Genomic DNA, 72,089 nt, shown 5'->3' with positions numbered 1-72,089 from the left:
GAAAGGCTCTCCCTCATGCCCTCGGTGCCTCGGCCTTCACCGGCCGACTCTTTGTAGCTCTGGTGGCGGCAGGGGCAGATCCCTGAGGTGCTCCCTGAGATGACCCTCGCAACTGCGGACACTCTGCCTTCCGGTGTCTGGTCTGATTACAGTGGAAGTACACTGTAAACCCTTTGGGGCAATCCTTGGCCATATGCCCCTCCTTGCCACATTTGTAGCAAGATCCCGCTTTGCAGACTCCATCGTGACCCTTGCCACACTTCCCACAAGAGATCGCTGACTTTAGGGCACATGAAAGGGATGCCACCAAGGTGGCATGCATCATGATGGCCACTATGAGAGCCGACCTCCAAAAGTCCTACAAGGACTACTACCCTTTTGAAATGCACCAAGATTTGATGGAAAGATACCATCAAAGTGCACGACAAGAGAGGTATGAAATCATCTCCTCCATGATAACAACCCGAATGAAGGATGGAGAACCCATCATGGGCCACATGCAGAAAATGCAAAGATTTGTGGACCGCTTGCTGAAGCTTAATGTGAACTTCCCCGAGGAGCTAGCAATAGATATTATTTTGCACTCCTTACCTTCATGTTATGATCAATTCCGCGTGACATACCACATGAATAAGGAAGAGGTCACTCTCAGCAAACTTCAAGGACTCTTAAAGACCGCGGAAAGTGGTCTTAAGGGAAAGGCGGTTGTTACTACTCCTAATCCTACCAACTCCGCCCCTGTCTTGGCAATCGGGAAAGGAGGAGGGAAGAAGAGAAAGAGTTCTTCGAAGGGTACCAAGGTTAGGACCCTTGATGGCTCTTCTTCAAGTGGAACCAAGAAAGGTTTCACCACTCCTTCTTCTGACCCAAAAGAGGCTGAATGCTTCTATTGCCATGAAACGACACATTGGAAGCGGAACTGCTCAAAGTACCAGCAAGATGTGAAGGATGGGAAAGTTAAACCCAACCATGCAGGTATTTACAATATCTTATCTAATAACTCACCCCATTCTAACTCATGGGTCCTTGATACCGGTTATGGTATTCATATCTGTTCTGATTTGCAGGGACTAAGAAGAAGTGAGAATGTGGAGCAAGGAAGAATAAACTTAAACATGGGGAATAGGAAAGCTTTACCTGTCACCAAGATTGGAGTTTATACTTTATCGCTATGTAGTGGGTTTAGTTTAGATTTTAATAAGTTTTGTTATTCTCCAGAAATGGCAAGAAATATTATTTCCTTTCATGCATTGTATAAAAAAGGTTTCACCTTTTCATTTGATAATGAAGTTGGTTTGATTAATGCTTTCTTTAATAATGTTCTTTATTTTAAAGCATTACCTTGTGATGGCGTGTATGAAACAGTATATGTGGTTGATAACCTAGGAAATAATGTATTGTGTATTGATTCTGTTCATAATAACTTGGATAAAGCATCATTATGGCATTGTCGTCTTGGAAATATAAGCAAGAAACGCATAGGCCAACTCCAAAAGGATGGAGTCTTGGAGTCATTTGACCTAAAGTCAGATGATAGTTGCGAATCATGCTTACTTGGAAAAATGACAAAGTCACCCTTCACAGGTTCTTGTGAGAGGGGTGAAGGTTTGTTGGACCTTGTACACACAGATGTGTGTGGACCATTCAAACATGCCACAAGGGATGCTAATCGTTATTATTTGACTTTTACTGATGATTACAGTAGATATGGATATGTCTACTTAATCAAGCATAAGTCAGAGACTTTCGAAAGGTTTAAGGAATTTAAACAGGAAGTCGAGAATCAATTGGGAAGGAACATTAAGATGCTTCGATCCGATCGAGGTGGTGAGTATCTTAGTTTAGAGTTCCTCGACTATCTTAGGGAATGTGGGATTGTCTCACAATTGAAACCTCCCAGGACACTGCAGTTGAATGGTGTGGCTGAGAGGCATAATCGAACCTTGTTGGATATGGTTCGTTCCATGATGAGTCAAGCTTCGCTACCAATCTCATTCTGGGGGTATGCCTTAGAGACTGCCGCCCATATTCTTAATCTAGTCCCTACAAAGAAAGTTGCCAAAACTCCTCACGAGATGTGGACTGGTAAAGTACCTAAACTAGACCACATCAAGATTTGGGGTTGCAAGGCTTTTGTGAGGCGCGAGTCTCATGATAAGCTAGAACCCCGAAGCGAGAGGTGTATTTTCATCGGCTACCCACAAAGATCCTTTGGTTACCTCTTCTACAAACCTAGTGATAATATGGTCTTTGTAGCAAGAAGAGGAGTCTTTCGAGAGAGAGAATTTATAAGCCAAGGAGACAGTGGGAGGCAAATTGACCTTGAAGAACTTCAAGAGTCAAGTGGTGAAGGAACTTCAAACCCTAGCCCTCAACTTGAGGATGAAACTCCTGTTGATCCAATTGACGAGTCTATACCTCTGAGGCGTTCCACGAGAGTTAGGAATGCACTTGAGTATTACTATGGTTTCCATATTACTGCGGAAGGTGAGACACTTATTAGTGATGAGACACTAGTAGGTCTGGATGAACCTAACAGCTACACGGAAGCCATGGCAGGCCCTGAGTCTGCTAAATGGAAAGAGGATATGGATAGCGAGATACAATCCATGTATGAAAATCAAGTTTGTAACTTGGTTGAGAATGTACCAGGTCGTAATACTGTAGGGTGCAAATGGATCTTCAAGAAGAAGACCGACATGGATGTTAATGTACACACTTATAAGGCTCGACTGGTTGCAAAGGGCTTCTCTCAAATTCCTGGAGTGGATTATGATGAGACCTTTTCTCCAGTAGCCAAGATTAATCTATTAGGGTTATGTTAGCCATAGCTGCATTTCATGACTATGAAATTTGGCAAATGGATGTCAAAACCGCTTTCCTTAATGGAAGGTTGACTGAAGATGTTTAAATGAGTCAGCCAGAAGGTTTTGTCAGCAACGAGTACCCTAATAGAGTGTGTAAGCTTGCGAAATCCATTTATGGATTAAAGCAAGCACCTCGCAGATGGAATCTTTGTTTTGATGAAAAGGTCAAGGAATTTGGCTTTTCTAGGATGAAGATGAATCTTGTGTTTATGTCAAGGCTAGTGGGAGTATAGTTAGCTTTTTGGTATTGTATGTGGATGACATACTACTCATAGGAAATGACATCCCAACTCTGCAGGAAGTTAAGTCCTGGCTTGGGAAGTGTTTCTCTATGAAGGACCTAGGAGAAGCTGCCTATATTCTAGGGATAAGAATTTTGAGAAACCGGAGTAAAAGACTAATTGGACTTAGTCAAAGTACATACTTGGACAAGGTGTTGAAGAGATTCAGCATGCAGAACTCCATGAAAGGAGAGTTACCCATCCAGAGTAACGCCAAAATGAGTAAGACACAAAGCCCAAGTACCGAGGCTGAGATAGCAGAAATGAGTCAAGTACCTTATGCTTCAGCAGTAGGCTCGATCATGTATGCTATGACGTGTACTCGACCTGATGTATCCTTTGCCTTGATCATGGTTAGCAGGTATCAGGGGAACCCTGGCAAGGCTCACTGGATTGCGGTAAAGAATATCCTCAAGTACCTACGGAAGACTAAGGACTGGGTCCTTACCCTCAGTGGGAGTGATGACTTAAGAGTTGTAGGGTATAGTGATGCTAGCTTCCAAACTAATAGGGATAATTTCCGCTCTCAGTCGGGCTGGGTCTTTACCTTAAACGGAGGAGCAATCACTTGGAAGAGTTCCAAGCAGGAGACAGTGGCTGATTTCACTTGTGAATCAGAGTATATAACAGCGAGCGAGGCAGCAAAGGAGGCAATATGGCTAAAGAACTTCATTGGAGACCTTGGAGTTGTACCAGCTATAAAGGAGCCCATGGAAATTTTCTATGCTAGTGACAGTGTTGTTGCCTTAGCCAAGGAACCAAGGGATCACGGGAGATCCAGACACATCGACTAGAAAATATCATTTTATCAGACATCGCATAGAAGAAGGAATCCTCGTGGCAAAGAGGGTATCATCGGATGAGAACCCAGCAGATCCCCTCACGAAGGGACTGAGTAGGGTTAAGCATCTCCAGCATGCTCGGAGCATAGGGCTGAAGGATGATATAAGTTTTAGTAGTTAGATAAATTATGAAATTTGTAAAGTGTAATTAACATTTGATGATGAATAAAAGTTGAGTTTGTTTATGAGTAAAGTGTTACTATCTTTCGTCAATCGTTTACTATAATTTTTTTTTTGCATGTTTTGACTTCCAGAATAGTATGTTGTGGTTTCACATATTATTCAAACTTTCCACAGTCAGTCATATGTTGGAAGTAGATATGAAGTAAGACTGTCATGAAGTTGGTTGTAGGTGTCAGGATATAAGACAACACTTCATGAGTGCTCATAAGTTCCGAGTATTGGAATGAACCCACGCTCACTGGAATCACTTCATGGAATTTTATCTCGAGTGATCGTGAGACGGTAATATCATATAAGTCTTCAAACCTAGAGATATGATTTGTTACTTACGAGTTGGTTATGCATTGATTGTACGAAAACGCATTGGTAACTCGATGTTATAAAACGTGCTTTTGTGTGTAATTCAATGAGTTGTAGAACAAACATATGAGTTGAAGTTTATCTGTTCCTTCTTGGATTAGAAGCTGATATCTGGGCCCCTCGATGATTTTTTTTGACCTATGTACCGGGCGCGGTCAGAACTAAGTTGATGTGTTCAATTAAGTTCTTTGTCAAACAAATCGGAAATCGGGAAACAAACTGCTGGACAATAAGTAAGACATTGTTCCATGTATTTGTCCGGCTGATATCTAGAACAGAGGATTATATGATCACTTATCTTAAATGGCGTATCAACATCTTCTCAGTTCCGAGAGACCTTGAAAGAGCTATGATTGCCGATCGGTTCCTGAAGTATTGCAGTTATAGTTATTAGACTTATCCAAGTGGGAGACTGTTGGATAAGGTGTCTAAGTACATAACTATTTTTGGTAAATACTTGACCCGACCCGGCATGGTCCATTTGGGTTGAATGGCACCATGCAATTGGATAAACTAAATGAGAGAAATAACACATATGGTTTATTAATATATTATAAGGTCTAATATATTAATAATATTATTTAATTAGTTTTGATCAAGAATTAATTTAGAATTAATTAAGTGATCAAAAGAATAACTAATTAAATATATGGGTAGATTATGTAAATCTTCCATATCTTATATAGCGGGCTAAAAGACTCCATGGATTATCAAGTTGGGTTCCACCCGTAGGATGCTCCATGGAGTTAACCCATGGATTGAGAAATGAAGAGTCATGTTACATTAGGGTTTAACACTATATAAGGACCATGTCTCTCCCCAAAATCGGCTACACTAGAGAAACAAGAGGGCTTGGCCGATTTTGAGTGTGTTAGAGTATTCTCTCAAGTTTATACTTTGCATTTGGTGTTGTGTGAAGCATTTGAGGCATCACACTTGATGTGCTAGGCTCACAAGGTTTCAAGGAACACTTACAGCAACAAGGTATGTAATTCTATCTATTATTCAAGTTAGAATTGTTCCCCATGTATGCTAAATAGGATCATAGCCTTGGAAATCAACTTTGCATGATAATTAGACAAACATAGATCCAAGGTTATTAGGGTTGCATGTACACTTAGGAAGTGTTAGAATGCTCAAAACCCAACAACTTGTTCTATGACTAAAATACCTCTACAGACCCATTCATGACAGTCTTGCCTCAATACCTACTTTCAAAGTATGATCTACTGTGGATGGTTTGAATAACCTAGTTATTCGGGAAGTCAAAACATGAAAAGTGAAACACATGAAGAATACTAATCCTATATGGCCCCAAAACTTTTGAGTGCCATATTGATAACTCATTATTCATTGTATAATGTTTCGAATAATCAACTTAATACTTGAATTAAAACAATAGTTGTCCCATGCTCCAAGCATGCATACTATGTTTGTCTATGGTCCTTACTTTATGAAATAGATCAATTGACAACATTTCAATGATGCTCATTTCACAATTCCAAATCCATATTGCAAGTGTAAGAATTCTAAATTCTTGTCACTGCTAGAAAGTAGATTCTAAACTATCATGCAATGATTCTTTTGTAATGTCTAGGTACCAAAAGTCACAGAGACTTGACCAACGATATTACAAAATATTCCTTTGGAGATTTTCACAAGACAATTCCATGGAAATGAAGTCTCAAATTCAAAGTACATTTCTTTGAACATCCTTCTTGCATAAAAGTTTCTAACTTTCTAATCTATTCTTCAACCCCCAATATGGAAATATTCCATATTTGCCATATGACAACTCATTATTAAGAGACTCGTGTCTATTCATAATAATGTCAATATGGTCCAGCCATTACTATACTTCCTACTGTCCTTAAGCGACCAATACTTGACGAACCATAGATTGTCCTTAACAGTTGTTTAACCACTTTAGTCATATCCGGTTCTATTCCTTTTTCCCTCTTAATGCCCCAGGCATTTGGAAAATTAGAACACGATATTATTATAGCATATGCAATCGATCCTATACCCGAAACATATGGGACACGATTCATAATGTCTAACATAAAGACATGATACTTGATCAGTCTTTTGCTATAATATTTCTATTTGCCATGTTCTCATAATTTTGATTATGAAGAGGGATGTCGTAATCATAATCAAAATTTGAGAATGCAATTAACATTTCCATATATAGAATTTCCTTATGTTGAACCATTCCAACATAGCATTCATATATATTTGACTAAATTTTATTAAAAACTCAATCTAAGCTTTTAGATTTGAAATGAAATATGAATTCCTCTCCCTTAATTATAGCAAAACAACTTTTCAAACCCTGCATCTTTGCAAATTGAAACATTTGTTTTCTATAATTAACATTGCTAACTTGCAATACTTTCCATAATAATTATGCTCCCAGTAGCATAATAATTAATATCTTACTAGCATAACACTTATGCTCCCACTAGCATTTACATGTACTCAAAAATCAGCTGGACTTCTAGAAATCAATACTTATTGTCTTTCATTACCAATGTTCAGATTTCTGATATGAGATGCTTCGATAAGACTTTATCCAGGCTTCTAAAAATCATACACCTTTCCTTAAATAGCTTCCATGTGTGTCTTAACAATTTTAGAACTTACAACAGTAAGTCTCAAATGTTTAGACCTTTTCCATTTCTGACAATTCGAACTATGAAGAGGGATACCGTAATCATAATCGAATTTTAGAATGCAAATAGCACAAATGCTATCTCCTTAAAATCCACTTAGTGAAAGCGTTTCCTCACAATCATTTTCATGAATTGGAGAGAAACCTTATGACACTTCGATTTTTATGGTGTATGTGTTCCTATCCATGTGAATTTGTCATAACCATAATCACAAGACAAGGTTAATGACAAACCTAAACTCGTATGGACTGAACTTGTTCAATCTTAATTTATTGCCACCTGGCAGCACAAGGGCCTACCATTGCTTCCTAGGTTGTTATGCAAACAACTGAGAACTCATAGAACTCACATGCACAGTCAAATTAACTGGAATGGGCACAAAAACAAGAATATGTCAACACGATAGGTTACAAACCTCAAGTCTTGTGCTAGTGTTTAATAATAGGTTTACTCTTGATAGTTCTTGAAAATTTCAAAATCTTTAAGACTCCCACTGACCTCTTGACATATATGATTCTCTTGTCATGAAACATTCCTTGACAGAAAAAAATATTCAAGAGTTAGTGTGGATTCTAATCAAGACTAACACTTCACACCATTGGCCTTAGTTGGTCTTTGTCCTTACCAAGGCATCACGACTTACCAATTTCAAATGTATAAGAGTAGAAAACATTTTACCCTACATTTGATAAGCATTATAAACCTTCTTAAGATTATGTCACTCAAGTAACAATCTTGGAGTATGAATCTAAGACTTGTTCCGGAACGAAGTATGACTCATCTTCTTGATTTAACAATTTCAACAATTCATGATTCCTCTTCCTAGCTATATAAATGCACTAAGATTTCCTTAGAGGATCAATTGTGATATGGTTTTCCATAATCATTAAGATGATCATAAAACATGATACTAAAGTACTCTCCCATCTTTTCAGCTTGGAAAAACTTTTATCTTTCTGCCTAATTTGATTCTTCTTATTCGTTCTGCCATACATTGAAACTTTTCCAATGTTCAGAATTATATTTAAAGTTGTAAGCATAACCATATTTACCAAACTTTAATAAATCATGATGAATAGTCTTATCATTTTTTAAGGTGGACCTGACCAGCGCACACCCAGTGTACCCGATCCCCTAGTCCTTCGGTTGACTCACATATTCACGTGAACAAGGAATTAGTCTTAATTTCCCAAAGACAAAGGTTCTAATTCATCACACAATACAAGTTGCATGATTCCAAGTTTCTATCCAACTGAAATTTGGGTGATGAGAATCTTTCTTTATTTGGTAAATTATGACACTACCACAAATGAAAGAATCAAATCCATATTGAACATTGCTAGAATATACATAAACATCAATTTTCACAATAGCCATTGTAAGGAGATATAAAACAAAATCAAAATTTTATTTATTTATAAAATACAGAAAACTTTTCCTTACAATGCAATTACAAATGAAAACTATGTTTCTAAATATTTCTAAACAATCTATCATAACTCTTAAGCAGCAGCTCAAGAATCTGATCATCAAACCACGCAATCGAAATCCATTTCTTCGCAATCAGACTCAACTTACTCTTCTTTTAAGCTTCCTTTGATTCTACAAAACATCAAAATGTAATTGCATTACATCATGTATTAAGAATCTCCAAATAGGAACTTAATAGAGTTAGATAGTGGATTTTACCTGAAGTAGAGTCAAATTTTTTGACTTTACCATGTTTGTAATCTTTAGGTGAATATGGCAGCTTCGCAATCAATGCCCCTTCTCTTGGCAATAGAAACATATGGACTCTTTCAGAATGGTACACAAGACTATCTCAGACTTAGCCTTTCTCTTTACCATTTGGTCAAATGAGATGACTATGGCTGATCCATTTCCATTGGAAAGAGAAAGCTTTTATGGACTTCCAATGTACCTATTGTGAATGTCCATGAAAGTTTGAGGAGTAGATCTTCCAATCAAATTTGCTTTACCAGTGTGCCAAATCATTGCTGATTCAGCAGCAACAAGCAAATATGTTAGACAGTAGTGGGATAACATGTTTAGGTTATGCCTGAGTTTATGAGTTTATGTTGCATGCTAGTTCAGTTTCTTGCTATGTGGATAAGATTGCTTGAGTATGTTGTGATTAGATTTTCCCTTGTCTGAATGCTGCTTGCTTTGTGCATTGTGGGATTTTGAGTGATGGGAGTTAGCCATTAAGTGGATATGCCACGTCACATGTGATCAGGGTTGAATAATCTCAGAGTGCTGGACTTGGCCCTATTGCGCAGCTCTCGTTTGAATCTAACCGTTGTAGGAACGAGTCTTTTACTCGAAGGATTAACTGAGCCTCGTCACATGTGATGGTATCCAGGTGATGGCTAATTGGCATCGCGAGGAAGCCTTTAGCAGCTGAGGACTGGTTTGAGTTGAGTCAGAGGTTTCCCTAGGGTTAGCCTAGGATGAGGTAGTGCTGGAAGCAGAAGTAGTAGAAAGGGACCTGGTGGAGTCAAGGCAGTTCTTGAGTAAAGTACGGATAGATGTGGAAGGTAGTATGGGCCCGTACTACTGAAAGTAGAGGATCCGTACTCGATTCGGGAAGGGACGAGACAAGACCGAGAACCTGGTAGTGCGTGTGTTTGGCCTCGCAGCAGTGATCAGTATTCTGATAGTGGTTGTGTTATATTTTCAGCATGGTGACGTTGCGAGAGAGACCAGTGGGCGGGTCAGGATCCGGTTCAGGATCAGGTTCGGGTGCGGGATCCGAACCAATTGATGATGGGTTGCGCGAGTTCATCGCATCTGAGATTACGAGAGGCATCCTTGAGGTGACCCCGGTCATTTTTGGGTCGATCAAGGAGGGGATCATTGAGTTGATGGAGGATCGCCTCCGAGGTTTCAGGAGTGATTTGGCGTCTGGCTAGGCAGGTACGCGCACGCTGTCCTTCAAGGACTTTAGAGGGTGTGGTGCGCCGGATTTTCACGGGGTGAAGAACCCCATTGCTGCCAGGAGATGGATCGCAGACATTGAGTCTGCACAGTTGACGAGCTTCTGCCCGGATGGGTCAAAGGTCCGCTTTGCGGCGGCATGTTTGAGAGACAGAGCTAGAGATTGGTGGGAGTCAGTTGGAGACTCATTGGGAGCCTCGGTCGTCGAGGCTATGACCTGGTCAGACTTCGTGACCAGGTTTAGGGCGAAGTTTGCGCCCGCAGTGGAACTTCAGCAGCTGGCCAGAGAATTCCCAGACATGAGACAGACACAGAGTCGGTGGCGGAGATTACCGCCAAGTTTCGAGAGAGGGCCCTATTAGTTCCTCAGTATGCAGGGGATGATGAGATGCAGAGGACCCGCTATCATGACATGTTGAGAGCGGAGATTCGGGAGCATGTCATCTTCTCGGCATGCCCGACCCTGGACTCTATGATTGCCAGAGCTAGGGAGAGGGAGATCGACCTGGAGCACATTGCGAAGAGGAAGTCAGATCAGACATTCACTTTGGAGGGTCCCGGGAAGAGACCCAAGACTTCGGATCAGCGATTAGTGGGTCGGCAGGGCCGAAGTCAGTGCAGCACGTGCGGGAAACCGCATGAGGGAGTGTATCGTTCCAGGGGTTCCGGATGCTACAAGTGTGGCAGTGATGGTCACGTCAGCAGGGACTGCCCATGGGGGGCAAGCCCATTATGTTTTCACTGCAATCAGGTGGGCCACAAGAGGACCGACTGCCCGATGATGAGGGGAGGAGCAGGGAGTGCGCCTGCCCCAGCGACTATGAGGATTACAGATGGGCGAGAGGGTAGTGCCATGCAGTGACAGATGCGGAAGATCTGGATTACAGGAAGAAATGTTGCAGGTACGTATCTATGGCTATTTTCATTCCTAGGTGAATTAGGGAAGTTTTTACCCTGGACTCAGGCGATTTTATGTATGATTTGTCTCTCTGCTTGTATTTGGATTGTATTTTGGAATTGTCATATGCCAATTGCATACCAGGAGCTATTAGTAGCTAGTGTAGGTCATATTTCACTTCGGGTTCGAAGTGTTCAGTATCATCTCGGTTACGATTGAAAATGGTTCGGGAAGTGGTCAGCCACCATCATCGGGGTTTGATGGTTCTAATCTGGGCGTTCGGGATGGCTTTCGGAAGCATCAAGGAAAGTGACTTATCACCAAGGAGTCTGTGCCCAGTTATTCAGACTATAAGGACAGTAGTTAGAGCTTAGATGATTTTTTTTAGCATTAGGGATGCGGGCGGTGTTCATCTAGTATTCGGTATTCATACGGTAGTTGGAGTGGGCTAGAGACGGATCGCTAGCAGGGATAGGGCGATGGTGGTTATCATGCCTATCGAGTAAGGAAGGAAGGAATGGAAATCTTCTGGTTTTCGCAGGCAGTAAGGACTTAGCTGAGGCTAAGTAGGGGAGAAACAATCAGGTTATGGGAGTAGAAGGGGTTTTGAAACTAGGTTAAGTTTCGCTCTCCTGTTAGGAAGAAAGACGGCTCAGGTGACTGTATGATTGGAGGATAGTGTAAAATGGAAGTTGGGAAAACTTGCCAATTGTGAGACCTCATTCTCGAAATTTCTGGTCGCGGATTACATAGGAATCGATTGGGAGTTCCATTTGGGACATGAGTACCACTTGGGAGTACTCGATTGTGTTGTATGATCAACTGTGGGTTAGTCGTAGCATCCGCTAGCAGCTAGACGGTATGGGAAGGTGTTGTTAGACTACCGGATGGCCGTAGCAGTCACCAGTGGCTAACTAGTAAGAGAAGTGTAGTAAGACTGCGGTGTGGCCCGTAGCATCAGATTAGCAAGACTGCGGTGCGGCCCGCAGCAATCGTATGGGAGTATGGTTAGGCTACGGTGTGGCCCGTAGCACTTGTTTAGTAAGACTGCGGTGTGGCCCGTAGCATTAGATTAGTAAGACTGCGGTGTGGCCTGTAGCATTAGATTAGCAAGACTGCGGTGTGGCCCGCAGCCATCGTATGTGAGTATGGTTAGGCTACGGTGTGGCCCGTAGCACTGGTTTAGCAAGACCGCGGGGCGGCCCGTAGCTTTGGTGGGCTGGCAGCGTAGAAGTGTTGTAAGACTATGGGATGGCCCGTAGCATTCATCGGTCCCTATTCGTTAGAGCGAATGTATCAGGTGTATGATTTAGTGGTAGAGTGGATTGAGCGGTTATTGGTGAAGTTTCTTCGAAAGTCGCTGGGAGCGACTAGGAGTTGAGTTGGGGCTAGCGACCGGTGGGAGCCGGTAATCCAGATATTGGTAGATTAGTAGGGACCAGGGTGGTCTTAGTTCATCCGAAAGGCAGATAAGGAATAGCAGAAATTTCCAGCCAGTAGCAGTACTGGTAAGCAGTCTATGGTGAAATTCAGATAGTTCGTTGTGGGGTGCTCGACACCAATTATAGTAGAAAGAATGCCCAGTGGATACTGGCGATAATGACCCGTACTGGAAGTAGCGGGAGTAATGGATTTGGTGAAGATAGGATCCTCACAGTGGCAGGGGAGATAGTTGTTTTGGGGCATCGCCTTGGGAAAGCAAGGGAATCGCGTGAGGAAAGAAGGGGTGAATCCCCTATGGGTTCAGTTGCAGTACTCAGAGAGTACCAGAAGGTTGTCGGCTGAGTAAGTTGTGTTTCCAGAATGATCAGGGTCAGAGTTGACCCGAAATGATTATTCGCAGGGAATTGCGTTAGTCAGAATGACCGGGTGGAAGACCAGCGAAGGTAGGCAGCTGGTGTTGGGATAATTGGTGGGTAATGAAGGCGGATTGCAGGCGGTGGACCATGGCAAACTTCGAGGACGAAGTTTAATTTAAGTGGGGGAGAGTTGTAACACCCAAAGTTTTGAAGGCCAAGAAAGGAAAGAAAACCCTAAGTTTAGGGGTCGACTCGAAGAGTCCGAGCGGGATTCGGGCCGAGGAGTAAGTGACCGACTCGGCGAGTAGGCCAAGGTGACTCGGCGAGTCTGGTCTGTGCGTGGAAAACCCTAAATTCGGGACTTGGAGCCTATATAAACGTCTTAATCTTCTTCCTAGGGTTCCCTTACTGCCTCTTCAGCCCTGGATACCAAACCCTAGCCGTCATAACCTTTGATTGAGCCATTTGTTGCCTTGGAAGGTGCATTAAGCTTGGATAAGGAAGAAGGAACTTGGAGGAGCAAGAAGGGACTATAGATCTGGAGTTTGTGGAGCCTTTCTGAGATATTGAAGGTAATAAGTCGTCCCTCTCTCCTTTAGGTCTTCCATGGTTGTGAGATTTAGGGCTTTTAAGCCATGGTTTGACACCCATTTGAGTTAGAAGCCGGATCTGGAGTTGCTACTTCAGATCCAAGTGTGTTATGGACTAGAGAAGCATAAAGTATCAGCCCTTGAGTCAATGTTGAAGCCCCTTGGCCTTAAACCCTAAGTTTATGGTGTATTTTGCTTAGATCTCTTTCTCTACACGTAAAGTTTGCAACTTTACGTGAGGAATAGGCTTGGGAAGGGTAGATCTACAGATTTGAGTCCCTGCATGACTCAAAAGTCCTCTGCATGTATGAAGGACCGGATGGACTCGACGAGTCCTTTGAGTGGACTCGGCGAGCAGCTTGAAGATGAGGAGGAACTCGACGAGTGGGATGAACGGCTCGTCGAGTCGGATGAAGTTGGGCATGAACTCGGCGAGTTGGATGAAGATTGTCTTGGACTCGGCGAGTCTGTTCTTGGACTCGGCGAGTCAAGTCACAAAACCCCAAACCCTTCGAGTTTAGACTCGAATCAGTGAGTCGATTAGAGACTCGGTGAGTTGGACAGGTCAGGACTCGGAAATCGGTAGACTCGGCGAGTCATGGACTGACTCGGCGAGTAGAGTCGCGAGTGGAAGGACTTTGGACTTATGAACTCGACGAGTCAGTATGGTGACTTGACGAGTAGGGTTGACCTGGAAGGTTGACTTTGACCAGGACTTTGACTTTGACCTGAGTTGACTTAGTTGACTTTCGGGAGATAGTTAGACTAAGGGTTGCATTGATATTGGTAGCTCGGGGAGCTAGTGGAGCAGGAGTTCAGAGAGTTGTTGGTCAGCAGCCAGAGGATTATCAGCAGAGTTCAGCAGTGCAAGGTGAGTCTCCTCACTGTTTGTATGGGTCTAAGGCACCAATGCCGGCCCATTTAGAATATGCATGAAAGACCAGGAGCGGCTCCTGGCACACAGTTTGTTATTATGTATGATAGGAAGACCCGGGGGTTAGTCCTAGGCAATATGCATGAAAGACCAGGGGGTGGCTCCTGGCACACAGTATGTTATTATGGATGACAGGAAGACCTGGGGGTTAGCCCTAGGCAATATGTATGAAAGACCAGGAGGTGGCTCCTGGCGCATTGTATGCTATTATATATGAAAGACCAGGAGGTGGCTTCTGGCACACTGTATGATGTTTAGCTAAGTAGGGTAGTATGTACGGTTGTCTTTGTGATACTTGCATAAAAGACCAGGGGGTGGCCCTTGGCACATGTCTGTAAGACCAGGGGGTGGCCCTTGGCACTTGTCTGTAAGACCCAGGGAGTGGCCCAGGCTTGACCAGGAAGACTACGCGCATAATGGCAAGACTATGTTTGGCACATAGCACCTTATTTGATTATGGATAAGTTGGTTATGTATAACTCTTGGCTATGAATGGTTTGTATGGTATGTGGTATCTGGGGAACTCACTAAGCTTCGTGCTTACGGCTTTCAGTTTTGGTTTCAAGTACTTCCGGTAGCGGATGACGGAGCTCGGGATGATCGCATGGCACACACCATAGATTAGTCAGCCTGGGAATGTTTTACTCTGATAATGAACATGTGTTTTGAAAACTAATACTCTTTTTATGTTTTGAAATGATGGTTTTACTTTAAGTGATACTTTATTAAAAGAAATTTTTAGTCTTGAATTTTGGGACGTTACATTGATTCTATGTTTTCTCTAATTATACATGCAATATTGTTTTCAAAGCATTCAGCCTACAACTAGCATACAAATGACATAAACATCATACAAATGAGTTATAGAATTACCTCTTTGTTGTAGCTTGTAATTTTGGCCTTTAAGAACTTAGCACCAATAGTATGAATGCCTCAAATGGAATCACAACACACCTTTGGACAAATGATGACTTTTGAGAAAATATCCTCACACCAAAATCGGCTCAACGATCTTACAAGAATTAGTGCACAATTTTGGAGGCTAAGGGGCTTCTTGTATACTACGGCATAATTAGGGTTACACCATGCAAACCCTAATGTGCATGAATTTCCACATTCCTTAGGCTCCATGGGTTTTAACCTCCATGGAGTATCCATGGTTCACCACATGAGTTTAGCCCAACATAAAGAACTATGGATTACAAGCCCACTTTATAAGAATGAACGATTTACCAAATCAATCCCCATTTATTTAATTAGTATTTTTAGATCGATTCCAAACTAATTATTAATCAATAGTAATTAAATAATATGATTTCATATTAATATATTAGAACTTATAATATATTAGCAAATCATAAATAACCTCTTCTCAAAATTCCATCCTATCATATTGTCTTGGTGATATGTAACCCAAATGGACCATGATACTCTTGGGTCAAGTACATACCAAATATAATGATGGACTTAGACACTAATCCAACACATATAGAAATACCTCTTTATAAATCAATCAACTCAAAGCAAACTATAAAAAGATGATCAATAATCTCCATTGCACAAGAACACATCGGGCATATAATCTACTCCACCATAATGCATTTATAAGGAAGTCTTTATCTTATAGGGATACCCCGTAACTTCACCCTCTAGATGAGAATATTGAGTTTACTAGGAACCTAATTATTCCTTCTAGTCTTTACTGCTCCCGAAGGAGTCAAACCACTATCCAGAAAGGACCAAGCCGAGGAAACTGAACAACTATCTAAAACATCAACGAGCCATCCCAATTAGTCTTGAGTAGCACGTAGCTAGATGTCATGCACAATAATGGAGAAAACATCCCACTTAGTCTGCTCAATACCTCCCCTGGGTGACCGTTATAAAAAATATATATCTCACCCAAGTAAAACTTGAACTTTGACTGAAGCGGAATGATGATTACCCAATGCGTACAACCTATAAAAAGAGATAGTAAGAGGTAAATCTCGCAAATAAACATCATGCAAAAAAGAAGTAGAAGCCCCATATCTTATGGGTAAAGGACAAACAACCTAAAAACCAAAGCCACGATCATGAATTTGGGCTGACATCCGAGTAATACCATTCCAAGGACCTAAGCAAGCTATCATCGGGATCAAAGGGGAAGAAAAACCATTTGTGCCATAAAGGGATTTCACAACCCAAACCCACATCAAATCAAGGGAATAGATGAACTCTTCAGGCCCATTTTAAAGGCTTCCACTATAGTGGACATGTCAATGTTTGGTATGTTTAACACTTCCCTAGAAAAACTACTCACGAAGTCCCTATGAGATTATTTAGGATCCTTGACGACTCGATAAAGATGACTAGTGTTCCTTTCGAATATCCTGCTGCAAGTAAATTGATTATTGAAAAGATTAACTAAGTGAGCAAAATATATAATAGAGTAAGGAGGAACATTGAGAAGCCATTTCAAGGTTGATCATATAAGAGTCGAGCCAAAACCTATACATAAGCAGGCTTCTTTTAAGTGTTATGGAATGGGAATGATTTCCATTCTCTCTCTCTTTCTCTCTCTCTCTCTCTCTCTCTCTCTTTGTTGTGCTATGTGTTCCTCTTGATCTGTGGTTCCATCATAAGGTTTCATAATGGGATTTTGGAAGCACTTTGGAACTTTAGTGCCGACTATAAAGGGAATATATCTTGAGATCCTATGATTGGTGGGGATACTTCCGGTATAGGTTGGACCACCCCTGGTACACTTGAGATCATTTGTCTTAGTTGTGGAAGCTCTTTGGCCATGACTGGACTTATTCTTGCATCAAGGTTTATAAAGTTAGTATTGAAGGTGTTACTTTCAAAGAAGTTATCAATATCTCTGTTATTATGGGTATTAAAAGTACTGCCAAGATCCTGGATCACAAGAGTTCGGATACATAGGATTGCGCCCCTAGTTGTGGTAGCAACGAATGTTGGAGTTGTAGTATCCACATGTTTCCCTAAAGATCATATGCTATCAAAATTCAGGATCTTAGGCTACAAGATTGAGGGTGTCGCTTACAGATCTCCGCCCTTATCCTTTCCACCTCCTTGAGCAGTGTTCTGGTGTTTTCTAGTTTTTGAGATACTTGTTGTGTCAACATATTCATTATGGAGAAAAGTTCATTGTTAGAGATCGAGGCAGGAGGATCTTGGGTGCCTTGGGATCCTGGATTCCCATGGTGAATAACTAGAGAAGTGCTCTTCTTTGATGCCTCAGAAGTTTTCCTTTGACCAGGGGGTCCGCTCGAAGGCTGTCACAACTAGCAATTCTAGATAGGAAATTTTGTTATCATGTAAACATCAAATCTTGTAAGACTTGTAATCTAAGTAGATATCATGTTCTGTGCTCAATCAAAAACATCCATTTTAATCAAAACTCCTGAGTAAAGTCCAAAACCTAATTCAATACAACTCAGATACTCAATTGTGAGTTTGAAACCGTAACAACCCGACTCAAATGTAGTATGGACTAAGATTATCTTATTGGGCCTAAGGGGCCAATAACCTTCCATTTGATGATTTTGGGCCAATGAAGCTCATTTGGGCTCTAATTGGACCTACATTCATCAAACCATTGCAATAGGGCCATGTTGGGCCATGAACCACTCTATCAGTCTATTGGACCATGATGGGCCGTAAACCCATATTTTTATTTTAATTGGGCCGTAAACCCATCTTTTTACCACCTATGGGCCGTGAACCCTCAAGAAGGGCCCAATGGGCCAAGAACCTTCAAAATGGGCCTCACAATTTTGAGCATAATCAAGAAAAAGGCCCAAACTCCTCTTATCTTCCCTTTTTCCCCTTAATTCTCGGCCCACATCATCAAAAAAATACTTTAAATAAGGGTGAAATGGAGCTTGACACCTCACTTTAGTCTAGTGGATATCCATGCAAAATTTGCATGTACCTAAGCAAGCATCTTATCAATCTCTTCACAAGTCAAACTCCCATTCTCTCACCCCTCTCTAACTCTCGGCCTCTTTATCCCTCTCCAACCTGACTCACCATTTGTAATCCAACTCATTTCCTCTCAACCTTCAACACCTTTCCACCCTCCATCTCTCAAGGAAATCCGTGTGTGCTTGTGTGTGTCTCAAGGAAAATCTCTTCAAGCATAATACTAGGTAAGATACTTCACCTTAACTTGGATACATTCACCTTATGCTTAGATCCTCATCTAAAGATCACAAATCTTGTGCTTATACCCCTAGAATCATCATATTTTCGAAGATCTCTTCTCAAGAAGACTTCTAGGGCCGAAATCCTTCTCAACCTTCATCAAAGACCAAAAACAACAAACCAAAGTGAGTTCAACCCCTTCTTGTTGATTTTCATATTGTTTTGGGGAGAATACAAGTTGTCTTGTGTAGATCTATGTTTGTATGCATGATTTTGTGTGTTTTCATGATATATGATGTAATATGTGTTTTACTTTTGGAGTTTTACTTAAACATGAAATTTAGCCCTTAGATCTTCATAAAAACCTTGAGAAAAGTATGTGTTATCACATATATTACATGTAAACTTGTAGATCTAGGATTATACACTTAAAATAGCAAAAATAAATGTTGTGTTCAAACATGGATAACTTAAACTCAAAAATCAGCCTTTAACAAAAAAGTTTTGGTCTAATCTTGGACTGTTTTGACCACCTTAATGGTAATATTTTTCAAAATTGTTTTACATGCAAAACTTTAAAGTTTATACCTTTAAAATGACTACTCTCACACATTAATACGATTTTCTACAATTTTTGGTGATTTTTACAAAACTGTCTATCATATTTGAAATAATCTCAGACCAGTCTGTGAAGGTGAGAAATTTCACACTAGTTTGATGATATTAAAAATTTTGAGAAAAATGGTTTACAAATTACACAAAATTTCTGAACTTTCAGAGTTTACAGATCCGAATTTCGACTTACGATGATTTTTATACAGTTTTTCTAACAACCGGGTCAGAAGAGCCAAAAACAAGAAAATTGTTTTTAACTTACCAAAAGTGCTTAAACTTATGTTGGATGCAATTCTTGGCCTTTAAAAGGCCCTAAAATGTTATTTTTACCAAAAATTGGCCAAAAATTGTAAATCTTCGGTTTTTAGGACCAAAATGTCTTTTACAAAAAGTGGACTTTTTATGTAATTTTGGTAATCAACGAAGCTTATACAACCAACATAACAAACCTTGGGTCAATTATGTCATTATTTCTTTTATTGGGCCTTTGTAGCCCACTTACATGTTTATCGGATCAGGAATACACCTTACATCCTTATTGGGCTTGGAAATAATATAAATGTATAATGGGACTTAGTTGCCCTTTTACATGTATGTTGGGCCCAGGATATACCTTCATATTCCTTCTGCGCCTTAAAATAATACACATGTTTAGTTTGCCTTAGTTGTCCACTTACATGTTTAGTGGGCCGGGAATATTCCTTATATCTTTATTCGCGTAAATTCGATTAAGGATCTAGTGAGACGTTTCGGTCGACACATATTGAGTGTACAATCGTAGCTTGTAGTTATAACCAGAGTCTCCCGGAGTGAGATCGTGAGTTTGTGTATAGATCTATATGGGGGTGACAACCCACACCTAAGCTATTCGCTACAGTTAGACTAGTCTAGTCTAGGGTGACAGACCGTACCTGAAACGAGTCGGCGTCTTCCAGACGTCAAGACAGGTGAAATTCTCATTATCAAGTACGGTTATAACGGCTCACTTAGAGGATTTAACGTTATAAAATTTATGGAAAAATTTGCTTTTATGGATAATATGGTAACATGCACGCGTTGGTACTCAACCTTGGGTGTTGAGATTCCAACATTCTCTTTCGCAGACAACATCGGGCTGCCTGTGGTCACTCTCTCTATATTCTCTCTATATTCTCTTCCGCAGACAACATCGGGTTGTCTGGGGCTCTCCCTCTATATTCACTTTATATTCTCTATACGTTCTCGCGAACATTAACACACATGCATTAATACAAGAGCAGACACAAACATTATAAAACAATTTTCAGAAAATATCGTATTTTCTGGTGTTTACGAATAATACAAAAAATTTCCATTCAAACATGCTTATGAACTCACCAACATTATATATGTTGACCCTTTTAAATTAACTTGTATTCTCAGGGAAGAGTTGAGCAGGTTGGCCGGCAAGAAAACTTGGATATTTTGTTGTGTTTTGTTTTCATCATATTTTGGATGTGTTGGCATGTAATATTGAAAAACAATACTCAATGTAACCTAATGACAATTGTAATATTACATATGTGATGATGACGATGATGTTATGTTTCCATTATATACTCTGTGATGATACCGCAAGAATGAAGTCAACCAAGCCCCAAGACGTTTCCACCGTCAGGTTCGGGGTGTGACAGATTGGTATCGGAGCATTGTTTATAGTGAACTGGCATATCTAATCATACAAGATATGCAACTATAAATACAATGGGAATAAAACACTCTGAATAAAATACATACCTAGGTGTGCATTAATGTTATAACCCTAAAAGCTCCTGGAGGAAATTAAACACCATGGTTAAACCCGGACAGTTATGTAGTCGTATTGGGAATAAATATAACCTGATCAACTATATTTATTCAAAATATGACCAACATGTGGCTGGGAGTGACCATGTTGGGATATGAATCCAAAAACTTACCTCATATCCAAAAAGCCCTAAGGAACTCAAACTAAACCAAATAAAATACTATAGGAGTATTTGAAAAATGCTATCTATATACACTCTTCACACACCCCTCACACCTCTACTTCTCGCACATTTATCATGGAAGACTATCAACAAGGTAACCTTTACTACCAGTGTCACACCCTCGGCCGACAGCGGAAACGCCGAGGTGCGCGACGTATTCCAGTAATCTCAGTTATTGAACATACATTGAACAGTACAAATATAATCTTATATTATTACCGAAATAGAAATTACATTGATAATGACTATTGTTGAATCACTACATACACTTAACAATCCGGTGTTCGCATTTGTATGTCATGAATATCGAAGAATCTTCTGTACAAACTCTTCTGACCTTATAAATAACCTGAGAATACATGCATTAAGATACGTCAACAAAATTGTTGGTGAGTTCTACAGGTTTTGACACAAAGTACTTTTACACCCAAAAATGTTTTTATAAAATTTATCTAGTTGACCAGCTTTTATAAACACATATTTTTCTATTGAAAGTATAAAATAATTGAGTCATAAAAGTATATTTAAACTCATTTAGAAATGTCATTTGCTCAAATCCAAAAATACATCATTTGTAAAATATATAAGTAAACCAAACTTATAACAAATTCTTACGGTTCTCATGACCGAAATGCTCTTTATATAAAGATTTTGAAAACCAATTTATATAAATAAAGTCATATCACACTTTGTGTAAACATAAAATAGCCAAGTTTACTCTTAAAACTTTGTACATACGTTCGTATAGTTTATATGTAAAACTCATAAGTTTCAAATTTTATAAACTTTGTAAATCCGTGTCGTATTATTAATTAAGCATTATCTTACTTAATTTGGAAATCGACACTTAACCAGTGGGGCAAACTCATCCCAAAGTACTTTTCAATATCCAGTAAATTATAAACGCATATTTTTACCACTCGTATAATTTCAACGACAAATATGAACCATTCTCTTTACAATTCTATTCTTTGAAACGTCTATGCTTATAGAGAATTATGTCGTAGGTAAAGGTAGTTAACAACCTAAACACTCTTTCACACTCGGCCCAAATTGGGAGGATTGACTCAATCTAGATCTATACTTCTTCGAATAAAAATCTTCAATATAACAATTTCTCTATAACCGACAATATTCGTCGCTCCTCCACAAGCCAAAAAGGCACAATAAACAAGCCACACAGGCACAATATAAATATAAATGGAGGAATCGAGATCATTACTAACGTTTAAAAGCAGTCGTATAGTAACGAAGATAGAAACACTTGACGCCTGTTGCCTCGTCAAACGAAGTTGTAGCTTGCAACCACAGATGGAAAATAACCATTCACATAAATCTTTCCATAAGAAATAGATCTACACCATGGTTCTTTATTATAAATCTATGCCGTGTACATAGACCTACAGTATATGATTCCTCCTGGATTAACGGTTATAGAGCTAGGTGTCGATTCCAGGATTTGATCCCTACAAAGGAAAAATACACCATCATAAAACTCTCTCTTTCACCTCTTTCGATACATTCCTCTCACAAGCACACACGGGATACACAATCCACAAAATCCATGATGACAATTCTTCAACTCATAAAATTCGTTGTTCACTAGGGTCACTAATGCAAATCTTAGATTACTAAGATTTTCGAAGCGTAGTGAAATTAGTTAAATAGTGAAATTAACCTAGCATTCGACTATTGTGGAGATAATAATTTGAGTAGTTCCTTGCTTCATCCGATAAGGAGGATGTTCGTTTGCGTAGCCGAATACTCACTTATGTCGATGTTCGATAAGTTGCATAATGATATATAATTTATTAGGTTATAATCCCCAAAAACTAGAGAATTAATTATATTATCATATGTGACGACTTTCGCATCACAACTAAAATAATTTATATTTTTATAATAATTATAAAAATAAATTATATCATTTATTTAGCAATCGTTTCCACATTATGATCGGGAGTATAATCATAATAATTGAATTTTGGTATACCTTCAATTAATTATTATATATATATATTTGTCAAATCTTCGTTTATAGCCGTTTAAGACAATGTACATTTCCTTTGTACACACTTATATTGAATAACATATTTTGTTATGAGTATAATGTCTTTTTATGCTTTCTCAATATTTTCGTGCACATGTACGACGAATATTACAGTTTGGGATTCGTCGAATAACTTATATCTTTATATCAATCTACTTATAATCCTGTGATTTTTATTAATATTAATTAATATATCACAACAAGGTATGATTTATCATTTATAGCATTCTACTATAACTTATATAATTTATTAATACTTTATACCTTTTAGATTGTTATTTTCATGAACTCTTAACCAATAATAAAGTATGATGTCATTTTATGTATAAGACTTGAAAATCATCAAAATTTAAATAGACACTCATGTATTCTCCCCCAAATATTAAAACAGTAAAAGAGGGGCCGTAGAAACTCACATTCGATGCGTGATCTCAATCTAGTCTCGGTTCGTGAAGTTTGTCGTGAGAAACCGCAACTGGACGCTCTTTGAGTTTAAAACAAACCACCGGAACTATTTTTGTAACTTAATTAACAAACGGAGCATTTTCGGTATTACTAGACAAGTGTAGGGATGTTTCAAATAAAACACAAGGCTAGTGGGACTGTTTTGGTAATAACTCGACAAGTGGATGGTTGTTTAATAACTTAAATTAACCAACATTGACCATTTTTGATCTATCTATTAAAATGGGGCTGTTTGAAATTAAAAGATACAACCGGAGGGTTAGTTCTGCCAAATCCATCAAACTAATAAAAGGGATCGGGGTTTTATTTTGGTGCGTTTCCGATAGATTGCGCAAGGGAAGAACGAAGCAAACAAAAAGAATGCGTGGGCAGGAGGAGAAATCGAAACATCGATCAAGGGAGGGTGGTTCGGCGGTTCATCTGTCGAGCAAGGAGGAGGAGTAGCCTATCTCCGGCGAACCTTCTCAGGGTTCTTTCTCGTCGGCGGCAGCAGGAAAATGAAGGGCAGCAGCAGCAGCGACTGCCGACGGTGGAGCAGGTGTCGAGGTGGCTGTCGCCGGTGCCTTCTCCTTTTTTGGTCCGATTCGGTAACATACATAGCCAAAAGGAAAGAGATGGAAGGAATGGTGGTTGTGTGGGGATGCTCGACGAAGCAAGGTAGAGGGAGAGTCAAAATTTGAAATTGGTGGTGGTGGAGCAAAGTGGCAGGGGGCGTTCTCCGATGAAACCTTGTGGGTTCCTTTCTCGCTACAGGTTAGTCCAATGGGCAAAGCAATAGCAACAATAGGGTGTGTTTGGCTTGCTTCAATTGACAGGAAAGAGATGGAGGAAGAAAATGGGGATGCTGCCCCCTCTTGGTCTTCGCCAGAAACAGCTACCACCACCGGTGGTTTTTCTTTGAGTAGTCAATCATGAAGAAGAAAGAATAAAGAAAAGAGATAAGGTGACGTATGAACCAATTTAAGATATTTAAGATAGTCCCAAGGGTAAAAACTTCTCAGCTTTCTCGATGATTTGGTTGCACCATTGAGATTCCTTTAGAGTGTTGTTTCGGATAAATTGAAGTGTAGAAGAAACATCCTTGTCAATTTCATTTATTGTTGTACTTTGAGGTAAATTTAGAAGCAATGTATTGCTTCAATTATTAACATGTATTTTGTGTATTATCGAGTGATGTGGTAAAAATATAAATGTAGATAGTTATATTGTTGAGAATGTAAATTCAACTATGCATGACTCAAAGTGTCAAAGTACAATGTCATATTTGGAATATCTATAACACTGATGTTTTCTAACTTTCTTGATTCGTGTGCCTTTGAGCCGGATATCAAATAATTTTTCTGAAATGATGACCGATAGTCTTGGTTGTGAGGTTTCCAAAAAGTCAGACGGAACTTAAATCCGATAAGTAGAATCCCGGGAAAATCTGTTTAAAGTTTCGCGATTTGTAAGATCGGTTTTGACAGATTTGTTGAATCTGATTTCGGTTGAGTTTAAAAATATTATAAAAACATAGTAAAATAAGAGAACATAGTCTGAGTTCATAAACATGCTCAAATACAGTTTACAAGACTCGTAGCTATTCCAAACGAAACAATGCACGGTTCGTTTCAAGAAAATTAGATAAATACTGATTTTATAACTTTAAAGAGGCGTAACTTATTCATACGACTTCTGTTTTAGACGTTCTTTATATCCACGAAATCAAGAGAACGTAATCTATTCAAATTTCATTTTTTTTAAACTTCACAAATAAAATTTAATTTCGATTCTATTCTCAACGATAGATGATTTGAACAGTATGAGACGTTTTAAAAGTAATTATAAATAAAATATCTTTAATATACTTTATAACATAAAATTTAATGCAATTGGTCTTATTGCATAATGGTTCGCGGTGGTTTGACCGCCGAACTCTAACCAATGTTTACCGGTTGTTACAATCATCGTGAGACATGGTGAGCTGCTAGAATCAAACTTGTAAACTTGAGATTAGGGTTTTATCTAAAACTGAGTTGTCATCGAAACAAAGAAGACGACTTCTTATTTATACGATAAAAGCGGAAACCCTAAGGAATTCTGAATACAGAAGGAATGTGTATTGATCACACAGTCTCCCGCTCTGATACCAACTGTTAGAACAAAGTTCTATCAGGATCGATAGATTCTAAGCAAGCTAATAATTAAGAACATAATAAAGAACACGAGTATGGGTTTGAATAATTCGTATGATTAATGCTTCAACACCTCAGAAGAGCTCGACTAAGAAATTCAACTGTAGAGGTGTTTTAGGGTTACAAAATAATGAACGTGATAATCAACTGTTAATAATGCATGCATGCATGCATATATATAGAATGACCCTACTAGCTAATCTAGATAATCACGGATGGACAGGCCCAATCCGGATCCAAAATGTAAGGCCCAAGACGCAACATAAACAGACTCAACATGAAACTTTGTAATGAAATCCATGGTATTCTCCTCCAATTTCCAAATGGGAATATCCAACAACTGCATCTTGCCATGAGTTCGCTGATGCTCGGTCTTGACATTTCATGCAAGTCAAGCACCTCTCCACATAACATGCCATATCCTGCTTCATGCAGGGCCACAAATAATCAGGACGAAGATCTCCATACATCTTCCTCGCCTCAAGATGAATGGAGAATCTCGACCTCTACGCCTCCTCCATCAGAATCTGATGCACACCACACTAAGACGGAACCCATACCCTACGAAGAAGAGTCAATAACCCTCGACTATCGTAATCAAAGGATGCCACCTGACCCACAATGCGGTCACTCTTCTAGTGCTCTTCCTTCATAGCCTCGATCGAAGCCTCATGAATCCGCTCCAATATCGGAGTAATCATGGTCATCCTCAAACAAATATCCCTGATTGGAACCTCAACTGCCTTGCAGCGAAGAGTATCGGCTCCCACGTTAGCCTTCCCCAGATGGTAAAGGATCTCACAATCATAATCCTTCACCACATCCAACCACCGACACAACATCATATTTTGATTCAATTGATCCATTAGATACCTCATGTCACACCCCCAAACAGAGAACGACGGAAACGTTCGGCGGCGGAGGACATCATGTACAGTATCATAACAATTCACAATAGTAAAATAAGCAACATCATCCATGGAATTAATAATATAGTTAATACATGTTTGTTCAGTGAATAGTTGTATGACACCAAAAATGTATATATATCAAAATAAAAGATGAGTCTTGAACATGCTCCGTCTTCTCAAAAGCTGGTCCAGTGTACCTATCCACTGGTGACCTGAGAATACATGTTATTTTGAAAGAGAGTATTAACATTTAAGTTGGTGAGTTCATAAGTATTTTTGTGTCAAGTGTATGCATTTGTTTCTTGAAAATGTTTGTATTTGTTTAGTGAAAATGTTTGTATTTGTATAGTGAAAATGTTAATATACTTCCTAGAAAATCCTATATTTTCTTCTAAAAATGTAAAGTAGTCTTCTACAAAGACTCAACTATTTGTATGTTTGTTCTCTCGTAATAGTGTAAAATGTATTTTTATTCTCTTGTAAAAATGTATGTTTTCCATGTTTATAACTATCTTTACTAGAAAAATAGTTTTCATTTCTCATGTGAGAATATCACCGTATGAATGTGATGGAAAATGAATATGTATAGTAGTATTGTGTAAAATAAACTACTAATGCATTAACTACCATGTAACCAAACTAGTTAATTAAGGTTAAAATGTGATTTGGTTATAACCATACTCGATTGACTAGTATAAAACACGATGTTCTTCAGACGTCGAAAATGGTATGACATTTATCACCCGTAGACCTGCAGGTCCCACTATAGCTAGTAGCAAGGTGTAGGATGTATAATCCCATATAGATCTATACACAAACTCACGCTTTCCCATCAGGAGACTCTGGTTACAAAACATGATACAACAAGTATACTTCTATGCCATGAAATAGTATCTCATATTTTATGTAATGCTCGTGTTTCTAGGCTAGGCATTAATGATGATGTAATAGTCTAGGTCAACCTTTGTAATTTGTTTTGAAATAATAAGATGTATTATTTGAGTATTTTGTGTTTTATACTTAATTATTATAATTTAATGAATTAAGGATAAAAATAAGCATTGAAAATAAATGATAGATAACCCCGATATCTATGAAGAAAGTTGTAGTGGTTGAAATAAGGATTTCGGGAATATAAAGAATACCTAAATCCGAGTTATAACGAAGAAGTTATGACCTGTCGAAGTTTTGCGACAGAACCGACACGGCACTATATGACGTAAAAAGTGAATTTATGGTAAAGTGCTTTTTAGCATTAGTGATCTAAACCAAAGTCATAGTACACGTCAAACTGAGAGCGTGCATAGAAAGAATGTTCAACTCTGACTTCGTATGAGGAAGTTATGAATTTTCTAAGATTTAGCATAACAGTATGCACCCCGAAACTCAAATTTTAGATCAAGTGCTTTTTAGCCGAAACAACCTAAACGAGAATCGAAGATCTTGTTGATTGTAGTTTAACAGTAAAAAGACAGACGAAAACGGATATCGAATGAAGAAGTTATGATTTTTTAACGGACTTTTCATGTCTCGGCCTATTAAAAATATAACTTTAAAAATAAATTCAAAATTAGCCAATGGAGTCTAAACAAAAGTTGTAGAGCATGGTCTCACCTACGCGTGGATATAAACAACATCAAAAACGGAGCTTGCACGCAAAAGTTGCGAATTTTTGAAGTTTGAAAATTCGGAGTACGCCCAGCGTACTCGAGTTCACGGTTCGAGATTGGCCACGTAGCCCTACGTCTTTGCATGAGAGACACGTGTCATAGACTCGACATGTACGATATCATCCCCTCGTACTCCCAACGTACTCGATGTACACCCAGCGTACTATTTGAAAGAGGAGTACGTCCAACGTACTCTAAAGTTACACCCAACGTAACTCGAGTATTCAGCCCCTATAAATAGTGATCGATGTCATCCGAATTTATGTTTACAATTTCTATCCTCCCACCCTATACTTTCTTTTTACCTACAAAAATACTCCCAAGCCTACTATTTCATCTTAGCATCGTAAGCAAGTCCCGAAGAGCCCGAAGATTATGAGAAAAAGAGTTTTCGAGACGAAACTCTGCCCGCGTGAAGCCCAGTTTTTGAGAAAACATCTCGATATCATCGAAACAGATTGTTTTAAGAGATGAAGTGTTGTCCAATCACCGTCTTATCATGTGACTGTATGGACACTTTCATGTTACACATAGATATGAAGTATTTTATATAAAATACGTGCTATGTAAATATATATTGTTTGTTTATTTGTGATGGATGTTGAATGAATGATTTATATAGGTTTTAAATGATTTAAATTGTATATGTATTGTATATCTACAAAAATATTGGGTAAAACATGGGTAGATGAAATAGTTGGTATGTGATGACAGATGAGTTGGATAAATGAGATGATCGGTGATATAGATCATGAGATGAGGGTGACAGGTGGAATATAGGAGAAGCCCCTACCCCAAACATTGGCCCCTGTCATTCAACAGAATATGGATGACAACCATGGACTATTCTAGACGGTCTGTGAAACACTAGCAGGCTCGCAACTTGTAGGTGTTGTGAAGTATATGTTCATCAGATGTACTCTAAAAACCATTGATATGTATTACAGGTGGATTCCCATGAATAATACTGTCGATGAATGAGAGCTATGGAATTAGCACATGTTGTATAAACCTTGGCAGCTATGGACTTAATGCCTGTTGTATAAACCCTGGCAGGTATGGACTTAGTGCCTGTTGTATAAACCCTGGCAACTATGGATTTAGTGCCTGTTGTATAAACCCTGGCGAACATATACTTCATGCCTGTTCCTTAGGACGAATCCTTAGGAATGATTGATAGATGATTCTTAGAGTAAATCCTTAAGAAATAATTAAGACATGGTTATTTGTTATTAACCCGAGAGTATAGATTAAGACATAGTTATTTGTTATTAATCTGGGAGTATGGATTAATACATGGTTATTTGTTATTAATCCGGGAGTATGGATTAAGACATGGTTATTTGTTATTAATCCGAGAGTATGGATTAAGACATAGTTAAATTGTCCCTAGTCCGAGAGTATGGAATGGGCACAATTTTTGATACGAGAGTATGGATCAGACATACCCGATCTGGGAGTATGGATTAGGTAAATAGGTAAATTTTAGATCCAGGAGTATGCATTAGGTAAAGAGGTTGATTTTAGATTTGAGAGTATAGATCGTGTCGTTGTGAGGATCGATACAGTGGGGTAATAAAGAGGATAATGGGGATGGAAAATTGGGTTGATTGTTTGATGTTGAAACATAATAAATTTATTTATTGTGGGTTGAAAACCCTATATGCTCACCAGGCTCCCAAACATGACCCACTCAGCTTTTTATATTACATGTAGTGGACTCAGAGCATAGTTGGATGATGACGAGGGATTTTTGGATTATAGGACAATAGTTGTAAATAACTGTTGTAAGACTTATAATAAACTGTTTATGCTTTTGGTCTGTATCAGAACATGACATCCCAAGGTTTTGTTATATAATGAAAATACATTTCTTTAAGAAATGCTTTGATAAACTTTTATTATATTTTGTTTTGGGAACAAATTCCGCAACACCTTTTGGAAGATTACTCTGATTTTATTTGAAAAGCATAAACTAAATCGGTCTTTTCCGGCCGAGAAATTTGGGGATGTCATAGTTGGTATCAGAGCATTAGTTTAAGCGAACTAGGAATTTGTAGGATTTCTAGACTTAAACTTAAAATGATAAGTAATGATCGTGATATGAGTGTCTACCATATTTTAGACACTAGCACTAGTATATTTTAGGAAAGATGCCTAAAATGCTTTTAGGTGCTAAATGTTATATGTTTGCCATATATGATACTATTTGTTTGGATCTATGGTATGTTGCCAACTGGATCTGGAAACCTTATGTGTTTAGGATTCTAAGCGTATGACTACAATATTAGAACTAGCATGTAACGTTTTGCAGTTATAAGGAGAATTTAAATATCTATCGTGAATAGAGATCTAAATTCGCCTAATTTGGTGCATAGATCAAAATAGCAAGAACCCGAAGCAGAGATGGAAACACAAATGAAAACAGAAATCAGCAACCTCAACCCCAAGTGATTGAGCAGGTGTCGATAATAGAAGCTGCTCCAGAGCCAATCACAATGGTCGGAGTACAAGCCATGATTCGGGCTATGATGGTCGAACAAAGGGAAGAGATGAGACAACTGTTGCTGAATAATAGGGATGAACCCTCAATGCCTGTCGAACAAACTGAACTGAATAATGGACACTTAGAAGAAGGGGACGATAGTAGGACTGTCAGTCAAGCGGAATCCCCAGTGGCAGAAAGGGATGGCCCGAAGGGGAGAATCAACAGAGATGGACGTATGTATAAGAATTGCTTGGGCGCAAAACTACCAAGTCTTTCAGGAAGCCCAAAGCCTGTAGAGATTATGGACCAGATCTTCGAGATTGAGATGGTGTTTGAAAGTTGCAATTGCAACAACAAGCCAAAAACCGTCTTTGTAGTCAGACAGCTAAAGACTGGAGTTTTAAGTTGGTGGAAGTTGTTGGTGGATACAATGCCACAGGGAGAAGCCCTGAGGATGTTTTGGGAAGCATTCATGGAGCAATTAAAAATGCAATACTGCTCTGAAATAGATCTGATACACCAAAACAATGAGTTTCAGAACCTGAGGAAAGGGAAGATGAATGTAGATAAGTGAGCCACAACATTCACTGAGAAGATGAAGCTATTTCCCTACTTAGTGCCGACGGAACTCTCCAAGATTTATAGGTTTGCTAACGGATTGCCAGCGGAATTTAGTGCAATAGTGAAAATGCCAACTTCTTTGAAGGCAGCCATTAGAGCAGCCAAGAATGTTGAGATCCAACTTAGGGAAAAGGGTTTGGAAAGATATGAGGTATGCGAGAAGAGGAAGTTTGAGGGATCCTCAAGATCTGAAAATAAAAATAGGTTCCTGAAGTCTGACCCCAACAACAAGAAGTATGGGGATAGTAATGAAGAAAGGTGGTGTGACAAATGCCGAAGGAAACACACTAGGAGATGTCCTAAAGAGGTGACATGCTTCAAATGCGGGAGGACCGGTCACTATGCCCATGAATGCACAACCCAAAGTGAACTCTGCTTTAAGTATGGTGGAGAAGGACACTTCAAGCAACACTGCCCGAATAGGGAAAGGGCAATGAAGCCAAATGAACCGCCAAAGCCAAAGCTAAGGGCATTCCAAATGATCCTCGATGAAGCAGGTGACAATGCGAGGAATCAAGGATGAGGACTTCATAACTGAAAATCAAGTTATGAAGTAGAAATGTGAATTGTAACATGTGGTGTAGCCTATTAAAGGCATAGTCTAGGGTAAACTTGAACCTCTGTGTAATCATTTCAAGAAATAATATAAACCCTGGTTTTGTTATCTGATGCATTAGTTGATTATATGAAAATTTTGAATGGTGACCTAGAAAACTGCGAGACAATGCTTGGGACGAGTATCAATAGGTGTGAATAGTAATAGAGGCCTATACTAATGGAAGCACAAGACTCACACTTGGATCAGGGAAAGTCACAAGGTTACCAAGAAGCTAGTAATTGATTTTGTTTTTATTCAAGTATGTCGTTACCATCGTTTCGGTAATGACTAAGAAGTTGATTGATATTCCGACCCTAGAGGTCATATCGAATCGAGTCTGACTAAGATGAGTATGTTACCTGGTTCAAGGAAAATTGAGTCCAAGGTTTATTAGACCGTTTAAGGTTCTTTAGAGGATTGGGAACCAAGCGTACAAGCTAGAACTAGCAGAAGAACTAGATGGTATTCATAACACTTTCCACGTGTGTTATTTGAGGAAGTTCACGTGAGAAGTTACCGACATAATTGCAATTTCTGAATTAAGGTTGGATGAAAGAAAGAGGTTAATTAAAGAACCATAGGCATTTGTTGACCGTAAGACTAAGAAGTTGCGACGTAAGATGGTCGATTTAGTGCTTGTGCGATGGAAACTTTTGAATGGGCCAAATCTCACCTGGGAAACAGAGAGTGACATCATGAGTCGCTATCCGCATTTGTTTGCTGATGTGTGTTTCCGAGGACGGAATCATCCTAAGGGGAGAGAATTGTAATGCCTGTGTTTCTAGGCTAGGCATTAATGATGATGTAATAGTCTAGGTCAACGTTTGTAATTTTATTTAAATAATAAGATGTATTAGTTGAGTATTTTGTGTTTTATACATAATTATTATAATTTAATGAGTTAAGGATAAAAATAAGCGTCGAAAATAAATGATAGATGAACCCGATATCTATGAAGAAAGTTGTAGTGGTTGAAATAAGGATTTCAGAGATATAAAGAATACCGAAATCTGAGTTATAACGAAGAAGTTATAACCTGTCGAAGTTTTGCGACAGAACTGGAACGACAGTATATGATGTAAAAAGTGAATTTATGATAAAGTGTTTTTTAGCATTAGTGATCTAAATGAAAGTCGAAGTATACGTTAAACCGAGAGCGTGCATAAAAAGAATGTCCAAATTTAACTTCGTATGAGGAAGTTATGAATTTTCTAAGATTTGGCATAGCAGTATGCAGCCCGATACTCGAATTTTAGATCGACGGATTTTTAGCCGAAACAACCTAAACGAGAATCGAAGATCTTTTTTATTTTAGTTTAGCGATAAAAAGACAGACGAAAAAGGATATCGGATGAAGAAGTTATGATTTTTTAACAGACTTTTCCTATCCCGACCTGTTAAAAATACAACTTTAAAAATAAATCAAAATTAGCCAACGGAGTCTAAACGAAAGTTGTAGAGCACGGTCTCACCTACGTGTGGATATAAAGAACATGAAATCGGAGTTCGTATGCGAAAGTTATGAATTTTTGAAGTTTGAACATTCAGAGTACACCCAGCGTATAGTAGTATGCCTAGCGTACTCGTGTTCACAATCCGAGATTGGCCATGTTGTAACATCCCAAAAATGCGAGCCAAAATTTTCTTTTTTAAAACATATTCTTAGCGAACCTTAGAAATAAAACGTTCACTAATCATATCATTTCATAAAAGTTATCGCATGTCTTGAAAAACATTTTCAGAAAAACAAAATAAAGTCAGAGTACAAATTCCCAGGAGGATCTCATAGTGCGGAATACAAGGCGTGTGTGTGATGGGCCGCTACTGTGCCAGCTCCTTCCCCTTCGAAGAAGAGGTACCTGAAACCAAAACTGAAAACTGTAAGCACGAAGCTTAGTGAGTTCCCCCAACATACCACATACCATACAATCACATAACATACAAATATTTTCAGGTATATCTGGGTGCCCGACCTACCCCTTCGGTCCTCTCGGCCGGATACTGTCTAGTATATCTGGGAGCTGGCCTTCCCTTCGGTCCTCTCGACTGGATACTGACCAGTATATCTGGGAGCTTGCCTCCCCTTCGGTCCTTTCGACCGGATACTGACTAGCATATCTGGGTGTTGGTCTCCCCTTCGGTCCTCTCGACCGGATACTGGGGACTATTTCACCCCCTTCTAATACCACATAACACATATATCTCATAAACTATCTAGCATGGCTGGGCATGACCGCCCCTTCGGCCCTATTGACCGATGTTCTGGGGCACTATCTCCCCCTACTGTCACTAGCACATAGCATCATATCATACTAGCACAATAACATATCACAGGTAGTAGCAACCCTAGATGAATATCACAGAGACAAACATCTATCATACAATCCTACTGGTGGGCCGGCATTGTGGCCGTAGACCCACTGCTACTGGAAGGTAACTCACCTCAAAGTAGCTGCTGATCTGCATGGGAATTGACTGTCTCCTGCTGCTGCTGCCCCGGATATCCTCCGGCTATAGTCCCCACAAAACACTCAGTCAAATGCTGCTAATCGACCTCAGGGTAAAATGACCATTTACCCCTAACTAAGCCAAGAGTCGAAGTCAAAGTCAACTTCCAGTTGACCCGACTCGCCGAGTTGGCCTTCCAACTCACTGAGTCCCTATCCCTTTGTCTGACCATTGCCCCATCTCTACTCGTCGATTTTGGCATCGATTCAACGCGTTCTCCTTCTAAACTGATGTCCAAACGTCCTGCATCCTACTCGCCAAGTTGTATGAACAACTCGTCGAGTTCGTCTTCATCCGAAGAACAATCTATGCTGAGACTTGCCAAGTTGTATGAACAACTCACCGAGTCTGTTCTTGAGGCAAGAAGATTGCCTTGGACTCGCCGAGTCAGGGCATTGACTCGCCAAGTTTCTTCTTGGGTGAGTCTCGCTTCCGACTCATTGAGTCACACCCCATGACTCACTACTCCACTCCGCAAACATGAAAAGGGGAAAACTCGGGGACTCGTGACTCGACTCGCCGAGTCTGCCACATGCAAATACTATATACTCGATTCTGCTTGAATCCAGCTCATACCATACATAGATCTGGGTTTCTAGGGCCTGATTAACATGTAAAGTTTCCAACTTTACGTGTAAATAAACATCAATGAAGGTTTTAGGGCTCAAAATGAAATAGAAGAGTAGATCTAGGGCTTTCGTGCAATATGGCTCCATAAAGGCAGTAGATTTGAGCTCCTGGAGCTCAATCATGCCTAGATCTAAGGGTTAATTGACTTATTACAAACCCTAATTCTTGATCAAGCTCGGAAATGGATCAAGGAGGACTTTAATGGAGCTATAAGGGACTATAAGCATGAAAAAAGGGGGAAACTGAGTTATACCTCAAGGAAATCACTGAGATAACACAAGGATGCCTGGCGTCCTTCTTCTCTTCTTGATATACTCTTCTTTCTTCTCAAAATCTTCAAGAAACACACCAAAGCACTTCAATCTCACAAGGAATAAGGGTTTGAACGATGTTGGGAGCTCTGAGGGTGAAGGGGGCGAGGTTGGGGCGCATAAGGTTGGTTGAAATAGGGTGCAAACCTTGAAATTTAGGGTTTCATCAGACAGCGGGGACTTACCGAGTCCAGAATGTGGACTCGCCAAGTCGCCAACTTAAACGTGCTCCCAAACCCGTCTCCACTCGGCGAGTTGGGCCTACAACTCGCCGAGTCCAAGGCTAAAAATGTAAAATACTTAGATGAATTTTACGTACCGGGAACCAGGTGCTACAAATCTCCCCCTCTTATTTTAGACTTCGTCCTCGAAGTCTGCTGCTTGATCCCGAAACACCTCGGGGTAGTGCTCCATCATTTCTTCCACTGGCTCCCAACTCCATTCCGAACCTTTTCGGTGCTGCCATTGCACCTTTACTAATTCCACCCTCTTGTTCCTCAGATCCTTCGACTTCCGGTCGAGGATTGCGACTGGGCGCTCAATGTAATTCACGCTGTCATCAACCTATATATCCGCTAGCGGCACCACCGCTGAATCATCCACTAGGCACTTCTGCAGCTGGGAGACATGGAAGGTGTTGTGGATCTGACTAAGCTAGGCTGGCAGATCCAGCCTATATGCCACCTTGCCCACCCGGGCTACAACCCTGAACGAACCAATGTATCTCAGGCCCAACTTGCCCCGCTTCCTGAATCGAATGACACCTTTCCAAGGCGACACTTTCAGGAGAACCATGTCCCCGACCTGGAACTCCAAGTCTGATCGACGCTTGTCGGCGTAACTTTTCTGCCGACTCTACGCAGTCTGAAGCCTACTTCGAACCTGCTGGATCCTCTCGGTCGTCTTGAGCACCACCTTGGTGCTCCCCATGACCCTCTGGCCAACTTCACCCTAACATATCGGGGTCCTGCACCTCCGTCCGTACAACATCTCAAATAGGGGACGGTCAATACTCGCGTGGTAGATGTTGTTGTATGAGAACTCAGACAAGGGAAGATAGGTATCCCAACTACCACCGAAGTCTAGCACGGATGCCCGCAACATATCCTCCAACGTCTGGATGGTCCGCTCGCTCTGACCATCCGTCTGCGGGTGAAAGGCGGTGCTAAAATGCAGACAAGTGCCCAACTCATCATGAAACTTCTTCCAAAACCTGGAAGTGAACCGCACATCTCGATCTGATATCACTGACACTGGCACCCCATGTCGTGCCACTATCACCATGATATAGATATCGGCCAACTTTTCGGCCGAGATACTCTCCTGAATCGGAATAAAATGGGCGCTCTTAGTCAACCGATCCATGATGACCCAAATCGAATCTACTCCTCGCGCCGTCCGGGGAAGCTTCGTGATAAAATCCATCGTAATATCCTCCCATTTCCACAACGGGATATCCAACGGCTGCATCTTGTCGTGCGGTCTCTGATGCTCGGCCTTGACCTTCCTGCAGGTCAAATACCACTCGACGTTCCACGCCACATCCCGCTTCATGCAGGGCCACCAATAGTCTAGACGAACATCCCGATACATCTTCGTCGCCCCTAGATGAATAGAGAATCGAGATTTGTGCGCCTCCTCCATTAAGATCTGGCGCACGCCTCCGTGATACGGCACCCACACCCTACGATGTAGTGTCAATAATCGTCGGCTATCATAATCGAAGGAGGTGACTTGACCCACTATTCGCTCACTCTTCCGATGTTCCTCCTTCATAGCCTCCTGCTGAGCTTCCGAATCTGCTCTAACAGTGGGGTCACCACTCTCATTCTCGTACACACATCCCTAATCGGTGCCGACTTATGGCTAAGCGCATCGGCCACCATGTTGGCCTACCCCGGGTGATAAAGGATCTCGCAATCGTAATCCTTCACCACGTCCAACCACCGACGCTGCCTCATGTTCAGATCCGGCTGATCCATGAGGTACCTCAAACTCTTGTGGTCCGTGTAAATGGTACATCGAACCCCGTAGAGATAATGCCGCCAAATCTTGAGGGCGAAGACCACCGCCCCCAACTCTAAATCATGTGTCGGGTAGTTCGCCTCGTGAGGCTTCAACTTCCTCGAGGCATAAGCAATGACATGTCACCTTTGCGTCAATACTGCACCTAAGCCCGAGATAGATGCATCACAGTATACCACGAAATCCTCTACACCCTCAAGCAGGGCTAAGATTGGTGCCTCGCACAATCTCTGCCTCAGAATCTCAAACGCTGACTGCTGCTCAGGCCCCCATCAAAAGACCACGACTTTCCTAGTCAACCGTATCAGGGGTACGACTATCTTGGAGAAATCCTGAATGAATCTCCGATAGTAGCCTGCTAATCCTAGGAAACTCCGAATCTCGGATGCAGACTTCGGAACCTCCCATCTCATCACGGCCTCCACCTTGGTCGGGTCTACTGAAATCCCGTTCTGGTTGACGAGGTGTCCAAGAAACTGCACCTCGCGCAACCAAAACTCACATTTGGAGAACTTGGTGTACAAGCTCTCCCTCCTCAAGGTCTCTAAAACCACTCTCAGATGCTCCTCGTGCTCCTCCTGCGTCTTGGAATAAACCAAGATGTCATCAATCAAAACTATCACAGATCGATCCAGCATCGGTCTACACACGCGGTTCATGAGGTCCATGAACACGACAGGAGAATTGGTGAGCCCAAACGGCATCACCACGAACTCATAATGGCCATAACGCGTCCGAAACACGGTCTTCTATACATCCTCCTCTCTAACCCTCATCTGATGATAGCCTAAACGCAAATCGATCTTGGAGAACCAAGATGCTCCCTGTAACTGAACAAAGAGGTGATCAATCCTCGGGAGTGGGTAACGGTTCTTCACCGTCACCTTATTCAGCTCCCGGTAATCTATACACATCCGATGCGACCCATACTTCTTCTTCACAAACAGGATCGGGGCTCCCCGGGGTGAACTGCTCGGTCGAATAAATCCCTTTTCTAGCAGCTCCTACAGCTGCGTAGACAACTCCTGCATCTCAGGAGGATCCAACCGATACGGTACCTTGGCTATCGGAGCCGCACCAGGAACTAGGTCGATCCTGAACTCTACCTGACGCTCCGGAGGTATTCCCGGAAGCTCCTCCGGGAACACATCAGTGTAGTCTCGCACCATTGGAACCTCGCTCACCCTCGCCTTACTCGTCTCTCGGGTATCCATAACATACGCGACATATCCCACGCAACCCTGCTGAAGGTAGCGCCTAGCTCTCGCTGCTACACATACTGCAGGTCCACGCTGTGGCCTCTCGCCATGGATCACCAACTCTCCCCCACTTGGGGTCCTGATCCGCACTAACTGTTGTGCGCAATCTATCATCGCCCTATTAGGGCTCAACCAATCCATGCCTATAATCACCTTGTTCCCCCATAAAGGGATCGGAACCAAATCCACCAAATAGTGCTCCTCAAATAACCTTAGGACACAATCCCTGAATACTGTCGACGCTCGCACCGATCGATCATCGGCAATCTCTACCTCTAAAGGTCATTCCAACATGCCTGAAGACTCAGTAAACCTCTTGCTAAGCGCAAGGGAAACAAATGATCGGGTGGCACCCGAGTCAAACAACACCTGAACAGGAATAGCGTTCACAAGGAACGATCCTAACGCATATACACAGAGCACATATCAACATCATAATCATCATAAAAATAAGATAGAGGGAAAGAATCATACCCGTCACCACGTCGGTTGCGGCGCGAGTCTCCTCTGTAGTCTGCTGAAACGCCCGGCTCCTTGCCACTGGAGCCTCTGCCTTGCCCTACCGGCCATCTGTAATACGCAGGGTAGCTGGAGCCGGCGCCTTAACCGGCGCTGATGCTGTCAATTGGGGGCAATTGACCTTCTTGTGGTCCCTCTGGTTGCAGTGGAAACACAACAACTCCGATGTCTGAATCACAGGTGCAGGGGCGGTACAATCCCTGCTAAAGTGCCCTAAATTTCCGCACTTGTAGCAGCCTGACGATCCCAACTTGCATGCTCCCTCGTGCGTCTTGCCGCATTTCCTGTAGCGACCCCGCCCCTGTTGGCCTTTCGGCCCCGCATCTGGTCCCTTGGGCTTCTTCCCCGAAGCCCCCATAACATGCCCCTCCTCCGCCTTCCTCTTCTGGATGTGCTCCAGGTCTATCTCCCTCTCCCTTGCCCTGGAAATCATAAAGTCCAGGGTAGGGCAAGCTGAAAAAATGACGTGCTCCCGAATATCAGCTCGTAGCATGTCATGATAGCGAGTCCTCCTCATATCCTCGTCACCGGCGTACTGGGGCACCAGCAACGCCCTCTCCCGGAACTTGGCGGTGATCTCCGCCACAGTCTCCGTCGTATGTCTCATATATAGGAACTCCCTGGCCAGCTGCTGAAGCTCGATCGCCGGTGCAAGCTCTGCCTTGAACCTGGTCACGAAGTCCGACCAGGTCATAGCCTTGACAGCCGAGGCTCCCAACGAGTCACCAACGGACTCCCACCAATCCCTAGCTCGATCTCTCGAACATCCTGCTGCATATCTCACCTTCGACCCCTCAGGGCAGAAGCTAGTCAACTGTACAGACTCAATGTGTGCAATCCATCATCTGGAAGCTATGGGGTCCTTCGCCCCGTGAAAGTCTGGCACACCACTGCCCCGGAAGTCCTTGAAGGACAGTGTGCAAGATCTCGACTGGCCAGATGCCATGTCTCTCCTGAATTCCCTGAGGAGATCCTCCATCATCTCCAATATCCCTTCCTTGATCGACCCGAAGATAATGGGGGTCGACTCAAGGATGCCTCTGGTGATCTCTGACGCGATGAACTGGCACAGCCCCTCATCTATTGGCTCGGAACCTGATCCTGAACCCGATCCCTCTCCTGTACTGCCAACTGCTGGCCTCGAGCGTAGTACCACCATTCTGAAATACAAAAATAATAACCGTTAGTGATACTGATACCTCTGGAGGAATCGCACCCACTACAAGTTCCCTGGTCTTATCTTGGCCTTCCTCGGTTCGGGTACGGATCCTCTGCTTTCAGTAATACGGGCCCATACTACCTTCCACATCTATCCGTACCTTCTCCAAGGACTGCCTTGACTCCACCAAATCCCTTTCGCTACCGCTGATCTCTGTGACTCTTATCCTAGGCTTACCCTAGGAAACCTCTGACTCCACCCAACCTAGTCCTCAGCTGCTGAAGGTCTCTTTGTGATGCCAATTAGTTATTACCTGAATACAATCACATGCGACGAGGCTCGGATAATCCTTCGAGTAAGGGACTCATCCCTACAACGGTTAGGACTCAAACAAGAGCTACGCAATAGGGTCAAATCCAACACTCTAAGATTATTCAACCCTGATCACATGTGACTTTAACGTATTCACCTAACAGCTAACTCCCATCACTCAAAGCCCACATAGCACAAAGCAAACAGCATTTGGACAAAAGGAAACAATCTCAAGCAACTCCATCCTCGCAGAGAGAAACTGAACTAGCATACAATGCTAAACTCGTACCATCAGGCATAACCTAAACAGGGTATCCTACTGCTGTCTACACAATTCTAGCATGCAGCTTTTCATACACTGAAGCACATAAAGCAGGCACATAAAGCATCACTCCTAGATCCTTAGTCCTATTCTAGCATGCTATTCTACTGAAACTGGTAAACATAACATAAGTTTGTATGGGTACTTTGGGGAATACTTACTTGAGCTTGGCCGGTCGCGCACATCACACACTTTGTTCTTTCTTAAAACCCTTTACTTAGCCTTTTAGAAAATATTTTATTTTTTCAAAATCTTTTAATCCCTCGATTTGAGTTCAAACACCCCCGAAGGTGTGTCTGAATCCCTCAAAACAGGGCTCTGATACCAACTTGTAACATCCCAAAAATACGAGCCAAAATTTTCATTTTTAAAACATATTCTTAGCGAACCTTAGAAATAAAACGTTCACTAATCATATCATTTCATAAAAGTTATCGCATGTCATGAAAAACATTTCAGAAAAACATAATAAAGTCAGAGTACAAATTCCCAGGAGGATCTCATAGTGCGGAATACAAGGCGTGTGTGTGATGGGCAGCTACCGCGCCAGCTCCTTCCCCTTCGAAGAAGAGGTACCTGAAACCAAAACTGAAAACTGTAAGCACGAAGCTTAGTGAGTTCCCCCAACATACCACATACCATAAGATCATATAACATACAAATATTGTTAGGCATATTTAGGTGCCCGACCTACCCCTTCGGTCCTCTCGACAGGATACACTCTAGTATATCTGGGAGCTGGCCTCCCCTTCGGTCCTCTCGACCGGATATTAACGAGTATATCTGGGAGCTTGCCTCCCCTTCGGTCCTCTCGACCGGATACTGACTAGCATATCTGGGTGCTGGTCTCCCCTTCGGTCCTCTCGACCGGATACTGGGGACTATTTCACCCCCTTCTACTACCACATAACAGATATATCTCATAAGCTATCTAGCATGGCTGGGCATGACCGCCCCTTCGGCCCTATCGACCGATGTTCAGGGGGACTATCTCCCCCTACTGTCACTAGCACATAGCATCATATCATACTAGCACAATAACATATCACAGGTAGTAGCAACCCTAGATGAATATCACAGAGACAAACATCTATCATACAATCCTTTTGGTGGGCCGACATTGTGGCCATAGAACCACCACTACTGGAAGGTAACTCACCTCAAAGTAGCTACTGATCTGCATGGGAACTGACTGTCTCCGGCTATAGTCCCCACAAAATACTCAGTCAAATGCTACTAATCGACCTCAGGGTAAAATGAGCATTTACCCCTAACTAAGCCAAGAGTCAAAGTCAAAGTCAACTACCAATTGACCCAACTCGCCGAGTTGGCCTGCCAACTCGCTGAGTCCCTATCCATTTGTCTGACCATTGGCCCGTCTCTACTCGTCGAGTTTGGCATCGATTCGACGAGTTCTCCTTCTAAACTGATGTCTAAACGTCCTTCATCCTACTCACCGAGTTGTATGAACAACTCGTCGAGTTCGTCTTCACCCAAAGAACACTCTATGCTGAGACTCGCCGAGTCTGTTCTTGAGGCAAGCAGATTGCCTTGGACTCGCCGATTCAGGGCATTGACTCACTGAGTTTCTTCATGGGTGAGTCTGGCTTCCGACTCATTGAGTCACACCCCATGACTCACTACTCCACTCCGCAAACACGAAATGGGGAAACTCGGGGACTCGCGACTCGACTCGCTGAGTCAGATGAACGACTCGCCGAGTCTGCCACATACAAATACTATATACTCGATTCTGCTTGAATCCAGCTCGTACCATACATAGATCTAGGTTTCTAGGTCCTGATTAACACGTAAAGTTTCCAACTTTACATCTAAATAAACATCAATGAAAGTTTTAGGGCTCAAAATGAACTAGAAGAGTAGATCTAGGGCTTTCGTGCAATATGGTTCCATAAAGGCAGTAGATCTAAGCTTCTGGAGCTCAATCATGCCTAGACATGTTATAGCCTTGACGCGTCTGTTATGTTCCCTTTGTACGCCCAGCGTACTCAATGTATGCCCAGCGTTCTCGATGTATGCCCCGTGTACTGGTTGAAAAAGGAGTACGCCCAGCGTACTCTAAAGTTACATCCAACGTTACTCGAGGATTCAGCCCCTATAAATAGTGATCGATGCTATCCGAATTAGAGTTTAATATTTCTGTCCTCCCACCTTATACTTTCTTTCTACCTACAAAAAATACCCCCAAGCCTATTATATCATCCTAGAATCGTAAGCAAGTCCCGGAGAGCCCGAAGATCCCGAGAAAAAGAGTTTTCGAGCCGAAACTCTGCCCGTGTGAAGCCCGGTTTCTGAGAAAACATCCTGATATCATCGAAAAAGATTTTTTTAAGGGACGAAGTGTTGTCCAATCACCGTCTTATCATGTAAGTGTATTGTCACTTTAATCTTACACATAGATATGAAGTATTTTATATAAAATACGTGCTATGTGAATATATATTGTTTGTTAATTTGAGATGGATGTTGAATGAATGATTTATATAGGTTTTAAATGATTTAAACTATATATGTATTTTATATCTACAAAAATGTTGGGTAAAACATGGGTAGATGAAATAGTTGGTATGTGATGAAAGATGAGTTGGATAAATGAGATGATGGGTGATATAGATCATGAGATGAGGGTGACGGGTGGAATATGGGAGAAGCCCTTACCCAAACATTGGCCCCCGTCATTCAGCAGAGTATGGATGACAACCATGGACTATTCTAGACGGTCCGTGGAACACTAGCAGGCTCGCAACCTATAGGTGTTGTGAACTATATGCTCATCCGATGTACTAAAAAAACCCATTGATATATATTGCAGGTGGATTCCCATGAATAATATTGTCGATAAATGAGAGCTATGGACTTAGCACATGTTGTATAAACCTTGGCAGGTAGGGACTTAGTGTCTGTTGTATATACCAAAACAACTATGGACTAAGTGCTTGTTGTATAAACCCTGGCAGCTATGGATTTAGTGTCTGTTGTATAAACCCTGGCGACGATATACATCGTGCCTATTCCTTAGGACGAATCCTTAGGAATGAGTGATAGATGATTCTTAGGGTAAATCCTTAAGAAATAATTAAGACATGGTAATTTTTTATTAATCTGGGAGTACGGATTAAGACATAGTTATTTGTTATTAGTCAGGGAGTATGGACTAAGGCATGGTTATTTGTTATTAATCCAGGAGTATGGATTAAGACATAGTTATTTGTTATTAATCCGGGAGTATGGATTAAGACATGGTTATCCTCCCTAACAAATAAAGAACTTTTTGCCACATGTCACGCTCTCATTGATTTGGCCACATGTCATTTTGTGGTTATTTTCAATTAAATTTTTTCCACATGGCATTTTGTGGTTTTTTATCATTTTATTAATTTCCATATAATATTTAAATGTAATAATTACAATAAATGTAATAATAAATGCATATCAATTTCATTAACTTACTTCTTTCTAATTTCTAATTTTCTAAATTAAAGTTTCATTAGTTTCCTTTGTTTATTTATCTAAATTATTTGTTTAATTTAAAAGAAGACAAACAATTTAATTTTAATAATTTAATATTTTTCCATTTTTTCTTATAAATTGAAACTTGTCAAATGTTTAGAATTTCATATTTTTTTCTCTTTAAAATGAACCCATGTATTACATGGGTCTTACACGTAGTTTGTTATTAATCTGGGAGTATGGAGTAAGACATAGTTATTTGTTATTAATCTGGGAGTATGGATTAAGACATAGTTAAATTTGTTGGGTTTTGAGCATTCTAACACTCCTAAGGTGTTCATGCAACCCTAAATACCTTGGATCTATGTTTTCTCTATTATACAACCAAATATGAGCTTTTTCCAAGGTATTACCTATAACTAGCATACAATTTCCATACACAACACAAGAATCTAGTTAGGATAACATAGCTTATTGTGGAGCTTGAAGTCTTGATGTATCTAGACTTAAGAGCTTTTCCCCAATAGTGTGGAAGCCTCAAGTGGAATCACAACACATCATGGACAAAGAATGAACTTGAGAGAGAATCTCCATGCACCAAAAACTCCATGAGCTCTAAGATTAGAGTAAGTCACGATTTTTTGGATAGAAGCATCTATTTATATGTGTGAGGAATCCAAGAGTCATGGGTATTACCCATAACCGAAATCCATATCCATGGGTTTAATGATCCATGGTTCATGTGGTCCAACTCTTTATGTATCCATACATAAACTTGGTCCAACATGGATCATAAGCCCAACACATAAATATAACTAATTAACATAATTAGTCCCCATAGATTTAATTAGTATCTTTTAAACACTAAATTAATTTCCAAATTAATTCTTGATCAATACTAAATAACTCATATGAATTCATATTAATATATTATAACTTATAATATATTAATAAATCATATAAAACATCTTCTCTCAAAAGTCCATCCTAACAAATTGCCCTGATGATATGCAACAAAAATGGAACAAGCTACTCTCGGGTCAAGTACATACCAATAATAGTTATGGGCTTAGACATCTAATCCAATAGTCTCCCACTTGGATAAGTCTAAAACCATTATTGCAAGTATGACTTCATAACATGACTATCAATCGTAGCTGTTAAAGCCGCTGTCGAACTCTGAACAAATCAAATGACACGTCCATTAGATAAATGATTATATATTCCTCCATTCTAGATATCATATGGACTGAGACATGGATTATAATCATTCTCTCTTTCCATTTGTTGTTTCCCGATTTCCAATTTATGACGCTGACTATTTGAACAAATCAAATCAGTCCAGGCTTGGCCAAGCACTTAGGGGTGTCATCACTAAATCATCGAGGGGCCCACATATATCGATTTTACCCTTATGAGGTAAAAGGAATGGATAAACTTTGAGTCATATGCTTGTACTAACTACTTGTTGAATCATACACAAAGGCACGTTTTATAACATCAAGTTACTGATGTGTTTTCGTACAATCAATGTATAACCACCTCATAGTCAATAGCTCATATCTCTAGGTTTGAAGAATATAATATATTATCGTCTCATGATTCACTCGTGATAAAGTCCATGAAGTGATTCAAATGAGAGTGGGTTTAATCCAATACTCAGAACTTATGAGTACTCATGAATGTTGTAGAAACCATTGCTATGTCTAATGCACCTTAGACAAATCTTACAAGCCAGATTCATGACAGTCTTAATTCAATACCTACTTCCAATGTATGACCGACTGTGGAGAGTTTGAATAAAATAATTATTTTGGAAGTCAAAACATGCAAAGTGAAACACAAGAATAATACTAATCCTATATGGCCCCAACACTTTGAGAGTAAATAAAAACACCTTATTATCTAAGCACCATATTGATTACTCATTATTCAATGTTTCGATTTTATCAACTTAATACTAGAATAAAAACAATAGTCATGCCATTCACCAAGCATGCACACTATGTTTTCCTATGGTCCTTTCTTTTGTAAACTAGATCAATTGAACATGACTCCAATGATGCTCATTTCACAATCCCAATCCCTTTTGTAAATGTAAGAATACCAAACTCTTGCCATTTACTGTAATATGTTAGATTCTAAACTTATATGCAATGATTCTCTTGTAATGACTATGCACAAAAGTCACAAAAACTTGGTGACAGACATTACAAAGTATTCCAATGGAGATCAATTCCATGGAAATGAAGTCTCTTATTCAAAGTACATTCCATTGAACATCCTTATTTGCATTAAGTTTTCTAATATTACATAGATTCAGAGAATAACTTCCACCTATGAAAACAATTTCATATTACCATTTTGACTATTGTGACAACCCGGAATTTCTATTCTGTACAACCCTTCACTTCAATAGAAGTTAGAATAGTTTCTGCAAACTTTCAAGCTTTTTGGAATAAGTTTGAGTATGTTAGGATTAACCCTTTAGAAGATATCAGGAGAGAGGATGCCCTAGGGTTTATTGTGCAACAATAAAGTTCCAAAAACTTAAAGAGTTTGAAGTTTACGGCCCAAATGGTATTTGGACCGTAAACCCTAGTGAGTATATATATGGCACTTAACCATTTAAATCACTTTTTCACCATTTCAAAGTTCGAACTCAAATCCTCTCAAGTAGCATCTGACCTTTCCTCCTAGATCTTAAAGTTGTAAGTATTTCTAGCCCTATTAAGTTGATATATTACTTAATCTAGTGATCTAACACACTTCTATCTGTGAAATCATTCCAAAAGTGTAGATCTTCTAGTTTCACCAAGAACACCAAGAACACACACTAGTGTTCTTGGCCTTTTGGCACCTTTACAAGCCTCTATCTTGTAAGTACTTCTATCCTAGAGTATCTTAAGGCTTGTTACACTTCCATATATCAAGAAATCCCTCAAGAATCACAAGAACATGGAGTTTATGGCCCAAGATCTTCTTAGGCCGTAAACCCTAATTTAGGTGCCAAAGTGTTCCAAACCATATGATTTCGACATTATCATACAAAGAGATTCAATTCGATTTGCAATACCAGTTCCATACGTACATCTCTTTCTCCGAAATCACCTTTTGCAGCGAAGCCGTCATACCAGGACACCGAAGTACTCATGCATGGAGTACCTCATGCTTCTTATCCTTTCCAAAGAAATCTCAACAAACCTCCCCGAAGTACCACTCGTACAGTACGTCAAGTTCAATCCAAAGGTCAGTACGGTGGATCTATCGCGGAATAATGTATACACAAGGGTGGTATATAATCAAGGTTCTACAAGTTTAGAATTGATGATTCCCCTTTAACTTCTTTTCCTCGTTGGTATGTGAGGTTAAAGAAGAATCATTTATTCGACTATCTTTTCAATCTTAATTATATATGACTCGTATACTCGAAATGGTAATCGATGAACCATGTATGAATTCTAATATGAACTTCAGGATGGAGACTGCCCAAGACTACGAATAATCGCATCATCATGTGAACAAACTTAGAACCCAGTACGACTCCTGCAACCACATCGCCCTACAGTCTAAACACCTATAGAGATACAAGAACAGTCTGGAAAACTTAACAAACTACTCGGCAAAACAATAGAAAGACCCAGCTCCTCACCCCGGAGAGCTCCGGTCTTATTCCTCAGAAAGGTGGACGAATAGTATCATAAGAACACCGACTATCGAAGACCTTGTCAATATTTCCATTGGAAATCATTATCTCTGCCTCGCATGGATGAGTTGGTTGAGCAAACGCAAGAAGCGAATTACCTTTCAGAAATGGACCTGAGATCCGAATATCATCAGTTTCGAGTGTTAGAGAAGGATGTCCCGAAGACGACCTTCCGAACTCGATGCGGACACTACTAGTCCATAGTGATACCCGTCGGATAGGACCAATACGCCCGTAGTATTCATGAACTTAATGGATAGGGTACGCCATTATTACTTGGATCAGTTCGTCATTAACCTTGTAAGTGACTTACTTATCTACCCTCATAGTAAGAAGGAAATCATAAAGAGCATCTACAACAAACCATGGAACCAATACGATCAGAGAAGTGTTGCGCAAAGTTCTCTAAATACGAGTTTTGGAATTGAACAGTCAAATTCCTAAGACCCACTATTAGTGATGTGGAAATTCTTGAGGAATCTTTCAATTTATCAAAACCATTGAGAATTTGTCGGCACTGACGACGCCGACGGAAATTCGCCAAATTCTAGGTCTCACAGACATACTGTCGTAGTTCATTTAGAACTCCTCGTAAATTTTGGAACCTCTTACGACTTTGACCCAGAAGGGAGCGACCCTTGACTTGGAAAAGAAGAAAAAGGGGAGAAACCCTTGGAACTCCAGGTGAGAAACCAAATTCCTTTGGAAGTCTCACTCTGAGTAGGCTTAATACGCTTCGTAAAGTGTGAAAAGCTATATTCAAGAGAGTTAGGACCTCCGAGATTCTTGCAAGAATCAGCCCTGTATCTCAGAAACTAAACCTACTCCACGAGCTTAGTAACGTGCATTCTACCCTCCATCTCTCGAACTTACAAAAGTATCGATCCCACGAGACTCTTGAAATCCCTCTCGAAAAGATCGAATTCCACACGAGCCTCGCCTGCGTGGAAGTACCATAGTGACCGTGGACCGAGAGGTCATGCAAGCGATTCATAGCTGTTTCCCTTTAGTGAAGGTTTGCTGGAATTCCAACCAAGGAACTGAATTCACTTGGGAGCACGAGAATCAATCGATCAGGAAGTATCCCCACTTATTGGCTCGATTATTCATGCTTACTTCCTTTACTTCAATTCTAATTTCGGACAAAATTCCTTCTAACGGGGGATGATGTGACAACCCGAAATTTCTATTCTGTACAACCCTTCACTTCGATAGAAGTCAGAACAGTTTCTGCAAACTTCCAAGCTTTTTGGAATAAGTTTGAGTATGTTAGGATTAACCCATTAGAAGATATCAGGAGAGAGGATGGCCTAGGGTTTATTGTGCAACAATAAAGTTCCAAAAACTTCAAGAGTTTGAATTTTACGACCCAAATGGTATTTTGACCGTAAACCCTAGTGAGTATATATATGGCACTTAGCCATTTAAATCACTTTTTCACCATTTCAAAGTTAGAACTCAAATCCTCTCAAGTACCATCCGACCTTTCCTCCTAGATCTTCAAGTTGTAAGTGTTTCTAGCCCTATTAAGTTGATATATTACTTAATCTAGTGATCTAGCACACTTCTATCCGTGAAATCATTCCAAAAGTGTAGATCTTCTAGTTTCACCAAGAACACCAAGAACACACACTAGTGTTCTTTGCCTTTTGGCACATTTTCAAGCCTCTATCTTGTAAGTACTTCTATCCTAGAGTATCTTAAGGCTTGTTACACTTCCATATATCAAGAAATCCCTCAAGAATCACAAGAACAAGGTGTTTACGGCCCAAGATCTTCTTAGGTCGTAAACCCTAATTTGGGTGCCAAAGTGTTCCTAACTCCTTCCTTATGCTTAGAACCTAGCATGGATCCCTTCCTTGATGATTTTAGCACATGAAAAACACCAAACCCCCCCCCCCCCCTGTTTATGAGTTCACGGTTTGGGAATCTCCCAAAACCGTAAACTCCCCCAAAGTGTGTTTTGATGCCCTAAACACCTTATTAAGCCTTGGTTAGTAGCCTAGAACCTTACACCATTGATCTAAGGACCCCAATTCGCAAATTCATATGTATTACCATGAGCTTATGGCTGTAAACTCATGGGGAAGTGGTCCCTAGACCGTAAACTCAAGTTAGGGCCATTTTGGACCTTAAACTCACCCAAACACTTGTTTAAGCTTTGGAGCACCTAACCACTTAAGCCTTTGTAGTTTTAAGTCTCTTTTGGTGACCAATTGAGAGTTTACGGCCAGAAGTAAACTCCCCTGGGCCGTAAACTCCAACAAACATGGTCCATTGACCATACACTCCCATATAAGGCCTTGCACTCCTTTGTTGCAACCCGATAGCCTCCTAACACTTTTACCAAAGTGTTTTCCTCATATTAGGATGTTTATACATGTTTATTTAGTGTTTTAATCACTAATTATATAAATACATATGTCTTCATATGTTATTAGGGTCATTGAGAGTGTACAAGTCTTCACTTGACACCAAGCACTTATTCGGCACTTATCCGACACTTCTTTCCGATCCGCTCACTGCAGGTGAGTTCATACCCCCTTAATCAATATTTTAAATGTTTTTAAATGCTTTTATGGGGGGATATAAGTTGAATCATGCTAGTTATTATATAAATCACATGTGATTAATAACTAACATACAAATGGATTTACTACACTTTTAGCTGTTTTATCAAACAGATTACTACAAATGGTTTTCCAAAACATTTTCACTCATTCAAAACTCGTTGTTAAACTGTCTTACATACTGAATGTTTCTTTTCAAACCCTGTTACAATTGTGTTTCAAAAACAAAGGTTTTCCTTATATTTTGAACTGTTCTTATCAAACAAACTGCTTTCAAATTGTTTTACAAACTGACATCAATTCATCCTTTCTTAGTTACTAAATGTTTCAATGGTTTTACAAAACTTCTTTTATACTTTTATATTGTCAATTGCATGGCTATATATTTATAGCTATATAAGTAATGTTTAAAGGACTTAGGAAGGCTAGCTCGCTTTATCTCCTTTTCCTCGTTGGGATGTGGCTTTAGGGCATCGGTTATCCCTCCAAAGGCCGTCTAAATACTATTTATATATTATGTATACATATATAGACATAAAATTCCTATCAGTCAATTCAATACCCTTGGGTAGCAAGGGTATACGTTCATGTTCATACGTACAGGTCATATTGCTAGTAAACTACGATAGGCGTAGTTTAGGAAGTTACTAATACTATTACTAGAACGAAGAATCATACAATGAGTCAGTTCATTCATGAGTCAATACTTGCTAGATAGAGAGAGAACACACATTACAGCTAGTACACACATTACATTTCAATACTTGCTAGATAGAGAGAGAACACACATTACAGCTAGTACACTCAGGACATTACAACTCATACATGCTAGACAGAGGGAGAACATACAATATAGCTAGCACATTCAATACATCTACATTCATGTAGTTATGTGAGCCACTAAACGGGGCATGGCACTTCCTGTCATTGCCGTTTTTGTATCCAGAATCTCCTTAAATGGGGAGCGTATGAGTTTGCGTATAGATCTATACTGGAGTGACTATCCTACACCTTGCTGCTCGCTACAGTGGGACTTGCAAGTCTACGGGTGCCAAATGTCATTTCTTACGGCGTCTTACGTCATTTTACTAGAGTCGGTAGCAGGATACAGGCCGATCACATGGTACATTAAATTCCAATAGATTTAAGGTAGTTAGTACGGTTGTAGTTATTTGATACTACACTATAGTACTATTTCATTTTCCCATTACATTCACTTCGTGAACATTCACACGATGCACGGTAATGTAAAAGCTATATGTTTGGTTAATGATAGTCGGATTTGGGAAAATACACACTCTTATAAGAGACACACTCAGATACTAGATGCCTTTGTAGAAGGCTACTTTTAGTTGGAAACATAGGGTTTCTAGGAAGTAGAAAACGTTTACATACATATACTTCACATTCTTACAAATACATTCGTACAAGTACATTCTTACAAATACAGACACTAAAATACTTATGATATCACCAGCTTTAAAGTTGGTACTGTCTTTCAAAATAACTTGTATCCTCAGGTAAACAGTAGACAGGTACTGATGCAAGGTTTAGAGAAGATGGAGCTCATTCAAGACTCATCTTTCATTTAGATTTATACTTTAGTGTCTATCAGACATATCAGAACACTTGTATAAAAATTATATTATTAATTCAATTGATGATGTTGTTGCCTGTTTACTACTATTCATTGTTGTGATATTGTACCTGACGTCCTACGCCCCAGAACGTTTCCGCCATTCCTGGTTTTGGGGGGGGGGGGTGACATATTGGTATCAGAGCATTGTTTATAGTGAATTGAGTATATCAACCCATAAAAGATATACATGTTGGGTTTTTGAGCATTCTAACACTCCTAAGTGTACATGCAACCCTAAATACCTTGGATCTATGTTTTCTCTATTATACATACAAATATGAACATCCAAGGTATTATCCTAATCTAGCATACAAAACAATGAATATAACAAGATAGAATATATACCTCTTTGATGTATAATGTCTTCATGAAGCTTGAGTGCCTAGTGCCTCAAGTGTGACACTCAAATGGTTCACACAACACCAAATACACTTGGAATGACTTGAGAGAAATCCACAACTCATGAAATCGGCTAGCCCTTCTTTTACACACTCTAATGGCCGATTTTGGTGAATAATATGATGTTATATAGTGTGTTACAATTAGGGTTACACCATGTAAACCTTATTTGTCATGACCTTTCATTTCCATGACCCATTGGTTATGTAACCTCCATGGAGCATCCTATGGGTTTAACCCAACTTGATTATCCATGGAGCTTTGGCCCACTATATAAGTTATGGATGATTTGCACAATCAACCTATATATTTAATTAATCTTCTTTTGATCACATAATTAATTCTAAATTAATTCTTGATCAATACTAATTAAATATTATTATTCTTATTATTAATATACTAGAACTTATAATATATTAACAACCATAAGTGTCTTATTTCTATCATTTAGTCTATCCAAGTGCATGATGCCATGCAACCCAAATGGACCATGCCGGGTCAGGTCAAGTCTTACCAATTATAGTTATGGACTTAGACATTAATCCAACAGTCTCCCACTTGGATAAGTCTAAAACTATTATTGCGTATGACTTCAAGAACCGACTGGCAATCGTAGCTTTCAAAAGCTTTTGTCGAACTCTGACCTTGTAGATGAACTCTGACCTTTGTCAATGACTTGTCCATTTGATAAGGGATCATATATTCCTCCATTCTAGATATCATATGGACTGAGACATGGATTATAATTATTCTCTCTGTCCATTTGTTGTTTCCCAATTTTCGATTTATGACGACTGACTAATTGAACAAATCAAATCAGTCCTGGCCCAGCCGAGCACTTCCATTTGTCATCATCAAATCATCGAAGGGCCCACAGATATCGCTTTTATCCCGAAGGTAAAAGGATTGGATAAATTTCGACTCATATGGCTTGTTCTACTATTTGTTGAATCATACACAAAGACACGTTTTATAACACCGAGTTACCGAATGCGTTTTCGTGCAATCAATGTACAACCAACTCATAGTAACAACTCATATCTCTAGGTTTGAAGAATATAAGATATTATCGTATCATGATCACTCGTGATAAAATCCATGAAGTGATTCCAATGAGCGCGGGTTGAATCCAATACTCAGAACTTATGAGCACTCATGAGTGCTGTAGCCCTTTGTCCAACATCTTAGACCTCTACAATCCAACCCATGACAGTCTTGATTCATATCTACTTCCAACATATGAACGACTGTGGATGGTTTGAATAGCTTAGTCATTCCGGAAGAAAAACCTAGTTTATTCTATAAGTCAAAACATGTAAAATGAAACACAAGAATAATTGAATCCAATATGGTATCACAACCTATGAACATAAATAAAACACCTTTTATTTATCAGCATATGATTGCACATTATTCATTGTATACTGTTTCAACTATCAACTTTATTCTTGACTTTAAAACAATAGTTGTCCCATGCTCCAAGCATGTACACTATGTTTTCTAAACACTATTCATGCCATACACCAAGTATGCATACTATGTTTGTCTATGGCCCTTACTTTGTGAAATAAAACAATTGACCAAACTTTCAATGATTCTAATTTCACACTCCCGAATTCTTATGGCAAATGCAAGAATTCCAAATTCATGACATTTTATCTAAATCTGTTAGATTTTCAACTTATATGCAATGATTCTCTTGTAATGATTATGCACAAAGTCAAAAAGATTTAACAACAAACATTACAGAGCATTCCAAAGGATATCAACTCCTTGGAAACATCCTTCTTGCATTAAGTTCCCTAATCTTATACAGACTTACTGAACAACTTCAACCAATGGGATCATTTCCACATTCCCTTTTTGACTATCACTTCTGAACAAGAGTTGCCTCTTTTCAGAATATGTCAATATGGTCCTTCCAACAATTAACACTATACTTCCAACTGTCCCTGAGCAACCAATCTTTGGTAAACATTAGATTGTCCTCGACAATTGGTTAATTGTTTTAGTCATATCCAGTTCTAGACCTTTTCCCTTCTTAATGCCCCAGGCATCTAGAAAATTTTAGACAGGATGAATATAGCACATGTAATCAATCCTATATCTGAAGCATATGGGACACGATTCATGATGTCTCACATAAAGACAAAACCAGTCTTTTTCTATAATATTTTCATTTCTATTTGCCAAGTTCTCATAATTCAGATTATGAAAAGGGATGTTGTAATCATAATCGAATTTTAGAATGCAAATAATGAACCCATATATAGAATTTCCTTATGTTGAGCCATTCCAACATGAAATTCATATATATTCTTGACTAAATTTGATTAAAATCTCAATCTATGCTTTTAGAATTGAAATGAAGTATAATTTCCTCTCCTTTTATTATAGCAAAACAACTTTTCAACCACTGTAGCCTCACGAATTGAAACTTTTGTTTTCTATAATTAACATTGCTAACTTGCAACCTTTATCATAATTTTCATGCTCCCAATAACATGATGATTGTTAGCATAACACTTATGCTCCCACTAGCTTTGACATGTACTCAGAAATCAGCTGGACTTCTAGAAATCAATACTTCATTGACTTTCTTACCAAAGTTTAGATTTCTGATACTAGATTGTTTTGATAAAACTTTATCAAAATCATGCACCTTGCCTTAGATAGCTCACAGGTGTGTCTAAATAGTTATGAAAAGGGATGCCGTAATCATAATGTTTAGACCTTTTGTCATTCCCACAATTGCTATCTACTCAAAATCTACTTAGTGAAAGAGTTTCCTTACCATCATTTTCATGAATCGAAGATAAACCTTATGACACTTAGATTTTATGGTGTAAGTGTTCCTAACCATGTGAATTTGTCAAAACCATAATCACAAGACTAGGTTAGTGACAAATCCTAACTCATATGGATTGAATTTGTGCAATCTTTACTTCTTGCCACCTGGCAGCTCAAGGGCCTGCCATTGCTTCTAAGTAGCTATGCAAACAATTGAAAACATGCAGAACTCAAATGTATAGCCAACTTAACTGGAATGGGCACAAAAATGTCAACATGATAGGTTATAAACCTCATGTCGTATGTTAGTGTTAAACTACAGGTTTTTGTTCTTGATTACTACTTGAAACCCTTTCAGGATCTTTTAGACTCCCACTGTCTCCTTGACCTATAAGACTTTCTTGCCAAATATTCAAGAGATAGTGTGGATTCTAATCACGACAAACACTTAACACAATTAGCCTTAGTTGGTCTTTGTTTTATCCAAAACACCACAGCTTACCAATTTCGAATGTACAATAGTAGGACACTTTTACTCTTACATTTGACAAGTGTTTTAAACCTTTCTTTAAGATATTTCACTCAACTTACAGTCTCGGGGTATGAATTTAAGACTTGTTTTGGAACAAAGTATGACTCATCTTCTTGATTTGACCACTTCAACAATTCATAGCTCCTCTTCTTAGCTATTAGAATGCACTTAGAGGATGAATTGCGATAAGGTCTCTTAATCATTAAGATGATCATATGACATGATACTAAAGTACTCTCCAATCTTTTCAGATTTGAGAAACTTTTATCCTTCTGCCTAATTTGATTCTTCTTATTCACTCTGCCATACATTGGAACCTTTTCTAGTGTCTCATAATTACAATTAAGCTTGTAAGTATAACCATATTTACTAAGCTTTAGTAAATTATGATGAATAGTCTTATCCATCTTTTGTGGTGGACTTAGCCAGTGCACAAGAATGTGTACTCAATCCCTTAGTCCTTTACATGACTCACACATTCATGTGAACAAGTAATTAGTCTTAATTTTCCAATACTTGAAAGTTCTCATTCATCATGCTATACAACTTGCATGATTCCAAGTTCCGGTCCAATTGAAACTTGGGTGATGAGAATCTTTCCTTATTTGGTAAATTTAGACATTACCACAAATGAAAGAATCAATTTCATATTTCCACTCTTGCTATTAATGAAATCTTATAAGCAACAAAAATTTTCACAGATGCCATTGTAAGGATATTTTAAAATAAATAAATTCAAAAATTTTCGTTTTATTTTAAAACTTTGCGGAAAAACTATCCTTACAGTGCAAAAGCACATGAAAACTTTGTTGTTATCTATTCCTAAGCAATATATCATAACTCCTAAGAAGTAACTCAAGAATCCGATTTTTCAAACTATGCGATAGAAATCCATCTACGCGATCCGATTCAGCATATTCTTTCTTTAAGTTTCTTTACTTTTCTTTGATTCTTAAAACATCAACATGTGACCCGGTCACATCATGTATCAAGAATCTCATAATAGAAACTTAGCAGAGTTAGATAGTGAATTTTACCTGAAGTAGAGTCAAACATCCTTAGGTAAAATTAGGCAGCTTCGCAACTAATGCCCCTTCCTTTGGCAATGGACCCTTGATAATGAGACTATCTCAGACTTAGCCTCTCTCTTTACCATTTGGTCAATCGAGTTGAATATGGTCGATCCCTTTCCATTGGGAAGAGAGAGCTTTACTGGATATCCAATGTCATTATTTTCAATGTCCATAAAGTTTTAAGAAGTTGATCTTAGCAAATAGATAAGATCATTAAGGGTCTTGTCATAGTCTGTTTCATAGGTGTCCCAAAGGAACTCACAATGTGACTTAGAAAGTGATTGAACCACCAACTTTATCAAGACTTTGACACCCAACTCTCCCGGCTTGTCAATATGTGACTACATCTCCAAGATGTGACCACATATAGACCTTTACTTGCCAATAGGGCTTGAGTGACCTTAAACTTTTCAAGGACTTGTGGGTTAGGGAGAATAACTGGAGGAGGTGAAAGAAGTATGATTACCATGGGATATCATCTTCATTTAGGAAAGCTTGTTTCAAGAGATTTGGGAAGATCATAAATGTCTAAACCAGACATCTTTTTGGAAGATATTCAAGATAGTTGATTTAAAGTCCTTTAATATAACACCCAATATGAAATATTAAGGCTAGGACCCAACACAATACTTATATAACTTGGAAGAGGGATGTCGTAATCCAAGCTATAAAATATTTGAAGGTAGGTGAATGACGATTCACCAATTTCTACCAAGATAAACGAAATGTATTATTAGGTTTTAATTGGATTTGAAACTCCTAGATCTTTTGAGATTCATTGAACTGTTCAATGGCATGTTTCAATCTCGAGTGTGCCCTTCAGGTTTTGTGACTGGGATGCCGATGATCACAAAACAAGGTGTGAAGTAACCATGCAAATTACTTGGTACCCTTAAGTGTTTACCCCTCAATCAATGTGTCGGTTAACCACACACGTTCCATCGATACTATGATAAACATTAAGTTACCCTTTGCCTACCTTGTTAAATACGAGTTAGTGTGCCGGTTAACCACACATGCTCCACTAACCGACTTAAACAAAGTGCAAAGTGTAATTTCATGGATTAGCACCTTATTCACATTTTCCTAAGTAACTAAGATTGGGTATTATTAAGATTTTAGTTACTTAATATTTATCATTAATACTTTTAATGAAGGGAGAATTACAGTCCTGTCAAACCCGTTCGGCTAACGACTCTCCACCGGTCAAGGAAGCGGTGGGTAAGAGTGAACACCCATTAAACTGCCATTTTATAGGCAGTAACCTTATACCCCCCCCTTATAGACCGACTTCGTGAATGAGGCCTACTAACGGTAATACTGACTTGCTCTTATACACACACACACACACACACACACACATATATATATATATATATATATATATATGTGTGTGTGTGTGTGTGTGTGTGTGTGTTACTAACTTATAATATTATAAAGTATAAGGGTTGAATTTTAACTTTTAAAATTCTAAGGGCTAACTAGGAATTAAAGTACTCATAAGTGAAAACTTTTCTAATTCCAAAACTTGAGGGCAAGTTTTAAAACTATTCAAAACTAATTAATTCCATAACTTAATTATGTGTTTAAAGTAGTTTTAATCCAAAAACTCTTCAAGTTCCATAACTTGAGGACATGTTATGGAAGACTTTAAACTAATTAAAAAAAATAACCTCTTTTTTTATATTGTAACTTATGGAACTAATTAAGGTTACACCTTTTATTTATTTATTATTTAATGAAGAGACTCTTGAACCTCCATAACTTGAGGACAAGTTATGGAGTCATAAAACCATTTAATTAGAACTAGACTCTTCATTTTGTAACCTTTGCCACCTTTTATGAGTTTTATGATTCTTAAATGTGACTTTTCATATAACTTGAGGACAAGTTACAAAAACAAACTTTGGAATCAACTCTTAGATTAAAATGGATTGAAATCAACTATTTCACACAACTTTTCTATTAATCTAAGAACAAGATAATTCAAATCATCAATCTTCAACAAATTAGCATGAACATACAAACTAATACAAATCTTGAAATTATGACAATTATCTAAGAAATTGGATTAGCATGAACATTACCACATCAAAAACAAGTTTATAAGTCCAAAAACATCTTAGGGTAATGTTCCTAGTCCAATTCCAGCCAAAACAATCGAATATATGATGTCATGGGGTCCAACTCATCAAGTGCACGAACCAACGCGGCGAGTTGGATGCATTTTTCCTTGGAATTGGCGAGTCCATTCATGGACTCGGCAAGTCTGCTGTGCAGACAGCATCAAAACTCGATTTTTTCAGCTACTTTTGCAAGTATAACAAGAAAACATGCCAAACTCTGATACCACTGTTGGGTTTTTAAGCATTCTAACACTCCTAAGTGTACATGCAACCCTAAATACCTTGGATCTATGTTTTCTCTATTATACATATAAATATGAACATCCAAGGTATTATCCTAATCTAGCATACAAAACAATGAATATAACAAGATAGAATACATACCTTTTTGATGTATAATGTCTTCATGAAGCAGAGTGCCTAGTGCCTCAAGTGTGACACCTCAAATGGTTCACACAACACCAAATACACTTGGAATGACTTGAGAGAAATCCACAACTCATGAAATCAGCTAGCCCTTCTTTTACACACTCTAGTGGCCGATTTTGGTGAATAATATGATGTTATATAGTGTGTTACAATTATGGTTGCACCATGTAAACCCTAATTGTCATGACCTTTCATTTCCATGACCCATGGGTTATGTAACCTCCATGGAGCATCCATGGGGCATCATATGGGTTTAACCCAACTTGATTATCCATGGAGCTTTGGCCCACTATATAAGTTATGGTTGACTTGCACAATCAACCCATATATTTAATTAGTCTTCTTTTGATCACATAATTAATTCTAAATTAATTCTTGATCAATACTAATTAAATATTATTATTCTTATTATTAATATACTATAACTTATAATATATTAACAACCATAAATGTCTTATTTCTCTCATTTAGTCTATCCAAGTGCATGATGCCATGCAACTCAAATAGGCCATGTCGGGTCGGGTCAAGTCTTACCAATTATAGTTATGGACTTAGACATTAATCCAACAATACAGACTATAAATACAGTGGGATTAAAATACCCTGACCAAGAGTTTATACTTTAAATAATATAATATTTAATTAAGTATACGTGCCTGCATTCATACTAAAATCAGTGTCACTAGGACAGTACAAAAGAATTACGATTGTTGAGCAGCACAAGTAGACTTAGAGACATATAGTCAAAACCGGGAAGATATAGCCTGATCAACTATATTATCAGAGGGTTGACTAGCATGTGCCTAACTGTAGTTTTGAGGTTGCAACAAGTCTAAAATCTTACCAACAATACCACAATGAGAACAATAGAACATAAACCTAAAATACTATAGCAGTATTTTTTGTTACTATAAGCTACTTATGTGCTAGATTCTTATATACCTTTTCTCACGTAGATAATATGGTTGGATTCCATCCCTACGGCAACTTGTACTTCCCTAACCAAGGTAATGAAGGCGGGTTTGAAGTTGATCCAGGAAATGACCACCCAATCCCTGAGGATTGTCACCAGGCTGAAGGCTTAGGAGATGGTCCCAACTCCGAGCCTGAAGTAGAGAATCTACCCCCGATGGCTCTTGTTCCAAATCCTAACCCTCGTCTAGTTTTTCAAGGCCCGACACCCCCGTGGGTGGAAAGCTTGGAAACATGGAGCCAAGGAGAGGATCAGCCCATACCATTTAATGGAGACCGAAGCTTTTATGACCTGAGCGATGGGGGCTCAGCAGACAAAGTCTTGCCAATCCTGGTCCGCAGAGTGGCCCGAAATGAGATTCAAGGCAGGACAGCCCTACATCAGATCACAGAAGTTGTCGCCAATGCGAGAATGCATACCCTCCGCACCATTCGCCTGGAAGATGCTCGTGAGAGATCTGAGAGAGACCATGAAACCCTGCTTCAAGCAGTGGCTGAATCACGAGTCGTAGTCATAGAACTCCGAGTACACCAGAGGGTGTTACTTTCTTTCCCTGTTGAAAGGAAATCATTTTTCCTATCTATGTCCTATGTGGAATTTATCTATGAAACTATCTTGTACTGTAAGTACTTTTTGTTAGGTCTTTATGCTGTCAAGGACTTTCTACTCTGGATATGATGTAAGACCTTCTGCAAGGTCAAAATTTTCCCGAACTTTTGCGTCATGAATATCAAAGATATTGGCAGTCGGCTAACTTCTGTGTCATTCTTTATTCAAATACTTTCATCGTGCTATCATGGGAGTCTATTTGAAACCCACCCTAGTCGAGTTATTGAAATAGGGTAATTTAGCTCAGGGATCATTCCCAATTATTTTTCAAGGGTTGGATCATGTTTTTTACCAACCGATGGTACCCTGTTTTTGACATCAAGCATATTGTGACCATTCTACGAACTTATTTCCACTCTTTACTAGGACCACATCATAGGGATGTAGGTCAAACCTTCACGAACATACTTCCAATCCGTACTAAGGACTGCATCATAGGGATGTAGGTCAAACCTTCGAGAACATACTCTTACTCTTTACTTGAGCAATCGAAGTACATCTAGGGTCAACGAAAATTGCTCACAAAGTCGTTATCTTTCATGTTAAAGAATCATGTCGTCGTCCGGAAACAATCAGCCAAGCAATAAAACCCCAGCCTTTCCAATGGACACCGCTACTTTCCATGCCGCAGTTACAGCTGCCGTGATGGTTGCCGTGACAGCTTTCCTTGTAAACCGCAACACTATCAACACAAGCAATGCTTACGAAGGGGTTGAAAATCCCGATCGTAGTATCAATCCAGGAGGTCATCAAATGATAATAGTCACAGGCTCGCAAAGCCGAAAAACAGAGAACAGGAAACGAAAGCGCCAAGCCCATAAAGAACGCAAGCGATCCCAAAAACTTTCCATGCAACAACAACAAGTGGAAACCCCTACCATCCCAGTACCGAGCAGACCATACGATGGAAAACTTCCTAAGTGTGATAAGTGTTGTTTTCATCATCATGGGGCTTACCATGAAATGCAATGTTGCAATTGCCTAAAAATAGGGCACCATGCTCGTAGCTATGGAGCACCGGCACGACCCATCACTCAAGCCCCTGACATCAGAGTCAACCAGGCTTACGATGGTGGTGTTAAAACTAGACCCTATGAAAGGAAAGTTTCAAAGTGGATGAACAAGGAGAACACTCGTGTCCACGTAACTCTAACTCGACACATCATTTCCACCACAAATGTTGGTGCTATCCAGATATGTCACCAATGCGGTGAAATTGGGCACCTCAAGAAGGTTTGCCCGATAGCGAAGAACTCTGGCGCAGACGGGAAAATACTAATGTAACGCCCGTAGATCAGGGCTAGTCAATTTAGAGACAATAAGCATCAAAAATGACTTTTTGATGAAAGATTATCTAGAAGGATTAATCTTAACCAAGTTGTAGTATATGTCACGAGGTTTCCGTGCATATAAAGAACGCCAAAATCCGAGTTATAACGAAGAAGTTATGACCTGTCGAAGTTTCACGACAGAACCGTCACGACACAGCGCGACGTAAAAAGTGAATTTACGTTGGAGCTATATTTAGCCTTAGCGATCTAAACGAGAATAGAAGATCTTGTTGTTAGTAGCGAAACGACGAAAAGTTAGGCGAGAACGGACGTCAAACGAAGAAGTTATGCATTTATAACGAAGTTTTCTGTCGCGGCCTATTAAAAATAAATAATAAAAATAAATTCGAAATTAGCCGATGGAGTCTAAACGAAAGTTGTAGAGCGCAGTCTCACCTTCGCGTGGATATAAAGAACGTCGAAAACGGAGTTCGTATGAAGAAGATATGAATTTCCGAAGTTTATTAATCATTTTGTATTTAAATTTAAATGGAAATTCGGAAGCATTATCCGAAGCGAGTCACCGGTCTGATCCGAGGTACGCACCGCGTACTCGAGTACGCCCCACGTACTCCGAAGGTGTCGACATCGCAACAAGTGGCTTCGGATACGTAAGCAGTGACGTCTCTCGGACTAGTACGCCCCGCGTACGTGCGGGACTCAGCCCCTATAAAAGGCTTGCGAGGGTAGCCGAGAGTTTTGTTCATTTCTTCTCTTCTCTCTCCCGTTTTGCATCGTTTTGCGTGCCAGAAATACCCCGAAGCCCCGGTATTATTCTCGAGCCCCGAGGCAAGTCCCGAGATCCCGAAGATCCCGAGAAGTGCGGTTCCCGAGTCGAAGCTCTGCCCGCGAGAAGTTCGATTTTTGTAGAGATCTTCCAGATCTGCTGAGGATTTCTACTTCTGCAAGTCGTAGTGCTGTCTGATCATCTTCTGATCAAGTGAGTGTATACTACCTTTCATAAACACGATAATAATACAAGTATGGTTTGAGTGTATTAAGTATATTGTTGTTTAGATGTGTGGGTGTGTAGTTACTTTCTTCTAACACATAAATATGAAGTATTTGCTATGAAATACGTGCTATGTGTTTATATGTTATTTGTCTATTTGAGATGGGCATGGAAATTGGAGTTTTATATAGGTGTTAAATGATTTAAACTGTGTAAGTATTTATATCTACAAAATTGTTGGGTAGAACATAGGTAGATGGAAATTGTTGGTGACTATGGAGTTAGCGCCTATTGTATAAACCTTGGCGACGATGTGACTTCGTGCCTATTTGATGAACCTTGGCGACTATGGAGTTAGCGCACGTTGAGTAAACTTTGGCGACTATGGAGTTAGCGCTTGTTGAGTAAAATTTGGCGACTATGGAGTTAGCGCTTGTTGAGTAAACCTTGGCGACTATGGAGTTAGCGCTTGTTAAGTGAACCTTGGTGACTATGGAGTTAGCACCAGATAACTATGGATTTAGTACTTGATAAGTAAGCTTTGGCAGTAATGGAATTCATGCCAAATTTCTTACGAATGAATGAATGAAGGATAGTTGGTTCTTAGGGTAAAACCTTAAGAAGATAATGGGGATGGGTAATTGGGTTGATTGTTTGCTGATTAAATATAATGATTATATTATTGTGGGTTGAAAACCCTATATGCTCACCAGGCTCCCAAGCCTGACCCACTCAGTTTTCTTTTCATTACAGGTAATGGCACAAGGGTATAAGTTGGTGGACTTGACGAGAGATTTTGGGATTATAGATCAGTAGTTATAAATAACTATTGTAAGATCTATTTTATATTGTTTATGCTTTTGGTCTGTAACGAACATGACATCCTGAGGTTTTATTATTTAATGAAAATACATTCTTTTCGAGAAATGTTTTGATAAATGGTTATCATAGTTTATCTTGGGAACAAATTCCGCAACCGTTTGCTTTAAACGATCACTCTGATTTATAAAACAAAGCATAAACAAATCGGTCTTTTCTGGCCGTGAAATTGGGGATGTCACAGTTGGTATCAGAGCATTAGTTTAAGCGAACTAGGAATATGGATTTATTTCTAGACTTAAACTTAGAATGCAAAGCAATGATTGTGAGTTGAGTGTGTCCATTATATTTTAGGTAGTACACCTAAATTGACACAAGCACTATTTTATTTTAGGAAAATTGCCTAAAATGCTATTATGTGCTAATTGTTATATGTTTGCCACATATGATGTTAATTGTTCGGATCTATGGTCTGTTGCCGACCGGATCTGGAAACCTTATGTGTTTAGGATTCTAAGCGTGCGTCTACGATATTAGAACTAACATGTAAACGTTTCGGAGTGATAAGGATGATTTGAATATCTATCGTGACTAAGGATCTAATTTCACCTTATTCGGTGTATAGATCAAAAATGGTGAGAACGAGGAGTGGAGTTGGAAATGCTGATGAAAACAGGAATCAAATACCAGTAATTGAACAAATACCTGTTGTAGCAGCAGCGCCTGAACCAATGACAATGGCCGGAGTTCAAGTGATGATCAAGGCAATGTTGAATAATCAGAAGGAAGAAACCAGACGTCTGATCAGGCAGAATCGCGAGGAATTGTCACTTCAAGTTAAAGAGCCCGAAGTAAATGGAGGTCAGTTTGAAGGAGGAAACTATAGTGGGACCGTTGGTCAAGCCAACCCACCGATAGTTCGCCAAAACAACCAGGATAAAGGAAATGAGGGACGTGGATGCAAGTACAAGGATTTCATGGCATCCAAACCACCATGTCTTTCTGGGAGCCCGACACCGGTGCAAGTCATGGACTGGATCTCCAAAATGGAGACGATGTTTGAAAGTTGCGAGTGTAGCAACAGACAGAAGACCGCTGTTGCAACCCCTCTGTTAAAATCTGGAGTATTGAGCTGGTGGAAGTTACTGGCTGGTTCGATGCCTAAGGGGGAAGCTAGCAAGATGTCTTGGGAAGAATTCGTGGTGCAACTGAAATTGCAATACTGCTCTGAGCAAGATCTTCTGGAAATCAACAATGAGTTCCAGAATCTGAAGAAAGGAAATTTGAGCGTTACTGAATACGCTACGAGCTTTACGGAGAAAATGAAGCTTATTCCACACCTAATTCCAACTGAACTTTCCAAGGTCAACAAGTTTGCCAATGGATTACCAGCGGACTTTGGTCCGATAGTCAAACAAGCAACCACTCTGAAGGCCGCCATCTGGGCAGCCAAGAATGTTAAGACCCAAATAAAAGAAAAGGGTCTGGAAAGTGCTGAAGTTGGAGAGAAAAGGAAGCGTGAAGGATCTTCAATAATCGACAAAGAAAGTAAATTCTCGAAATCTGGGGGAAGAGATGAAGCTAAGTGGTGTGAGAAGTGTAAGAAGAAACACTTCGGGAAATGTAGCGAGGAGATGACTTGTTACAAATGTGGGAAGACAGGGCCCTACGCCAATAAGTGCGCACCCCTCAAGAAGGTGTGCTATAGGTGTAACGAAGAAGGTCATATTTCTAAAGACTGCCCACAGAAAAACACACCTCCACAGCCAAGGGCATTCAACATGTTCCTCAACGAAGCAGAAAAGGATGGGAGGATTAAAAGATGAAGACTTCATATTAATATATAAAGTCTGTATCAGGAAGCATAGCCTGTTAGAGGCATAGTATAGGGTGAACTTGAACTTTTGTGTAATAGTTTCAAGAATTAATATAAACCCTAGTTTTGCTATCTGATGTGTTGAATGATTATGTGATTTTCTTGTATGGTGACTTGGTCGACTGTGGGACAATACTTGGGACGAGTATGAGTAGGTGTGAAAGGTAGTAGATGCATATACTACCGGAAGCACAGGACTCACACTTAGATCAGGGAAAGTCACAAGGTTACCAAGAAGCTAGTGATCGATTCCATTTTATTCTGGTATGTCATTACCATTGTTTCGGTAATGACTAGTAAGATGGTTCTTGTTCCGACCCTAGTGGTCATGTTTAAATTGAGTCCGACTACGAGGAGTTTGTTACGTGGTTCATGGAACCAAGTTAGATGTAACATCTGAATTAAGTCAGAAGGTTGAAGTTAATGCGATTGATAGTGTCGCGCTCGTTGTTAAAAGAAGTTTGCAGGTAGAAATGCTACATGCTGAAATGTGATTAAATCACATTAGAATATGAAGGAAGCTATATTCCATTCTGTAATTTAACTTTATTAAAGACCGAGTCTAAGCGTCGCATCGTGCGATGAGAGCTCAATAGAGCACGACCCATCGGTTTGTTACAATAGATAAAGGGAAGTATTTATCCTGAGAAGAAGAAGGAGTCCACAATGAGGACTTATTTGGTAACTTGAAGGTTACGATTGAAAGTACAACATAGTACGATAAGCAGATGCAAGATTGGGCATCGTCTGCAGTCAAGAAAGCCATAGAGTTAAATACTCTTTCGAGGAAACATAGAATTTACGGTTATTACCTAGGATGAAGAGATAACGTGTGGAATCATTATGCAAGTCCTATTTCGTTGATGATTCTGGGACGTAATCATCTTAAGGGGGAGATAATTGTAACGCCCGTAGATCAGGGCTAGTCAATTTAGAGACAATAAGCGTCAAAAATGACTTTTTGATGGAAGATTATCTAGAAGGATTAATCTTAACCAAGTTTTAGTATATGTCACGAGGTTTTCGTGCACATAAAGAACGCCAAAATCCGAGTTATAATAGGAAGAAGTTATGACATGTCGAAGTTTCGCGACAGAACCGGCACGACACAGCGCGACGTAAAAAGTGAATTTACGTTGGAGCGATATTTAGCCTTAGCGATCTAAACGAGAATCGAAGATCTTGTTGTTAGTAGCGAAACGACGAAAAGTTAGGCGCGAACGGACGTCAAACGAAGAAGTTATGAATTTATAACGAAGTTTTTTGTCGCGGCCTATTAAAAATAAATAATAAAAATAAAGTCGAAATTAGCCGACGGAGTCTAAACGAAAGTTGTAGAGCGTAGTCTCACCTTCGCGTGGATATAAAGAACGTCGAAAACGGAGTTCGTATGAAGAAGATATGAATTTCCGAAGTTTATTAATCATTTTGTATTTAAATTTAAATGGAAATTCGGAAGCATTATCCGAAGTGAGTCACCGGTCTGATCCGAGGTAAGCGCCGCGTACTCGAGTACGCCCCGCGTACTCTGAAGGTGTCAACATCGCAACAAGTGGCTTCGGATACGTAAGCATTGACGTTTCTCGGGCCAGTATGCCCCGCGTACTGGCGTACGCCCCGCGTACATGCGAGACTCAGCCCCTATAAAAGGCTTGCGAGGGCAGCCGAGAGTTTTGTTCATTTCTTCTCTTCTCTCTCCCGTTTTGCATCGTTTTGCGTGCCAGAAATACCCCGAAGCCCCGGTATTATTCTCGAGCCCCGAGGCAAGTCCCGAGATCCCGAAGATCCCGAGAAGTGCGGTTCCCGAGTCGAAGCTCTGCCCGCGAGAAGTTCGATTTTTGTAGAGATCTTCCAGATCTGCTGAGGATTTCTACTTCTGCAAGTCGTAGTGCTGTCCGATCATCTTCTGATCAAGTGAGTGTATACTACCTTTCATAAACACGATAATAATACAAGTATGGTTTGAGTGTATTAAGTATATTGTTGTTTAGATGTGTAGGTGTGTAGTTACTTTCTTCTAACACATAAATATGAAGTATTTGCTATGAAATACGTGCTATGTGTTTATATGTTATTTGTCTATTTGAGATGGGCATGGAAATTGGAGTTTTATACAGGTCTTAAATGATTTAAACTGTGTAAGTATTTATATCTACAAAATTGTTGGGTAGAACATAGGTAGATGGAAATTGTTGGTGACTATGGAGTTAGCGCCTATTGTATAAATCTTGGCGACGATGTGACTTCGTGCCTATTTGATGAACCTTGGCGACTATGGAGTTAGCGCACGTTGAGTAAACTTTGGCGACTATGGAGTTAGCGCTTGTTGAGTAAACTTTGGCGACTATGGAGTTAGCGCTTGTTGAGTAAACCTTGGCGACTATGGAGTTAGCGCTTGTTAAGTGAACCTTGGTGACTATGGAGTTAGCACCAGATAACTATGGATTTAGTACTTGATAAGTAAGCTTTGGCAGTAATGGAATTCATGCCAAATTTCTTACGAATGAATGAATGAAGGATAGTTGGTTCTTAGGGTAAAACCTTAAGAAGATAATGGGGATGGGTAATTGGGTTGATTGTTTGCTGATTAAATATAATGATTATATTATTGTGGGTTGAAAACCCTATATGCTCACCAGGCTCCCAAGCCTGACCCACTCAGTTTTCTTTTCATTACAGGTAATGGCACAAGGGTATAAGTTGGTGGACTTGACGAGAGATTTTGGGATTATAGATCAGTAGTTATAAATAACTATTGTAAGATCTATTTTATATTGTTTATGCTTTTGGTCTGTAACGAACATGACATCCTGAGGTTTTATTATTTAATGAAAATACATTCTTTTCGAGAAATGTTTTGATAAATGGTTATCATAGTTTATCTTGGGAACAAATTCCGCAACCGTTTGCTTTAAACGATCACTCTGATTTATAAAACAAAGCATAAACAAATCGGTCTTTTCTGGCCGTGAAATTGGGGATGTCACAGTTGGTATCAGAGCATTAGTTTAAGCGAACTAGGAATATGGATTTATTTCTAGACTTAAACTTAGAATGCAAAGCAATGATTGTGAGTTGAGTGTGTCCATTATATTTTAGGTAGTACACCTAAATTGACACAAGCACTATTTTATTTTAGGAAAATTGCCTAAAATGCTATTATGTGCTAATTGTTATATGTTTGCCACATATGATGTTAATTGTTCGGATCTATGGTCTGTTGCCGACCGGATCTGGAAACCTTATGTGTTTAGGATTCTAAGCGTGCGTCTACGATATTAGAACTAACATGTAAACGTTTCGGAGTGATAAGGATGATTTGAATATCTATCGTGACTAAGGATCTAATTTCACCTTATTCGGTGTATAGATCAAAAATGGTGAGAACGAGGAGTGGAGTTGGAAATGCTGATGAAAACAGGAATCAAATACCAGTAATTGAACAAATACCTGTTGTAGCAGCAGCGCCTGAACCAATGACAATGGCCGGAGTTCAAGTGATGATCAAGGCAATGTTGAATAATCAGAAGGAAGAAACCAGACGTCTGATCAGGCAGAATCGCGAGGAATTGTCACTTCAAGTTAAAGAGCCCGAAGTAAATGGAGGTCAGTTTGAAGGAGGAAACTATAGTGGGACCGTTGGTCAAGCCAACCCACCGATAGTTCGCCAAAACAACCAGGATAAAGGAAATGAGGGACGTGGATGCAAGTACAAGGATTTCATGGCATCCAAACCACCATGTCTTTCTGGGAGCCCGACACCGGTGCAAGTCATGGACTGGATCTCCAAAATGGAGACGATGTTTGAAAGTTGCGAGTGTAGCAACAGACAGAAGACCGCTGTTGCAACCCCTCTGTTAAAATCTGGAGTATTGAGCTGGTGGAAGTTACTGGCTGGTTCGATGCCTAAGGGGGAAGCTAGCAAGATGTCTTGGGAAGAATTCGTGGTGCAACTGAAATTGCAATACTGCTCTGAGCAAGATCTTCTGGAAATCAACAATGAGTTCCAGAATCTGAAGAAAGGAAATTTGAGCGTTACTGAATACGCTACGAGCTTTACGGAGAAAATGAAGCTTATTCCACACCTAATTCCAACTGAACTTTCCAAGGTCAACAAGTTTGCCAATGGATTACCAGCGGACTTTGGTCCGATAGTCAAACAAGCAACCACTCTGAAGGCCGCCATCTGGGCAGCCAAGAATGTTGAGACCCAAATAAAAGAAAAGGGTCTGGAAAGTGCTGAAGTTGGAGAGAAAAGGAAGCGTGAAGGATCTTCAATAATCGACAAAGAAAGTAAATTCTCGAAATCTGGGGGAAGAGATGAAGCTAAGTGGTGTGAGAAGTGTAAGAAGAAACACTTCGGGAAATGTAGCGAGGAGATGACTTGTTACAAATGTGGGAAGACAGGGCCCTACGCCAATAAGTGCGCACCCCTCAAGAAGGTGTGCTATAGGTGTAACGAAGAAGGTCATATTTCTAAAGACTGCCCACAGAAAAACACACCTCCACAGCCAAGGGCATTCAACATGTTCCTCAACGAAGCAGAAAAGGATGGGAGGATTAAAAGATGAAGACTTCATATTAATATATAAAGTCTGTATCAGGAAGCATAGCCTGTTAGAGGCATAGTATAGGGTGAACTTGAACTTTTGTGTAATAGTTTCAAGAATTAATATAAACCCTAGTTTTGCTATCTGATGTGTTGAATGATTATGTGATTTTCTTGTATGGTGACTTGGTCGACTGTGGGACAATACTTGGGACGAGTATGAGTAGGTGTGAAAGGTAGTAGATGCATATACTACCGGAAGCACAGGACTCACACTTAGATCAGGGAAAGTCACAAGGTTACCAAGAAGCTAGTGATCGATTCCATTTTATTCTGGTATGTCATTACCATTGTTTCGGTAATGACTAGTAAGATGGTTCTTGTTCCGACCCTAGTGGTCATGTTTAAATTGAGTCCGACTACGAGGAGTTTGTTACGTGGTTCATGGAACCAAGTTAGATGTAACATCTGAATTAAGTCAGAAGGTTGAAGTTAATGCGATTGATAGTGTCGCGCTCGTTGTTAAAAGAAGTTTGCAGGTAGAAATGCTACATGCTGAAATGTGATTAAATCACATTAGAATATGAAGGAAGCTATATTCCATTCTGTAATTTAACTTTATTAAAGACCGAGTCTAAGCGTCGCATCGTGCGATGAGAGCTCAATAGAGCACGACCCATCGGTTTGTTACAATAGATAAAGGGAAGTATTTATCCTGAGAAGAAGAAGGAGTCCACAATGAGGACTTATTTGGTAACTTGAAGGTTACGATTGAAAGTACAACATAGTACGATAAGCAGATGCAAGATTGGGCATCGTCTGCAGTCAAGAAAGCCATAGAGTTAAATACTCTTTCGAGGAAACATAGAATTTACGGTTATTACCTAGGATGAAGAGATAACGTGTGGAATCATTATGCAAGTCCTATTTCGTTGATGATTCTGGGACGTAATCATCTTAAGGGGGAGATAATTGTAACGCCCGTAGATCAGGGCTAGTCAATTTAGAGACAATAAGCGTCAAAAATGACTTTTTGATGGAAGATTATCTAGAAGGATTAATCTTAACCAAGTTTTAGTATATGTCACGAGGTTTTCGTGCACAT

This window comes from Lactuca serriola, chromosome 4 (assembly GCF_051521515.1).
Source record: "Lactuca serriola cultivar US96UC23 chromosome 4, Lser_US96UC23_V15, whole genome shotgun sequence".
NCBI classification, from domain to species: Eukaryota; Viridiplantae; Streptophyta; class Magnoliopsida; order Asterales; family Asteraceae; genus Lactuca; species Lactuca serriola.
This window is presented reverse-complemented; position numbering follows the sequence as displayed.